The following is a 60,948-nucleotide window of genomic DNA, read 5'->3' as shown; positions in this document are numbered from 1 at the left end:
TGCATTTGAAAGACAAAGTCCACTCTTTTGAAGACAGCAAAGTCAACATTTTGGACAGAGAGGACCGCTAGTTTGAAAGAGGGGTCAAAGAGGACATCTATGTCAAAATTGAACAGCCCTCTCTCAAAGAAAGGGGAGGAATATGACATCCTCTATCTCCAGTCTACAACACAGTCCTTTTAACAGGCTCCACGCTCATTTGCACTATGCAGGTGACCCCTGAAGACACAGATGAACCTTCAAGTGGCCTCAACGACTCTCTAAAAGGATGCAAATGACTAGCTGTCTACAAGGAATATAAATCATCTCAACAAGAAGTTGCTTTTGCATTTCTTTACAGGACTAAGGAACTGCTTCTCTTTAACCTAAGAAAGACATAAAAGCATTGTCTCCTAGCAAAGGTATTTAATATATTACATACTTAAACAAACATGTTATAAAAAATACCATTCATTATCGATAGAGAACATGAGCCAACAAGTTCAAAAACACTTCAAAACAATGAGAAAATCATGGATCAAGATATCACATTTGTTCTTAGACTTTTCCGTATAAAGGTAGTCTCAACCAACGACCGCAACTAAAGACCAGAAAAAAAAAACCCATCATGATGTGACTTCACTCCCATTTTATGACCCGTTTTCGCCACAGTTGTGAAGCCAGACATCACAAGCTTGTGATCTGTGACTTTCCTTGCGGACTTCCACACTGATGTTGTTGGAAGCCAACTATGATCGTGTGACTGCAAGACACTGCAACCGTTGTGCGTGAGCCAGTTGCCAAGCACCCAAATCCCAGTCATGTGGTCGGGACAGGGGGGCGGGGGGGAGATTAATGTGACGGTTGTAACTTGGGAGGATGGGTTGGATGTCACTTTATTCAGCACTGTTGTAATTTTGAACTGTACAAATGGCCGTTAAGTTGAGGATACCTGTATACGGCAGCATTTTCAACCTTCAGCGAAATGACCACTAGAGAGTTATAAATTCACATAAAAAGGGTCATCACATTTCAAAATCTGATAAAAGACACACATACATGGCTTCAATTCTTAACTCTGCTCGCTTAGTGGAGACAGGTGCAATCAGTAACAGACTACAGCATGGGTATTTTCAGCTTGTCTTCGGCAGAATTCAAGATGGCTGCTCACATCAACAGTTCAAGTTCCTCATAAACCCCCAACATGTAAGGACAGATAAAAGAGTTATTTTCTATTTCCTGTTTTGCAGTCCTGACTGCAATTCCATTATTGTAGGATTCTGGTGAAATCAGAACCTACCCTTAGATTCCTGAGATAAAGACGATGGTACCAATCAGTGGTGGGTTGCTACTAGTTTGCCCTGATTCAGGCGAACTGGTAGCAGCCGCAACGGGAGGCTCCGCCCACCCATCATCAAATACGATCTGTGCATGCACAGAAGCTTCAAAAACATAGTGAGCGAACCAGTAGCCAAGGTAAGTGAAACCCATCCCTGGTACCAATGGTGTGGGTCACCAGCCTTAACTACATGCTACATCTATGTTGTGAAACTGAATGTGGAGATCTAGGACAGTAATCTGAATTAATCCCCCCTCCCCCCAAAAAAGGGAAGATGGGAAATCCGTTGTGAAATTCACAGCTCACGATATGAACCAGCGAGCCGTCTTAGGTTTAGAATTTCTGTTCTAATTGGGCGTGGCAAGCTTGAAAGCGCAAATAATTGAATTAGTAATCCAGTTCATCTACTTACAGTCTCAAAGGCTGTGCCTAGCAGCTTGGCAGCTATTTAATCTACTTTTAAATAAAGCAAAATGCAATCCAGCACTGGTTCTGATACAGAATTGTTAAGAGGAGAAATAGATCGTTGAGTATATACGTCAGCTATCATACTATATTTACCAGTGAATACGTAGAGTTTTCCCTGATGCTTAAATTCAGTCATTCAAAACTGCATCTGAGATAAGTAACATTCTTTTTTTTTTTTGCAAGTTAATCAAAATATTCCAGTTGTTCTGGAATATGTTCTGGTACCATATTCCTAAATTCCGATTCTAAAAGCAGCACATTCCTTGCAAGTGCTCATTCTAAGCATCCCAAACAAACTATCATTTTGTCCTTGTCATGATCCAGGCACAGGAGCAGTTTCAGACAAACTCTAGGAAATCCATTAATTCCACGTTTGCGGCTTGGAGGGTTCTTCAGTCTTCAAGTCACGGAAACAGGAAAGGCTTTAACTGAGAGCCAATATATTCTTTTTTTAAGAGTTTGTGTTTGAAGTTTAAAGGGGAAGAGGCTATTATGAAGCCATCTTGACTTAATAGCCTACACAGATCTACTTTCCCTTGAAATGGGAAAAATTTGAGTACCAATTTAGCCAACGGCAGGATAACCTTTTAATATAACCCAACTAGCTACAGTTCTCACATTTTCTGTTACTTAGCTACTGCGGATAGAAAATTTAATTTGGGTATTGAAAAGTGACACAGGCTATTAAAATTAAGAGTTCAAGGTGGTTCAAATTGGACTTCTTCATGTATTTCAGTGGTGTCCAAGGGGATTAACTGAGAAATCTCTAAGTAAATAGTTTTGAGGCATTCTTTTTCTCCATCTGATTCTTCAGAGAAGGCATCTTGAGGTCACAGGTTGAATGATCACAGCTGGCCACAGTCGGTAATGACTATCTTCTTTGAAGTTTTTCCGCTCTTGGACCCAAAGCTTTCGATTTTTTTCACAACGTCCATGCCTTCTTTGACGTGGCCAAACACAACGTGCTTTCCATCCAGCCTGCAATACAAACAAAATCACAGACAAATCACAGAGTATCGGAATAACAGAGCTGGAAGGAAGGGACCTTCAAGATCTTCTAGTCCAAACCCCTGCTCAAGCAGGAGAACCCTCTACCATTTCAAATTGGTCATCCAATCTCTTGGTCATAAGTGTGGAAAAACGGCCATAAGTCACTTTTTTTCAGTGTAAACCACTAATGAACTGTTGTTAAGTCAAGGACTACATGCAGTTAAGGGTGAGAAAGCAAGAGACATGTTGTGGCCAGCAGCTTGAGGAGCTCCAATGGAGTCGGACAGCGATGAGGCTGAGGTGAGGCCAGGGCCATTGGGGAGTGAGGTGCGGACTCCAGAGCCTCCAGAGCCTGATAGTAGTGAGGCAGAAGAATAGGAGGAGCCTGTTCCTAATGCACTCATGAGAAGAGCTGCCAGTAAGGCAAGAGCAGCTCAAGCACAAAGGATAACTCGGGAGTAAGGCCATGAGATTATTAGCCCCTCCCATAAGGCTTAAAACAGACCAGCAACGGCGTTTGGGCTTTGCTGGAAAACAACATTGGTAGCTTCATTTTCTGCTTCATCTACATCTTGCATTTATTTTTGTGACTTCTGAACATTTGCCAAGAAAGGCCTTTGGCAGTTTGCCTAATTGGACCAAGATTTGCGATAGGATTGAAGAATTTGTGTTGGGAAGAATTTGTTTTAATTTAGTTGAACTACGCTGGGAATGAAATAATTTTCATCTGTTCGAATAAAGTTTTTTTCCCCCCCACGGACTGAGCTTCCTACTACCTACTTGGGCCTGGGTCACAACAAGACTCCCTCTGGTTTGTTTTCACTTCAGAATAACTTTCTACCAACTTGGTCTGCCCCAGATGTGCCAGGCTAAAACTCTCACTGTGGCTACTGTTTGCAGACAAGTAGAAAGGTTAAAATTTAAAAAAAAATTAAAATTAAGATCAGCCCTGGAAAAATTAGACAAACACTGAACTTTGGTAGGAAGGCTAACTGAGAGGCAGAATCTCAGAAAAAAATGCTTTTGCAACAGAAAGTTGAAATGTTGACGGAGCTCAAAGGCTGGTCAGCAGGGAAATCCCTGCTCCCAAAGGTCTAGAGATCATTGATCAGCAGGATGGTCTTTGACCAAGCTCTAGCTGAGCAAACAAAAGCAAAGGTAACTTGATGGGGCCTCTGGTGGCTCAACAGACTAATGCAGTCTGTTATTAACAGCAGCTGCTTGCAATTACTGCAGGTTCAAGTTCCACCAGGCCCAAGGTTGACTCAGCCTTCCATCCATTATAAGGTAGGTAAAATGAGGACCCAGATTGTTGGGGGCAATAAGTTGACTTTGTATATAATATACAAATGGATGAAGACTATTGCTTGACATAGTGTAAGCCGCCCTGAGTCTTCGGAGAAGGGCGGGATATAAATGCAAATAAAAAAAAAAGGACAGTAGGCTATTATTGAACACCAGGAGTAATAAAGAAATCAAAAGGCTCAGATTCCCCTCCCCTGCAAACCTGTAGCTCTTCTTTGTGACAACCCCTCGAATATTAGAAGACCACTATCATGTCACACTTACACCCCCCCCCGCCAGTCCTTCTTTTCATTAAACTAGACATGCCCAATTCCTGCAACCTTTCTTCACTAATTTTGAATACACTAATTTTGAACACACTCAAAACCGTAGAAATGGTGGTAGACTTTAGGAGAAACCCTTCCATACTTCCACCTCTCACAATACTAGACAACACAGTATCAACAGTAGAAACCTTTAAATTTCTAGGTTCTATCATATCGCAAGATCTAAAATGGACAGCTAACATCAAAAACATCATCAAAAAAGGACAACAAAGAATGTTGTTTCTGCGCCAACTCAGTAAGCTCAAACTGCCCAAGGAGCTGCTGATTCAGTTCTACAGAGGAATTATTGAGTCTGTCATTTGCACCTCTATAACTGTCTGGTTCGGTTCTGCAACCCAACAAGAAAGACACAGACTTCAGAGGATAATTAGAACTGCAGAAAAAATAATTGCTACCAACCTGCCTTCCATTGAGGACCTGTATACTGCAAGAATCAAGAAGAGGGCCGTGAAAATATTTACAGATCCCTCACATCCAGGACATAAACTGTTTCAACTCCTACCCTCAAAACGATGCTATAGAGCACTGCACACCAGAACAACTAGACACAAGAACAGTTTTTCCCCGAAGGCCATCACTCTGCTAAACAAATAATTCCCTCAACACTGTCAAACTATTTACTAAATCTGCACTACTATTAATCTTCTCATTGTTCCCATCACCCATCTCCTTCCACTTATGACTGTATGACTGTAACTTTGTTGCTGGCAATCCTTATGATTTATATTGATATATTGACCATCATTGGTGTTGTAAATGTTGTACCTTAATGAACGTATCTTTTCTTTTATGTACACTGAAAGCATATGCACCAAGACAAATTCCTTGTGTGTTCAATCACACTTGGCCAATAAAAAATTCTATTCTATTCTATTCTATTCTATTCTATTCTGTTCTGTTCTGTTCTGTTCTGTTCTGTTCTGTTCTATTCTATTCTATTCTAATGTTTTAGTCTCCAAGCCTTTAATCATCTTAGTTGCTCTTCTGTGCACATTTTCCCCAAAAGTCTCAACATCTTTTTTTGTAATGTGGTGACCAACGCTGGATGCGGTGTGGTCTCATTGAGGTTCTATATAGGGTCCAATGGAAAGAGATTTTATACATGGAAAAGTTAACACTCAAATACTGGAAGACCGCTATCATGACACCCCCGGTTCTTGTTTTTGTTGTGGCCCACTAGCGGGGCTGGCAGCAGATTCGGACAGTGAGGAGATTGGGGAAGAACATGGGCCAGTCCTGAAGTCTGGGGATGGCTCTGATGAGGGCTCTGAGTCAGAGGCAGAGAGGGGGCCAGGGACAGATGCCAATTATCAGCTGCCTTCAGAGTCAGACATCAGTGAGGCAGACGAACAGCTGGAGCCTGTTCCCAGTGTGCGCATGTGCAGAGTTGCCAGATGAAGGGAATAACTAAAGAACAAGGGTCGACTTGGGAGTAAGGCCACAGATGGATGATGAATGGGCCCTCCCAGAGGGAATAAAAGAGGAGCAAAAGGGGAGTGGAGTTTGCAAGAAACAATTAGTTTGCCTAATTGGTTTGTGACTCTCTGAGACTCCTTGCCAAGTTTTGAAGATATTGGCCTAGCAGCTCTCCAAGCAAGACAAGGTCTGTAACTGCTGGATGTGAATGAGAGGAATTCACTATTTGTTTAATAAAAGGGGTTTTAGTCACCTTTAGTCACCAGGGGAGCATTTTATCAGGTTCGCCTGATTCGCCAGTTGCGCTCCTTCCTTGACCGGGACTCCTTACGCATGGTCACTCACGCCCTTGTTACTTCCTGCCTGGACTATTGCAATGCTCTCTACATGGGGCTCCCCTTGAAGAGCACCAGGAGGCTCCAGCTGGTCCAGAATGTGGCTGCGCAGGTGATAGAGGGAGCACCTCTTTGCTCCCATATAACACCTATCCTGCGTGGCCTGCATTGGCTGCCGGTAGCCTTCCGGGTGCACTTCAAGGTGTTAGTGACCACCTTTAAAGCGCTCCATGGCTTAGGACCGGGATATTTACGAGACCGCCTTCTGCCACCGACAGCCTCCCAACGACCTGTGCACTCCCACAGAGTGGGCCTTCTCAGGGTGCCGTCGACCAAACAATGTCGGTTGGCGGCCCCCAGGGGGAGAGCCTTCTCTGTGGCAGCACCGGCCCTTTGGAACGAGTTGCCTCCGGGATTACGCCAACTCCTCGACCTCCGGACCTTCAAATGGGAACTGAAGACTTTATCATTTCATCGAGCGGGACTAGCCTAAGTGTATTTTAATTGTAAATTTTAAGGGGTTTTATGTCAGTCTAAGACCGTTTTAGTTGATTTGGCCTACTAAATATTTGTTTTTAAATTCTTTTTAAATTTATTTATTTTCTGTATTTTAATATGGCTGTAAACCACCCTGAGTCCTTCGGGAGAAGGGCGGTATAGAAATTAAATTATAAATAAAATAAATAAATAAAGTCGGGACCAGGATTCTGTTACGTGTTTTTTGGGGAAGCCTAGGTCAGAACACTTTTCATTAAACTAGGCACAACCAATTCCTACAACCGTTCTTCATATATTATAGCTCCTATGCCTCTGATCATCTTTGTTGTTCTTAACAGAATAAAGAGTTGGAAGGGACCTTGTAAGTTGTCTAGTCTAACCCCCAGGTGCAGGAGATCCCACACCATTTCTGACAGATGGCAGTCTAGTCCAGGGGTCTCCAACCTTGGTCCCTTTAAGACTTGTGGACTTCAACTCACAAAGTTCCTCAGCTAGCTTTGCTGGCTGAGGGACTCTGGGATTTGAAGTCCACAAGTCTTAAAGGGACCAAGGTTGGAGACCCCTGGTCTAGTCTCTTCTTGAAAGCTTCCAGTGATGAAGCTCCCACAATGTCTGAAGTCAAGCTGCTCCATTGGTTGAAGGCAAGCTTGTTCCCATTTTCCCTGAACTCATTCCAAAATCTCAACATCTTTGTTGGTATTGGGCTGAAACTGGATGCTGTATTCTAAGCATCAATCAATCGAATTGAGTACATTAAGAACACCCTGAGTCATGTTTTATGCATCCCTTAATGCTTACCAATCTGTTTTGGCCGTGCAAATGAAGAATTGAGATCCGTTTGTGTTGGGGCCAGCATTGGCCATTGACAGGATACCTGGCAAGAAAACAAGAGGGCGATTTAACTTAGCTAAACAAAAACAGAGAACAGCCAATCACAGAGAGAGGTTGTCGCATGAAGCCTCTTCTTTGGTGGGTTTTACTTTGGGGTCAAAGTAAAGGAAAAGGTAAAGGTTCCCCTCGCACATATGTGCTAGTCTGGTGACTAGGGGGTGGTGCTCATTTCCCTTTCAAAGCCGAAGAGCCAGTGCTGTCCGAAGACGTCTCCGTGGTCATGTGGCCGGCATGACTCAACACCAAAGACGCACGGAACACTGTTACCTTCCCACCAAAGGTCGTCCCTATTTTTTCTACTTGCATTTTTACGTGCTTTCGAAACTGCTAGGTTGGCAGAAGCTGGGACAAGTAACGGGAGCTCACCCCATTACACGGCAGCACTAGGGATTCAAACTGCTGATCTGCCGAACTTTCGATCGACAACGTCCTAGCCCCTGAGCCACTGCGTCCCTCTCTGGAAATGTATATATCAAAGTATATTGTACTTGTGAGGGTATAATAGATTAATAAAATATGTATATAGTTGTAGGAGTAGCAGTAATATAGTATATACTTGATATATAAGGAATTAGGAGATATGTAAATTTATATATAGACTGAGGAATATATGATATAGTAACTTGAACTTGACGTATATGTTAGAAACCAGAGACGTGGAGCAATGTCCATTGTTTTTGTTTGTTTTTAAATCTAATAAAAATTTTCAATCTCAATTCTGAGACTTCAGTTCTATAACAAATATATGCCAAAATCTAGAAGGATGGACAGGAAAACTTGCTTACCTGGTCCAACATGTTTAAGAATGAAATTTTCATCTGGAAAGCGACTGCCATATATAGATTTTCCTCCCGTACCGTTGTGATTCATAAAGTCACCAGCCTGGGAAGGGGGAAAAGGAACACATTTGTGTCAAATTACATACATATATTTAAAAAAGCCACAATCCTAGAAGACTGAAATTTTCAGCAATCGGATGTCCTTTATGTTTATAGCAAAAGTTTTGCTAAATGAGAAGATTCACTGTACGTCTACCGTAGGTAACCAACTGAGTTAATACTGTTTGTCCCACTTTCCTTTAAAATAAAAATCAGGTACTAACCTGATATTTTAAAACAGCAAAGCTGGCTGAGGAATTCTGGGAGTTGAAGTCCACAAGTCTTAAAGTGGCCAAGGTTGGAGACCCCTGTTTTAAAATACTATACAGGTTGCCTTCGACTTACAACAGTTCATTTAGTAACCGTTCAAAGATACAACGGCACTGAAAAAAGTGATTTGTGGCGGTTTTTCACACTTATGACCGTTGCAGCATCTCCACGGTCATGTGATCAAAATTCAGATGCTTAGCAATTGGTTCATATTCATGATAGTCACAGTATCCCGGGGTCACATGATCCCCTTTTGTGGCCTTCTGACAATGGAGAAGCCAGATTCGCTTAACAACTGTGCTACTAACTTAACAATGGCGATGAATCGCTTAACAGCGGTGACGAGAAAGATCGTATAATGGGGGCAAAACTCCACTTATCAAATGTCTCACTTAACAACAGAAATTTTGGGCTCAGTGGTGGTCGTAAGTCGAGGATCACCCGTATGCATTTAAAACTTAAATCGGGAAGATGGAATCAGTTGCAAAGTATGAGGAAAGCCAACTCTTTATCCTTTGCCTGAATATGGGCAGAGCTAGGAAATTCTTAGGAATAAGTAATAACAGAAAACAGAAGCAAAAATAGAATCTGCTCACTTTTGTGTGGTTGCTTGCCTGAATTCAGAGGAGTTTAGACCACAGGAAGAAACCTGCTTATCTCTTGTTTGAAATCAGGCAGAATCACAAAAGCACTTGGTACTGTTAAAGGTAAAGGTTCCCCTCGCACATATGTGCTAGTCGTTCCCGACTCCAGGGAGCACTGCTCATTTCCGTTTCAAAGACAATGAGATAGCACTGTCCAAAGACGTCTCCATGGTCATGTGGCCGGCATGACTCAATGCCAAAGGCGCACGGAACGCTGTTACCTTCCCACCAAAGGTGGTCCCTATTTTTCTACTTGCATTTTTTACCTGCTTTCAAACTGCTAGGTTGGCAGAAGCTGGGACAAGTAATGGGAGCTTATCCCATTACGCGGCACTAGGGATTCAAACCGATGAACTCTTGACCTTTCGATCGACAAGCTCAGCATCTTAGCCATTGAGCTAAGACGCTGAGAATTGTACCCAAACTGAATTGGTAGAACCAGTATGACAGGAAGAAAATATATAAGTTAATGAAGTTTTATATATATATATTTATAAGTTAATGAAGTTTTATATATTTCAGAACCATGGACTAGAAGACCTCCAGGGTCCCTTCCAACTATTCTATGCTATGCTATGCTATGCTATGCTATGCTATGCTATGCTATGCTATTATATTCCACTTCCCATATATTTAACAATTTCCTTTTTTTAAAAAAAACCATACTGAAATGTACAATTTATCGTCTTTTAGAAGGGCTGCTCAACTCAGGTAGAATTTTTGGAATGGTTCAAGGATATTACACTGAAGAGTGCTAGAAGGATGTTTAACTCATTTGACCTTCTTTTCCCCAACTTGGGGACTTCATCCAGAAGGATGTGTAAACAAATATCCCTAATTTATAGCTGGCAGTCCATTGGCCCCGTGAATGATTTATGGCAGTCGACAACAAATTTTGGGAAGTTGGAATTGCATAGGAATTGGCTTCAAAGTCCCGGAAATCAACTTAATGCATTATGTACAAAATCTGTATGCCTCATTCTCAAAACTTAACATGCCTAGAAGCACACCTATCATTTAGTGAGGCTGACAGATCAAAGCCCTGTACCTTTAATTGTTTTAAATAGCTCTGCCACCCAGAGCTTAAATGTAAATTGTGGAATGATAAGACATTATTACAGCTCTTTATATTACACACTTAAAGGCAACTTACTTTTAAGTGGCAATACTTCAGATGACAATGCTATTTAGAAAACCTGACAACAGAATTCAAATATATCCAGAATGTGGGATGTATCATACATTTCTAATGGACCACTGATGATATTTCCAGGTGAGGTCATTTATGAATTATCTAAGCTCTTATCCTCATGTTAAAGTATTTAGCCAATGGGATGGATATGGATATGGATATGGAGCTGGGGATGATAATAGGATAGAATAGAATAGAATAGAATAGAATAGAATAGAACAGAACAGAACAGAACAGAACAGAACAGAACAGAACAGAACAGAACAGAATAGAATAGAATAGAATAACAGAGTTGGAAGGGACCTTGGAGGTCTTCTAGTCCAACCCCCGGCTTAGGCAGGAAACCCATAAATGGTTATTCAATCTCTTCTTACAAACTTCCAGTATTTTTAAGGTCTACAAAGCTGATTACATTTGTATACAAGTAGTCCTCGATTTACAATTATTCATTTAGTGATTGTTCGGTACTGAAAAAAGTGACTCATGACCCATACCCCACATGGTCATGTGATCAAAAATTCAGACGCTTGGAAACTGGCATGTACTTAAGACAGTTTCAGTGTCCCAGGGTCATGTGATCCCCTTTTGCGACCTTCTGATAAGCAAAGTCAGTGGGGAAGCCAGATTCACTTAACAATCGTTGTCATTAAGTTAACAGCTGCAGTGGTTCACTTAACAACCATGGGAAGAAAGGTCGTAAAACTGACAAAACTCACTTAACCATTTTTTCCCCCTGTGAAAACATTTTGCTTCTCATCCAAGACACTTCAGAACTGAAGAAGCTTCTTGGATGAGAAGCGAAATGTTTTCAAGGGGGGGGGGAAACCCCAAGAAAATCCAGTTGCTTTTTGGAAAAGCACCTTTGAGACAACCATGACCTGGATGATGGAGAATATCTCCATTAGATATTTATTTGTGGTTAGTGACGAGAGAAGAGGATATGTGACGACCCGGGGCGTGGCATGAAGGCAACGCAGCCAGAGAACCAGTATGAGTCCCTTTATCGACACCAACTTTGCTCCCAACGTCCTGTTTACTCTCCAACCTGGAGGAAAAACTCTCCCCCAAACCTGCAGCAGCTTCTGGCTGCAGATAGTCCAGTCCAAACGCTGTAAGCAGAATGACTGCAATCAATCAATTATCCAGCTGGGCAAGATAATGAGTCCCAGAAGCGAATTACGGGAAGAATTCCAGCAAGACAAGATAAGCACACAGAAGCACGGCACTGCAGACAAACAGTCAGGAGCAATGCCAAGAATGCAGGCCACAACTCTCAACACTAGATGAATTCACCGTTTGTTCCCGACAAACACCTCCCCCGCAACTACCTCTCCTTTAAACTCCATCCCCAGGTGTGCCTTGTGTAGGGAATCGGGGCCCTTTCCTTCCATGTAAGCCACGCAACTCACATTGCTCTCTTCTGCGTTCTTCTCTGCACACCCAAGGATGAGGAGGGGGTGGGCCTTGGTCTTCAACTGAACCCCCTCTCTCTTGTTCTACCCCTCCCCCTCTCTGCCCAGCCTGACTTTGCCCTTCCAGTTTCCTCCACAGTCAATGGAGCCACTCTCCCGCTCTCTCTCAGCTGTTCATCTTCCGTCTCAGATTCAGACTCCCGAAGGGGGCATGGCAGGACACAGAGAGATCTTTTCTTTTACATTCAGTTTCCAAGCTTGGTGACTGAAAGTGATCATCCTTCCTATTCCGAGCTGTTAAGGCGCCTTTCCCCCCATTGTATAAAGTTACTTGTCTGATTCACAATTAACTTTGCAAAATGGACATTTGGGGTTTTATTACCTGGCACATGAACGAAGGTATCACTCGATGGAAGGTGGATCCTTTGTACCCAAAGCCCTTTTCTCCAGTGCATAAAACTCTGAAATTTTCTAAAGGGGAGTGGGGGGAGGCAGAGAAAAAAAAAAGCAACATTTATTACTAAGGAAAGAAACCTTACCAATGCGACAATGCAGGTAATACATGGCACGGGCTGCAGAAGTCCCGAAAAACAAAATATTGGTGGTCCTTGTTTAGTGATTGCTTTGTTTAGTGACCGTTACAACAGGGATTTGAAAAGTTCCCTTGGTGACCAATCCTCACATTTTACATCCTTTGCAAGTCTGTAAAGCAGAGGAGAACTGGAGGGAGATCGTAAAAGCAGTGACCATTTCCCTTAGCAAACGCTTTCCCATTGAGTTCACTAAACAAGGACCAGCTGTACAGTAATAAAATAATCTTTAGAATAATAAGCTAAACACATTCATCTATTCTCCCCAGACATGGACCCAGGATGGATAAAAATCAATTATTTTTTAAAAAAAATAATAAAAAAAAATCTGATTTTTGAAAAAAATTAAATAGGATTTTTTTTTAATCAAACGCTTTTGGTGTAAAACTATCTAAATATAGTTTTCAATTTAAGATACATTCATAATTTAATTTACTCAGCATGAAATGGAGCTTAGTTATGTAGCGTGAGGCTGTATATTCTGCAATATTTACATTTTAGGTAAACTCGTTCAAAGAATTCAAGCTCCGTAAGCTGAGAGCACATGCACTGCATTGATGCATTCACACAATTTCACAGTAACCATGAGATAAATCATAAAACAAAAGTTCAGGAATATTCCTTTAGCCCATTGTTTTGCAAATCTATCTATACTACAAACGGTATGATTGTTTGAAGAGAAATGCATTTGTACCGCCAGGCTCTTAAGTGTGAAGAGGAAGGGCAAGCAGTAAAAATGAAAGTGAAACCTTCTAAGCAGCTTATAAATGTAATATTAAAAAGCACCAGTCATTTCAGATCCATCATGGCAGCGCCTGTTAGCGGGCATCCACTCACCCGCTGGCCATCACGTCCCTCACCTTGTTGCGTCCCAGTTGGTATCACCAGCTGTCCATTAAAGTGAAAGGGACTGTCAGTGAGTCAACAGCGGGTCAGAGGAGGAGCCGCTGCGGGACAGAGATGGCAGCTGCTCTTTAAAAACCATGATTAAAATCAAGTTTAAATCAAATTTATCAAATTGAAATCAAACTCGATTGCAGAAAATATGACTTCAGTAACAGAGTGGTCAATGCCTGGAATGCACTACCTGACTCTGTTGTTTCTTCCCCAGACCCCCAAAACTTTAAGCTTAGACTGTCTACTGTTGACCTCACCCCCATTTCCATCACCAATCTCCTTCCATTTATGACTGTATGACTGTAACTTTGTTGCTGGCAATCCTTATGATTTATATTGATATATTGACCATCAATTGTGTTGTAAATGTTGTACCTTGATGAACGTATCTTTTCTTTTATGCACACTGAGACCATATGAACCAAGACAAATTCCTTGTGTGTCCAATCATACTTGGCCAATAAAAAATTCTATTCTATTCTATTCTATTCTATTCTATTCTATTCTATTCTATTCTATTCTATTCTATTCTATTCTATTCTATTCTATTCTATTCTATTCTATTCTACTCTACTCTACTCTACTCTACTCTATTCTATTCTATTCTATTCTATTCTATTCTATTCTATTCTATTCTATTCTATTCTATTCTATTCTATTCATTCCTAAGAGGTCTGTAAGGGGGATGCATAAGTGCACCCGCGTGCCTACCGCCCCTGTCCTAATATTCCTTTTTAGTTCTAATTATGTTTATACTTTTACCTGTTATAATAATAATAATAATAATAATAACAACAACAACAACAACAACAACAACAACAGAGTTGGAAGGGACCTTGGAGGTCTTCTAGTCCAACCCCCTGCCCAGGCAGGAAACCCTACACCATTTCATACAAATGGTTATCCAACAGTTTCTTAAAAATTTCCAGTGTTGGAGCATTCACAACTTCTGGAGGCAAGTTGCTCCATTGATTAATTGTGCTCACTGTCAGGAAGTTTCTCCTTAGTTCTAAGTTGCTTCTCTCCTTGATTAGTTTCCACCCATTGCTTCTTGTTCTGCCTTCAGATGCTTTGGAGAATAGCTTGACTCCCTCTTCTTTGTGGCAACTCCTGAGATATTGGAACACAGCTATCATGTCTCCCCTAGTCCTTCTTTTATCTTATATATACGTGATGGCAAACCTATGGCACGCATAAACAGAGGGATAGAATCAAGAACACGTGAAGTGTTAATACCACTTTATAATGCCTTGGTAAGGCCACATTTGGAATACTGCATTCAGTTTTGGTCGCCACGATGTAAAAAAGATGTTGAGACTCTAGTAAGAGTGCAGAGAAGAGCAACAAAGAGGATTAGGGGACTGGAGGCTAAAACATATGAAGAACGGTTGCAGGAACTCGGTATGTCTAGTTTAATGAAAAGAAGGACTAGGGGAGACATGATAGCAGTGTTCCAATATCTCAGGGGTTGCCACAAAGAAGAGGGAGTCAAACTATTCTCCAAAGCACCTGAGGGTAGAACAAGAAACAATGGGTGGAAACTGATCAAGGAAAGAAGCAACTTAGAACTAAGGAGAAATTTCCTGACAGTTAGAACAATTAATAAGTGGAACGACTTGCCTGCTCCAACACTGGAAATGTGAATGCTCCAACACTGGAAATTTTAAAGAAAATGTTGGATAACCATCTATCTGAAATGGTGTAGGGTTTCCTGCCTGGGCAGGGGGTTGGACTAGAAGGCCTCCAAGGTCCCTTCCAACTCTGCTGCTGCTGCTGCTGCTGCTGCTGTTGTTGTTGTTATTAATTTACACAAAATGACAGTATACACAGAAAACGAGATAACTATGCTGGATTTCGTATCACAGATCATTAGTCGAACAAGCGTTTAGGACTGTGAATAATATCGGTGAATTATGCGAGCAGATCCCAGTAAGGTGGCCTTCTGCAGCTGACCAATGGTGATCTTGTCAGCGCCAATTGCTTTTAAGTGCTTGCCTAGGTCTTTAGGCACAGCTCCCAGTGTGCCGAGTACCACTGGGATTGTATATTATTATTATTATTGGTTTTTTTTGTTTTTTGTTGTTGTTGTTGTTTTTGCCCTCCCCAGACTCCAAGTAACCTCTTTGCCATCACGTGCCAAAAGCAGGGGGCATTGAATTATGGGTGTTGCGTGCATGCGACCCTCCATGCTCCCCCCGCTTTTGGCACGCAACAGCAAACAGGTTAGCCATCACTGTTATATATGCTTGGCAAATAAATAAATAATAAAATAAGCTGATTTAAATCAAGCCTTTTTACTAGTGATTTCAATCGTGATTTCAGTCGTGATTTCAATCGACTTGATTTAAATGAAATCCATTCTGCGTGGACCTATACAGAGCCACAGGTATGGTGCTAACAGTCTTTTACGCTCTCCTGTCTGCTATTCTGAGTTGTTTAAGAACTGCGTATCTGAAATGCATGACCGTGGAGACTGTCTTCAAGACAGCGCTGGCTCTTCGACTTAGAAACGGAAATAAGCACCGACCCCTAAAGTCGGGAACAACTAGCACATATGGGCCTCTGTGGCTCAGACTGGTAAGACAGTCTGTTATTAACAGCAGCTGCTTGCAATTACTGCAGGTTCAAGCCCCACTAGGCCCAAGGTTGACTCAGCCTTCATCCTTTATAAGGTAGGTAAAATGAGGACCCAGATTGTTGGGGGCAATAAGTTGACTTTGTATATAATATACAAATGGATGAAGACTATTGCTTGACATAGTGTAAGCCTCCCTGAGTCTTCGGAGAAGGGCGGGATATAAATGCAAATAATAAAAAATAAAAAATAAATGTGCGAGGGGAACCTTTGCCTTTACCTATGATTATTTAAACATCCTTATGATTCTAACTAGAGAAGCCGTATCAGAGCATCGTAACCCAAGGAAAAAAACCACATGAAAAAAATATGCTACAAGTAAGCAAGGCGAATTCTGTTTCTGAAGAAAGTATTAATTCATTATTTAAAAGCATTTTAGTTCCCCTTCATTTTCTTGCTGGGATGCTCTCCGAGCAAATCTTAAAAACATCATTTTAAGGGGTTTCTTACCTGCTGTTTTCGGCACCACGTCAGCTTTTAGCTGTCAGAAGAAGAAAAGCATAAAAACGCATGTTAGCCACATGAAATATACAGCCATATTTCAGGAATAAATTACACAGAGTCGTAACACGTTTAATAGGAAGTTGCAGAATGAATCCAAGTCCTGAGCATACACTGAAATTAAAAGTCGAATCTAACTGTCCCCGACTTTTAAGTGAAACTGTTTTAAACCATCAGTTTCAAGAATATGCTTTATAAGAAAGTCCTATGCCGGTTAGAAATATAGAATCTGAAATACAAAAGAGGGCAATTCTATTTTATCCGAAATATAAAGCACAGCAATTCAGTAATTATTTCAGCTGTACTTGCCACATGGACAGAAAAGAAGAAAAATTGGTCAAACCATCATTTTTTATACCAATAATACATACAGAATCATAGTCTATCTTATTGGTTTTTTTTTTGTTTTTGTTGTTGTTGTTTTGCCTCCCCAGACTCCAAGTAACCTCTTTGCCATCACGTGCCAAAAGCAGGGGCATTGAATTATGGGTGTTATGCATGCGACCCTCCATGCTCCCCGCTTTTGGCACGCAACAGCAAACAGGTTAGCCATCACTGTTATATATGCTTGGCAAATAAATAAATAATAAAAATAAGCTGATTTAAATCAAGCCTTTTTACTAGTGATTTCAATCGTGATTTCAGTCGTGATTTCAATCGACTTGATTTAAATGAAATCCATTCTGTGGACCTATACAGAGCCACAGGTATGGTGCTAACAGTCTTTTACGCTCTCCTGTCTGCTATTCTGAGTTGTTTAAGAACTGCGTATCTGAAATGCATGACCGTGGAGACTGTCTTCAAGACAGCGCTGGCTCTTCGACTTAGAAACGGAAATAAGCACCGACCCCTAAAGTCGGGAACAACTAGCACATATGGGCCTCTGTGGCTCAGACTGGTAAGACAGTCTGTTATTAACAGCAGCTGCTTGCAATTACTGCAGGTTCAAGCCCCACTAGGCCCAAGGTTGACTCAGCCTTCATCCTTTATAAGGTAGGTAAAATGAGGACCCAGATTGTTGGGGGCAATAAGTTGACTTTGTATATAATATACAAATGGATGAAGACTATTGCTTGACATAGTGTAAGCCTCCCTGAGTCTTCGGAGAAGGGCGGGATATAAATGCAAATAATAAAAAATAAAAAATAAATGTGCGAGGGGAACCTTTGCCTTTACCTATGATTATTTAAACATCCTTATGATTCTAACTAGAGAAGCCGTATCAGAGCATCGTAACTCAAGGAAAAACCACATGAAAAAATATGCTACAAGTAAGCAAGGCGAATTCTGTTTCTGAAGAAAGTATTAATTCATTATTTAAAAGCATTTTAGTTCCCTTCATTTTCTTGTTGGGATGCTCTCCGAGCAAATCTTAAAACATCATTTTAAGGGTTTCTTACCTGCTGTTTTCGCACCACGTCAGCTTTTAGCTGTCAGAAGAAGAAAAGCATAAAAACGCATGTTAGCCACATGAAATATACAGCCATATTTCAGGAATAAATTACACAGAGTCGTAACACGTTTAATAGGAAGTTGCAGAATGAATCCAAGTCCTGAGCATACACTGAAATTAAAAGTCGAATCTAACTGTCCCGACTTTTAAGTGAAACTGTTTTAAACCATCAGTTTCAAGAATATGCTTTATAAGAAAGTCCTATGCGGTTAGAAATATAGAATCTGAAATACAAAAGAGGGCAATTCTATTTTATCCGAAATATAAAGCACAGCAATTCAGTAATTATTTCAGCTGTACTTGCCACATGGACAGAAAAGAAGAAAAATTGGTCAAACCATCATTTTTTATACCAATAATACATACAGAATCATAGTCTATCTTATTGGTTTTTGTTTTTGTTGTTGTTGTTGTTTTGCCTCCCCAGACTCCAAGTAACCTCTTTGCCATCACGTGCCAAAAGCAGGGGCATTGAATTATGGGTGTTGCGTGCATGCGACCCTCCATGCTCCCCGCTTTTGGCACGCAACAGCAAACAGGTTAGCCATCACTGTTATATATGCTTGGCAAATAAAATAATAAAAATAAGCTGATTTAAATCAAGCCTTTTTACTAGTGATTTCAATCGTGATTTCAGTCGTGATTTCAATCGACTTGATTTAAATGAAATCCATTCTGTGGACCTATACAGAGCCACAGGTATGGTGCTAACAGTCTTTTACGCTCTCCTGTCTGCTATTCTGAGTTGTTTAAGAACTGCGTATCTGAAATGCATGACCGTGGAGACTGTCTTCAAGACAGCGCTGGCTCTTCGACTTAGAAACGGAAATAAGCACCGACCCCTAAAGTCGGGAACAACTAGCACATATGGGCCTCTGTGGCTCAGACTGGTAAGACAGTCTGTTATTAACAGCAGCTGCTTGCAATTACTGCAGGTTCAAGCCCCACTAGGCCCAAGGTTGACTCAGCCTTCATCCTTTATAAGGTAGGTAAAATGAGGACCCAGATTGTTGGGGGCAATAAGTTGACTTTGTATATAATATACAAATGGATGAAGACTATTGCTTGACATAGTGTAAGCCTCCCTGAGTCTTCGGAGAAGGGCGGGATATAAATGCAAATAATAAAAAATAAAAAATAAATGTGCGAGGGGAACCTTTGCCTTTACCTATGATTATTTAAACATCCTTATGATTCTAACTAGAGAAGCCGATCAGAGCATCGTAACTCAAGGAAAAACCACATGAAAAAATATGCTACAAGTAAGCAAGGCGAATTCTGTTTCTGAAGAAAGTATTAATTCATTATTTAAAAGCATTTTAGTTCCCTTCATTTTCTTGTTGGGATGCTCTCCGAGCAAATCTTAAAACATCATTTTAAGGGTTTCTTACCTGCTGTTTTCGCACCACGTCAGCTTTTAGCTGTCAGAAGAAGAAAAGCATAAAAACGCATGTTAGCCACATGAAATATACAGCCATATTTCAGGAATAAATTACACAGAGTCGTAACACGTTTAATAGGAAGTTGCAGAATGAATCCAAGTCCTGAGCATACACTGAAATTAAAAGTCGAATCTAACTGTCCCCGACTTTTAAGTGAAACTGTTTTAAACCATCAGTTTCAAGAATATGCTTTATAAGAAAGTCCTATGCCGGTTAGAAATATAGAATCTGAAATACAAAAGAGGGCAATTCTATTTTATCCGAAATATAAAGCACAGCAATTCAGTAATTATTTCAGCTGTACTTGCCACATGGACAGAAAAGAAGAAAAATTGGTCAAACCATCATTTTTTATACCAATAATACATACAGAATCATAGTCTATCTTATTGGGTTTTTTTTTTCTTTTAGATTTGCATTAACACATCATTTCCTCCAGCTGCTCCATTTACACATTACATTTGTACTTTTCAGGGAGTCCTTGACTTATAACCATCCGTTTAGTGACCGTTCAAAGTTATAATGGCACTGGAAAAAAGTGATTTAGGATTGTTTTTTTAATCCCAAATACACCTAATCATCTGGAATCATATAACTCAGTGGTGGCGAACCTTTTACTCACCGAGTGCCGAACAGGTATGTGCTTTGTGCGCTTCGCGCGCGCACGTGCTATCTGTACTAAAGCAAGTCTCCTCCCCCAGGCGCCCCGCACGCAACCGCACCATCTGCGCATACGCGCAGCTTTCACGTGACACCCCCCCCGTGAGCTGTGTGCACAACCACACCATCTGCGCATGCGCACAGGTTTCGCACGGTTCTGTTGCGGTCCGTCAGCAGCCTACAGTGCTGGTGGCGGAATCGGGCAGTGATGAGGCGGAGGCGAGGCCAGGGCCATCGAGAAATGGGGTGTGGACTCCAGAGCCTCCAGGGCCTGAGAGTAGTGAGAGTGAGGTGCAGACTCCAGAGCTTCCAGAGGCTGAGAGTAACGAGGAGGAGGAGGAGCTGGGAGAGCCTGTCCCTAATCCCCGAATGAGAAGAGCTGCCAAGATGCAGGAGCAGCTCAAGCAGAGAGGTCACCTTGGGGGTAGGGCCAAGATATAATTGGCCCCTCCCATAAAGTTTAAAAGAAGACCGGCATCGGTGTCTCAGTTTGCCGGAAAACACTGTTGGAGCTGCGCTCGTCCCCTTCTCTGCTCTGGATGTTTCTCCAAGAAGACCTTGGCAGCTCTCCATTCTTTGCTCGAGACGCTTATCTGCAAAGGACTTTGGCAATTATCTAAATTGGACCAGGTTGGAAATAATGACAGACTGTTTTGTGTGAGAAGCCTTTGCTTTCTTTTGAGTTTCATGATGCTAGGAACAGGTCAATTCCCAGCTGCTTGAATAAAGTTTATTTTCATTAAGGACTGCGTTTGTTGCTACCTGCTTGAGTCTGGGTCACAACAGGTTCCCCCTTGCGCTGTACACGCAATTGCACCGGTTGCCCATGCATGTGGTTTTTGCATAAGCACTGCATGCATATGAACACCATCTGCACATATGTGTGCTGTGCATGAGTACTTTCACGTGCACGCACAAATGCGTGTGCATGCACAAATATGAATAATAAATAAATAAATAAAATAAAATAAAATAAATAAATAAAATGCGTGTACATGTGCAGGAGAGCTCCACAGACCACCTGGGTCCCCTGAATTGCACACCGGAGGCCCAAACATCAGCTGGGATGCGCGCGCATGCACAGCTGCAGATAAGTTGGGCGACAGCTCACATGCCCGGAAAAATGGCTCTGCGTGCCACTCCTGGCACACGAGCCATTGGTTCGCCATCACGGCTATAACTCAACACCTAAAGCCTGCACACATTTTTCTCCCTTTGTGCAGGAACTAGAAACAGCTTCTACATTTCTTAATGAAGAACCTTGTAAAAATTCCTCTTTTTACACATAGCACTTAATCTCTTGCACAATCGAACACCTTCAGGGGGGTTAAAAATAAGTCACAAAGCAGATGTCTCGAATTTCAACACAAGCAGCAGAAATGCCCCAGATCAGACAAACTAAATTACGGCCGAAAGGGCAAAGAAATTTTACAGCTTTCATTTTCCTGTTTGTCTAAAGCCAAATTGAAACAGTCAAATTGAATTTGACTGTTTGTCAAATTCTTCCTTGCCTTACACCTTCTCTCTTCCCAATAATTTTGAGGATTTCTGTCAGCTTGTTATACGGGGCCTCTGTTATTGTATTGTGATTATTTGAAGTCCCTTCTTCATTTTGTTTACAGAAAGTTTCATTTTCTTGTTTTCTGGTGAATTTGTTATAACCCGTCCAAAATTATGTGTGCGAGTTGGACAGGAATATAAATATTCTAAACCAGTTTAGCATCCTTGCTCAGCTTAACATCATGTGACATTTTCTAGATGGTTATTCACAGCCATTTTGAATGTGTCACTGGGTCAGTTTATGACATAAGCCACAGCGCACATGGCTCATGGGATACTGCAAGTATTTACATGTGAATACATTACATCATGATGATTCAAGGAAAGAACATTCCGGAAATTGCCTTACACATGGCGTGTGGCAAACATTCAGACTCATCTCATGCCACTGAATGTGAAGGTGGGGGAGGGGGTGGAAATTCCAAGAATATTTTAAAATATCTAAGAATAATCCTGACATATCACATGGGAGGGTGCCTGCAGGTAACTAAATTAGATATTTAAAATCTTCCCACCCAGAAGAGAAGCCTGCAGCAGGGGTGTCAAATTTGATTTCATTGAGCATTGTGATGGGGGGGGGAGGGCGTGGCAAGAGTGTTTGCAGCTGACTGGGCTTTGCCTTGGGGCGTGGCCAGCTTTATGTCGCTCATGTGGATGGGGTTGGGGAGGGAATCCAGGGGTCTCCAGTGAGCGGGACAGTGGGCGGGAGGCTCGTTCCACAGGACGGCATGGCCCAGGCCGAAGCGACGTGGGCCGACTCCTTACAGCTTCCAGGACGGCTGTACAAGCCAGATCCAACCACATCATGGGCCGGATCTGGCTCGCGGACCTTGAGTTTTTGACACCACTGGTCTACAGCAGAGGTCTCCAACCTTGGCAATTTTAAGCCTTGTGGACTTCAACTACCAGAATTCCTCAGCCAGCTTTGATGGCTCAAGAATTCTGGGAGTTGAAGTCCACAAGGCTTAAAGTTGCCAAGGTTGGAGAGACCTGGTCTACAGGATGAAAGAGATCAGGAATTGAGGATACTATTAAAAAAAAATTCAGATTTCAAAAAATTTGAACATTTTAAATGGGCTTTTCAAACTTTCTTTAAATCAGTTGAATAAGAAATACATTTAGTTCGAAGAACTGATTTTATTTTGCTGACTATGGCCAACCCAACCATCTTAAAGGTAAAGGTAAAAGGTTCTCCTTGCACATATGTGCTAGTTGTTCCTGACTCTAGAGGGCGGTGCTCATCTCCGTTTCAAGGCCGAAGAGCCAGAGTTGTCCAAAAACATCACCATGGTCATGTGGCCGGCATGACTAAATGCCAAAGGCGCATGGAATGCTGTTATCTTCCCACCACGGTGGTCCCTATTTTTCTACTTGCATTTTTTACATGCTTTCAAACTGCTAGGTTGGCAGAAGCTGGGACAAGTAACAGGAGCTCACCCCGTTACGCGGTACTAGGGATTCGAACCGCTAAACTGCTGACCTTTCGATCAGGAACAACTAGCACATATGTGCAAGGGGAACCTTTACCTTTATATTTAATAAATTCACCAAAGAAAGAAAGAAAAATTATATCTGGAGAAGAACTAGACGTAGTAGACCACTACATATAGCTTGGCCAACAGCTCTCAATGGAAAGTAATAAAAAAAAAGGAAATTGAACGGCATGTTAGACTTAGTATACATTTTGAATGTATACTAATCGGCACACATTAAAGTGAAATTTCATTGCGTACAGCTCTCAAAGGGTCTCCACCTCCAATACACACTACATAAACGTGACAAAATAATAAACACAAAATTATGCATACACCCACATATATTATATGACACGGAGAAACACCACCTAAAAACTCACCATGCCAGCAAAGATGGTCAGTCTTATCTCAGCTTAGTCCCAACTACCATATTTTTCAGAGTATAAGTCGCACCTCAGTATAAGGCACACCTTAGTTTTTGGGGAGGAAAATACCCCCTGGAATACCCCCAATCAGCTGTTCCAGAGGTGAATTTTAGGAACAGGTTCCTTGGTTATGAGCTCTGCGCCCTTGCTTTTTTTTTTTTGCTTTTATTTCTGCCTCTGAAAGCCTCCGAAACAGCCTCAGAAAAAAAAGCCTCTGAAGCTCTGTTTGGGGGCTTCTTTTCTGAAACTTTGTTTCTGATGCTTTATTCAGCCTCTGAAATCTCCATTGGGGCTACATTCGGAGTATAAGACGCAGGCAGATTTTCACCGTCTTTTTTTTTTTGGAAAAAAAGGTGCATCTTATACTCTGAAAAATACGGTACCTTGCTCAAACACATTAAAACCTTCCCTACCATGAGGCCTGTAATAATAATAATAATAATAATAATAATAATAATAATAATAATAATAATAATAATAATAATAATAATTATTATTATTATTATTATTATTATTATTATTATTATTATTATTATTATTATTATTATTTAATTTATGTATCCCTGAAATCTTCTCAAAAACTTTTCACCTGTGAGAGCCGATGCAGCCACAGCGGATCAAGGTGCCGCCATGTTAAATGCGATTGGCAGGCATTCGGCCCACTAAGCATAATTTTCAAGGACAACCTCCCCCCTATGACTGAAGAGAAAAGCTTTCAATCAGTGTCTTGCTACCTGCTTGAACATATATGCCAGTGAAACATGGACACTAACTTCACAATCGACACAAAAGCTATGAGGGGTGCAAACAGCCACGGAAAAATACATGCTCTGTTGTGACCCAGGTTCCTGGACTCGGACTCCTGGACTCGGATGATTCAGAAAGTGAGGGAGAAGACCTGGCAAGGCCTGCTTCTCCTGGGCCCTCTCTCTCCCTGGCACCCACCCAAAGGGTGGCCAGCAAGGCCTGATTCTCCAGGGCCTTCTTCTGATTTGGCAACGCCCCAAGAACAGTTTTGGCGTGATGCAAGACTGCGCAGACGTGACCGGCGTGCACAGCAGAGGAAGCGTTGGGACAAAGCCAAAGAATGATGAGTCATGCAGTGACATCTACAGGGCTATAAAAGGAGGCGGAACTTCCTGGCTTTTTGTCTTGGACAAAGCAGTGAATTTGCATGGGCAAACTGTATCAATGGAGGGAAGAATATATTCGTGAGTAATTCTGGCCTTATCTATAATTTCCTCGTTATCTCCAGAGTCTTGGCAGGCCCATGGGTAGACGTGGCCAGAACATTTATCTATGTAAATAAATTAGAAAGAAGGCCTTTGACTGACTCTTTGTTGGGAGTATTGGGGAAGGGAAACAGAACATGCTCGGCATCACAAGACAAAACAGAAGGATATGGACATCCACCTGCACATAGTTCAGAGAGCAAACAAAAGTATCCGAGACCATCAAGAGAGTCAAGGAATGGAAATGGAAACGGGTCAGTCACAGAGCAAGAACTGAGGGCAGGTAGACTAAGGCAGTCGTAGAATGGATCCCACTTGATCAAAAGCATCCATGAAAGAGATGGATGGACTACATCAGCAAGTATGGTGGGTACAATTGGCCAAAGGAACTGTATGGGTTGGAAAATATCCTGCAGTGGATAGACAATGGCTAAAATGATGATGAGGAGGATATTTTCAATGTAGCACAAGCAACCTGAAGTGAGCCTTGATTTACTTTGTAGCTGGTTCAACTGGAAGAGAAGCATCAATGCGACAACCTCCCTGCATTTTCCTTCTGCAAATTAACATTTCAGGGACAGATCAAATCAAAACTTTTATTCTGGAATGTTGGCCTTTCTCCTCCCCTAACTATTTACATTTTGTGGATTAATGCAGGAGGAGGTACTAGCTACGGAGTTCTAAATTCCCTCGAAACAGGATGGGAGAATTAATAAATTGGGACCAAGGATCCACTCCTTCATGTCGATGGGTAATTTTGGTATTTTACATTTCTTATACATTCTGTAATGGGAAGAAGAAGATAAAAACATAATTTCTCTTCCAGGGTGGAATGCTTTGCCTCAAAATCAAGATTGTGTTATTTTGTTGGGAAATTGTAATAAGCAACAGTGGTACAAGGGGTGGGATTCAGCCGGTTCGGCCCAGTTCACGTGAACTGGATGCTAATTTCACATATAGTTCACCAAACCAGTAGTTGCAAGGACTGGCTGCCCCTGCCCGCCCTGCCCCTCCCCTCCAAGGAGTCTCCACACGGCCCGTTTTGGATGCCAGGTAAGTGCAGGGCCTGTGCAGAGGCTCTGGGAGGGCGAAAAACAGGCCTCTCGGTAGTTATGGAAACCCAGAAATGGGTCCATTTCCGGCCTATGGAGAGCCTCCGGAGCCCAGGGGAGGCAGTTTTTGCCCTCGCAGGAATGGCTCAAGGAAAGTCTCCGGAGTCTGGGGAGCGTGAAAACGCCCCCCCCCACACCATGGTGCAGGAGGCTGAATAGGCCACGCCCACCATGGCCATACCCACCCAGCAACCAGGCAGAGAACCATTTGCTAAAATTTTTGAATCCCACCCCTGAATAGTACTCACTGAAAGCAACAGGACTGTCTCCAATGGTAAGATTGAAGACCAGGGTGATGATAAACTCTTAAGAATGAAAAGAAGAATTTAAAAAAAAAACCAGATCTCCTAGACACAAGAACAGTTTTTTCCCAAAGGCCATCACTCTGCTAAACAAATAATTCCCTCAACACTGTCAAACTATTTACTAAATCTGCACTACTATTAATCTTCTCATAGTTCCCATCACCAATCTCTTTCCACTTATGACTCTATGACTGTAACTTTGTGGCTGGCAATCGTTATGATTTATATTGATATATTGACCATCAATTGTGTTGTAAACGTTGAACCTTGATGAACATATCTTTTCTTTTATGTACACTGAGAGCATATGCACCAAGACAAATTCCTTGTGTGTCCAATCACACTTGGCCAATAAAAATTCTATTCTATTCTATTCTATTCTATTCTATTAAGCAGAGAAATAAAATAAGAGTGGAGTAAATTCTCTACACTATTGAGCTGTTGACATTTTTTTATTTATTTATTTACATTTATATCCCGCCCTTCTCCGAAGACTCAGGGCGGCTTACAGACTTGTTTTTCTGGTTTGTTTTGTCTCTGAAGTACCAGTGTGAGCTTTTCTCAGCACAGACATGTCTGAGGTGCCAGCCGTGTGTTGAAAGTCCGCCAACTGTAGAAAAACAGAAGGCCTCCTTGGTGCTGGTATTATGGGATGGAGAGAGGAGAACAGGGACCAAACAGCCTGGCTGCCACCAACTGGCAAAACACATACAGAAGAGAGTAACTTGACAGTGATTAAGCTACATTAATCTTAATATTAAACTATTCTGCCAACGACAGCTTTACTTAGGGAGAAGGGAAGCCCCAACCAGCTGCAAATTTTAAGTTGAGGAAAGAGGGGAGGGGGAAGTAAAGCATGGATACAGTTCCATTCCTTAAATAATGGTGTTTTCTTTGTGCAAAGAAACTTTGCACAAAGGGTGGACTTCGACTCCCAGAATTCCTCAGGCAGCCATGCTCAACCTTGGCTGCTTGACGATGGGTGGACTTCGACTCTCAGAATTCCTCAGTCAGCCATGCTCAACCTTGGCTGCTTGACGATGGGTGGACTTCGACTCTCAGAATTCCTCAGTCAGCCATGCTCAACCTTGGCTGCTTGACGATGGGTGGACTTCGACTCCCAGAATTCCTCAGGCAGCCATGCTCAACCTTGGCTGCTTGACGATGGGTGGACTTCAACTCCCAGAATTCCTCAGGCAGCCATGCTCAACCTTGGCTGCTTGACGATGGGTGGACTTCGACTCCCAGAATTCCTCAGGCAGCCATGCTCAACCTTGGCTGCTTGACGATGGGTGGACTTTGACTCCCAGAATTCCTCAGGCAGCCATGCTCAACCTTGGCTGCTTGACGATGGGTGGACTTTGACTCCCAGAATTCCTCAGGCAGCCATGCTCAACCTTGGCTGCTTGACGATGGGTGGACTTCGACTCCCAGAATTCCTCAGTCAGACATGCTCAACCCTGGCTGCTTGACGATGGGTGGACTTTGACTCCCAGAATTCCTCAGGCAGCCATGTTGGTTGGGGACTTCTGGGAGTTGAGATCCTCCTATTTTAAAGCTGAGGTTGGGAAACACTGTTTTGTGCCATCAAATAAGCATAGAACAACTAGTGCAAGATCGGAAGATGTGGAGAGACCTGGCTCATAGAATCACCAAGAGTCGGACACGACTGAATGGATATCATCATCATCATCATCTTTTCTACTACCATCTTCTTCCGAGATTATTTTTTTAAACTTCTCCATCCAGTCTACAGCTTCCTGATGTTGCCCTGTTTGGAGGGCAACAAGGCATACCGCTCACCTCGGTGAAATTAAACCTTTCAACCTGCCTCCATGCCAGCACACTGATAGGAAGGATCCTTGGTGCTTTCTGGTAGATGTCTCATTCCACGCTAGCACTGATAGCGTTACCTAATCGGGTACTGAAACGTCTGCAAGAAAACAAGCAAGCTCAGAGAGCACCTTCATGTCAACCTTGAGCTACAAATATTCTCCTTGTCGGTAAAGGTAAAAAGGTTCCCCCACACATGCGTGCTAGTAGTTCCCGACTCTAGGGGGCAGTGCTCATCTCCGTTTCTAAGCCAAAGAGCCAGTGCTATCCAAAGACGTCTCCATGGTCATGTGGCTGGCATGACTAAACGCCAAAGGCGCACAGAACGCTGTTACCTTCCCACCAAAGGTGGTCCCTATTTTTCTACTTGCATTTTTTACGTGCTTTTGAACTGCTAGGTTGGCAGAAGCTGGGACAAGGAACGGGAGCTCACCCCATTATGTGGCACTAGGGATTCGAACCACTGAACTCTGAACCTTTCGATCGACAAGCTCAGCATCTTAGCCACTGAGCCACCGCATTCTTGTCGGTAAGCACCGACAAAAGATCAAAGTGGAATTTATTTATTTATTTATTTATTTAATCGCATTTTTATACCGCCCTATCTCCCGGGGGACTCAGGGCGGTTTACAGCCTAATAAAAACATACATATAAATATAAAATAAAACACCAATTAAAAAACTTATTAAATAAGGCCGAATATTAAAAAACAAGTTACCTCCAGGGTTACGCCAACTTCCCGACCTCCGTACCTTCAAGCCGGAACTGAAGACTCTGCTATTCAATCGGGCGGGACTAGCCTAAATATTATTTTAATTTAATATTTTAGTTTAACTTAATTTTAATTGTATTAATCTATTTATAATTTTATATTCTAAGGGTTTTATATCGGTCTCTTGACCGTTTTAGTTTAAATTGGCCGGTTAAATATTTCATTTTAAATGTATTTTAAATTTGGGGTTTGTATTGTGTACCTATGTGTTTTAAATAAGTGTCGTGTCCCACTCCTCCGCTGATGGCCAGGTCAGGGAAATCCGAATCAGGCTTGCCTCTGCAGCTCTGCCCAAAGTCCTAGCAAAGTCCTCAGAGCAGGCAGGAGACCAGTAAGTGACTTCAGCAAGATAAGTTCGACTTTTGCCTGACTCAAAGACTGCCAGAAAGTAGATCCTTTATATAGGCCATGGGGTGTGGCTCCATGACTCAGCACTCATTAAGGCCTGCCCCTCCCTTCCTTCTGTTGCCTCCGCCTATCCAATCTTCTGATGCAAGGGTCACACCAATCAGCAGCTGTTGGGAATAAACCCTCCTCAGGCTCACATGCTGTGGAGGAGGGGGAGGGGTCTAGCTGCTCCATTTGCCTGGGCATGGAGTCAAGGCTGGGGCTGGGAGGTGCTCCTTCTTCTGCAGTTTGTCTGGGCATGGAGCCAGGACTGGGGCCGGGAGGCATACATTCCTCCGTGTTCGGGAGCAGATAAGAAGGCCCCGGCTGCTCTGAGGGCGGGCAAGACACAACAATAAGGCTGTACACCGCCCTGAGTCCTTCGGGAGAAGGGCGGTCTAGAAATCTAATTAATAAATAATTAAATAAATAAATAATGTTCCAGTGGAACCGGGAGCAACTCAGGCGTTCCTCTTCCCTTGGCTCAATCTACCACAAGGATGGCTGTTGAAAAAAGAAATCCCAACTTATAAGTAGCCTGCGACTGAGCGCAAACCCCATCAAAAGCAACGCGTGTAGAGAGCGACCGTCTCCAGCAAACTATGCCCAGAGCCCGCAAGAAAGCTCAGGAGGAAATACAAATAGTCCTCAACATACGACCACAATTCAGCCCAAAGGTTCTCTGTTGCTAAGCGAGGCATTCGCTGAGCTTTGTCCCCTTTTACGACGTTTCTTGCCGCAATTGTTACAAGAATGGCTGGAAGTTGTTAAAAGTCAGTAACGCCAGTCGTTAAGCGAATCTGGCTTCCCCCATGGACTTGGCTTGCCAGGAGGTCGCAAAAGGAGGACCACGTGACCTGGGGAACACTGTGACCGTCATAAAAGATGAGTCAGTTGCCAAGAGTCTTGAATTCTGATCACATGGTCACAGGGATGCTGTAATGGTGTGAAAAACAATCCTAAGTCACTTTTTTCCAATGCCGTCGTAACTTTGAACAGTCGCTAAATAAATTGTTGTAAACTGAGGACTGCCATAAATGAGGAGAGACCCTGCCAGGCAACCCTTATAAAAGGTCAAACCAATATCCCGATCGCTCCCCTGGCTGGTCTCCAAGGATGGGAGCTGGAAGAAGGCCTCTGGTGGCTCAACGGACTAAGTCTGTCTGTTATTAACGCAGCTGCTTGCAATTACTGCAAGTTCAAGTCCCACCAGGCCCAAGGTTGACTCAGCCTTCCATCCTTTATAAGGTAGGTAAAATGAGGACCCAGATTGTTGGGGGCAATAAAAGTTGACTTTGTATATAATATACAAATGGATGAAGACTATTGCTTAACACATTGTAAGCCGCCCTGAGTCTTCGGAGAAGGGCGGGATATAAATTCAAATTAAAAAAAAAAAAAAAGGCGAGTCCGATGGTTACCGAGCTGGCCCTTCCCAATCAATCACTCAGAAAAGAGGCGGAAGGGACCTTGGAGGTCTTCTAGTCCAACCCCCTGCTCAGGCAGGAAACCCTATATCACTTCAGACAAATGGTTATCCAACATCTTCTCAAAAACCTCCAATAATGCAGCACCCACAACTTCTGAAGGCAAGAAGTTTTCCTAATTAATTGTTTTCATTGTTAGGAAGCTCCTCCTTAATTGTTGCTTCTCTCCTTGATTTGTTTCCATCCCATTGTTTCTTGTTTTGTTTTTTGGTGCTTTGGAGAATAAATCGAGCGTCTCTTCTTTATGGCAGCCCCTCAAATATTGGAAGACTGCTATCATGTCTCCTCTAGTCCTTCTTTTCTCTAGACTAGCCAATACTCAACTCCTGCAACCGTGCTTCATATGGTTTTAGTCTCTGGGCCTTTAATCATCCTAGTTAATCTTCTCTGTGTTTTTCCCAAAGCCTCAACCTGTTTTTGTAACATGGGGACCAAACTTGGATGCAGGATACCAGATTGTGGGTCTTACTTAAGACTTAAATAAGACTTTAAGCTGCCAAAAAAGCCAACACAGGTCTAGGCTGCATAAACAGAGGGATAGAATCAAGATCACGTGAAGTGTTATCACCATTTTATAATGCCTTGGTAAGGCCACACTTGGAATATTGCATCACGTTTTGGTCGCCACGATGTAAAAAAAAAGATGTGGAGACTCTAGAAAGAGTGCAGAGAAGAGCAACAAAGATGATTAGAGGACTGGATGCTAAAACATACGAAGAACAGTTGCGGGAACTGGGTAGGTCTAGTTTAATCAGAAGAAGGTCTAGGGGAGACATGATAGCAGTGTTCCAATATCTCAGGGGTTGCCACAAAGAAGAGGAAGTCAAGCTATTCTCCAAAGCACCTGAGGGCAGAACAAGAAGCAATGGGTGGAAACTAAGCAAGGAGAGAAGCAACCTAGAACTAAGGAGAAATTTCCTGCCATTAGAATAATTAATCAGTGGAACGACTTGCCTCCAGAAGTTGTGAATGATCCAACACTGAAAGTTTTTATGACTGTAACTTTGTTGCTTGTATCCTTACAATTTATAATGATATTGTTTCCTGACTGCTTATTTGTACCCTATGACTATCATTAAGTGTTGTACCTTGATGAAGGTATCTTTTCTTTTATGTACACTGAGAGCGTATGCACTGAGACAAATTTCTTGTATGTCCAATCACACTTGGATTAATCACCCACAATAAAATCCAATCACACACAATAAAAAAAATCTATTCTATTCTATTAAGATGATGCTGGATAATCATTTGCCTGAAGTGGTGTAGGATTTCCTGCCCAAGAAGGGGGTTGGACTAGAAGATCTCCAAGGTCCCTTCCCACTCTTGCTATTCTGTTTTCTAAAGCCCTATCAAGCGCTGATCCGGATCCCCCCCCCCGCCTTTCCTTTTACGGGGCACCGGAGCGCAGCCCAAGGGCACCTTGGGCAGCTCCAAGCCCGGCTTACCTCCAGCACGACGCGTCCCAGCGGCTGGTTGTCGGCGCCCACTTCCAGGAAGACCAGCGGGTTCTGCGAGGCGCTTCGGCCGTCGCTGCTGCAAGCCCGGCAGGCGGTGCCAGGGCCGTGGGCGCCTTCGGAGGCAGCAGCCGAGCTTCCCCGCAGCAGCTCGCGGCCCGCGGCGCCCAGGCGGCCCCGCGGCGAAGGCTGAGCCAAGAGGAGCGGAAGACGGCTGGCCGAGCGCAGTGCCAGCATCTCGGGGGCCGCAGGAGAAGGAGGAGGAAGAGGAAAAGAAGGAGCCCAGAAGCGGCAGCGCACGCGGACTGATGGCGACTGGCGAGGCTGGAACCCCGGAGCCCTTATAAGCGCTTCCTGCCCGTCTCCGCAGCGCCCCGCCAGGCAGGGAAGGGAGGCGAAGGCGGGTGGCTTTCGGTTCTGCCGCGGGACTTTGAAAGGAAGGGGAAGGACGGAGGGAGGAAAGGCAGAGGAATAGGAAGGAAGAGAAAGGGGAGGGGGAGGGGAGGAAGGAAGGAAGGAAGGAAAAGAAAGAAAGAAAGAAAGAAAGAAAGAAAGAAAGAAAGAAAGAAAGAAAGAAAGAAAGAAAGAAGAGGGAGGGAGGGAGGGAGGGAGGGAGGGAGGAAAAGATGGGAGAGGAGAAGAAAAAGAAAGAAAGGAGAGAGGAAGGAAGGAAAGAAAAGATGGGAGAGGAGGGAAGGGAGGGAGAAGAAAGAAAGACAGAAAGGAAGGAAGGGAGGGAGGGTGGGAGAGAGGGAGGGAGGAAAAAATGGGAGAGAAGGGGAAGGGAGGGAGGAAGGAAAGAAAGAGAGAAAGAAAGAAAAAGAAAGAGGGAGGGAGGGAAGAAGGAAGGAAAAAATGGGAGAGGAGGGGAAGAAAGAGGGGAAGGAAGGAAGGAAAGAAAGAGAGAGAGAGAAAGAAAGGAAGAAAGAAAGAAAGAAAGAAAGAAAGAAAGAAAGAAAGAAAGAAAGAAAGAAGAGGAAGGGGCACAGATATTTCCAACTCTTTTCAAAGCTCACAGACACCCCTCTCAAATGTTTAGGCTTTTGGCACAATAGATACTTGGATGTATTCACATTTTATTTAAGAAATTCATAGGGCCATCTGAACTGAACAAATGTATCCACACAAGACAACAAGGAGAGCAAAGCTGGCTGAGGAATTCTGGGAGTTGAAGTCCATAAGTCTTAAAGTTGCCAAGGTTGGAGACCCCTGTTCTAAACTATTGTGTCTCTGAAGCATACGTTCCTTTCATCATTGCCGAAACCTTTTTTTTTTTTAAATCTCAACACAACGATTAAAAATGGAAAATATCTATTCCCAACCATTGGGAAAATGGTTCTAAAGAAAAATTGGCACGCAAACACAGCACAAGCTCTGCCCTAGGAAAGCAATTCGTAATGACACTCAGATGTGTCCTGTGAATCACACTAGTGGCTTTCTACCAGCTTTGTATATTCTCCCTGCGATGGTTGTGTGAGACGATGAATTGTTTGGATGGTTCTCCTCAAATATTTGGGAGCGCTGGCAGCTTTTTCACTGTAAGGTTCACAGACCGAATGGAAGGGTCAAATCTGTATTCCAGAGGCTGGCGTGGGAGAAAGAAATCATGGAAGCTGGGGAGGAGTCAAGAGAGGGATTTGCCTAGAACCGTGATAGAAAACCTATGGCACGGGTGCTAGAGGTGGCACGCAGAGCTCTCTCTGTGGGCACACGCGCCGTGGCCAGCTGTTCTTCTTGTTTCCAGCTTGCACATGCGCTCTGGCCAGCTGGTCTTTGCGGGCACCAGAACATTGGAAAACAGCCCAAAAAACAGTCAAAAATGGCCAAAATAACAGGCCGTTTTGGGGGCATTTTCAGACCATTTCTGGGCTGTTTTAAGGCCATTTGGGGGGCATTTTTTGGTCCAAAATTTGCCCCAAAACAACCTGAAAATGGCCCCCAAAACAGCCTGAAAACAGCCCAGAAAACAGCCTGATAAACAACCCAAAAACCCAGCCTGAAAACGGCCCAAAAAACAGCCTGAAAAACAACCCAAAAAACCAGCCTGAAAATGGGCCAAAAAACAGTCTGAAAACAGCCCAAAAAACCAGCCTGAAAACGGCCCGAAAAACAGCCTGAAAAACAACCCAAAAAACCAGCCTGAAAACGGCCCAAAAAACAGCCTGAAAAACAACCCATAAAACCAGCCTGAAAATGGGCCAAAAAACAGTCTGAAAACAGCCCAAAAAACCAGCCTGAAAACGGCCCAAAAAACAGCCTGAAAAACAACCCAAAAAACCAGCCTGAAAACGGCCCAAAAAACAGCCTGAAAAACAACCCAAAAAACCAGCCTGAAAACGGCCCAAAAAACAGCCTGAAAAACAACCCAAAAAACCAGCCTGAAAACGGCCCAAAAAACAGCCTGAAAAACAACCCAAAAAACCAGCCTGAAAACGGCCCAAAAAACAGCCTGAAAAACAACCCAAAAAACCAGCCTGAAAATGGCCCAAAAACCAGTCTGAAAACAGCCCAAAAAACCAGCCTGAAAACTGCCCAAAAAACAGCCTGAAAACAGCCCAAAAAACAGCCTAAAACGCTCCCCAAAACAGGCCAAAAAACAGGCATGCACATGCTGGCCAGCTGGTCTTTGGGTTTCTGGCGTTCCGGCGCACACACATGGTTTGGGCACTCGGTGCCGAGAAGGGTTGCCGTCACTGGCCTAGAATCTCTACATAGTCACCAGCGGACTAAATCCAGCCTCCCTTGAATTCCCTTGAGTCTTCTCTAACTCCAAGCCGGGGCTAAACGTTAGTTGAGAAGATTCCTGTCCACTGGAATCTGTTTAGCAATATACCAGTTTAGTTGAACCTTCATGTATGGTCGTGGTCAGCCTGTGTCCTCAAGGCCACTAATTTAGAGGTTAGTGAGGAATGGCCTTGCCACTGTAGCGATTGCCATTGTTCATGTTTTCTATGAGGGCTTTCACACTCCTGAGTCTTCTCATTAATCTTCTCATCGTTCCTATCACCTATCTCCTCCCACTTATGACTGTATGACTGTAACCTTGTTGCTGGTATCCTTAAGATTTATATTGACTGTTTCCCTATGACTATCATTAAGTGTTGTACCTTAGGATTCTTGACAAGTGTATCTTTTCTTTTATGTACCCCGAGAGCTTATGCCCCAAAGACAAATTCCTTGTGTGTCTAATCACACTTGGCCAATAAAGAATTCTATTCTATTCTATTCTATTCTATTCTATTCTATTCTATTCTATTCTATTCTATTCTATTCTATACTTCATTTAATTTTATCCTTCTGTTGCATTCTGGCATAATTAACATAGAGAAGGACTAGGTTGTCATAGCAATTCTTCTACACTGACCAAAATTGCTCCTATCGTTATTGTTCTAAATGCCAATCAGGAAAACATGAACTCTTCTTCCTGTTTCTTGCTTGGCATCAGGATATTAGTGCTATGTCGGAGTTCATGGTAGATTGCTAAATGAGCCTGTTTACTGGGCAAGTTTGGCACTGATCTCAGCCCGCAGAAACTAACTTGGGTATAACTTCAGGTCAGTTTTACAAGTTGCATTTTAAATGTTTGCATTCAAGGCACATGATTATTTTTATTATTATTATTATTTTATTTACACAAAATGACAGTATACACAAGCAAACGAGATAAGTATGCTGGATTTCGTATCACAGATCATTAGTCGAACACTTCCCAAGCATTTAGGACTGCGTGATGTATCGGTGAATTATGCAAGCAGATCCCAATAAGGTGGCTTTCTGCAGCTGACCAATGGTGATCTTGTCAGCGCTAATTGCTTTTAAGTGCTTGCCTAGGTCTTTAGGCACAGCTCCCAGTGTGCTGAGTACCACTGGAACCACCTGCACTGGTTTATGCCAGAGTCTCTGCAATTCAGTTCTCAAATCTTGATATCTGGTGACTTTTTCAAGTTGTTTCTCATCAATTCTGCTGTCACCAGGTATAGCAATGTCGACTATCCACACTTTCTTCTTCTTCTTCTTCTTCTTCTTCTTCTTCTTCTTCTTCTTCTTCTTCTTCTTCTTCTTCTTCTTCTTCATCTTCGTCTTCTTCTTCTTCTTCTTGTTGTTATTATTTACTTTATTCATTAAATATGAAACTCAGTCAACTGAACATGCAAAAATGCATCACAAATACCATTGACTGCTGCTAATGGCTGATATGGATTGCTGCCAGCATCCTAGGTATCAACCAAGTACCTTCTTAAGATGTACGATGTTCCAAGTAGTGCAGTTTTTTGCAGTTCCACTGGTGTTATTGCAGGAAGCTGCAATTTGTTGATGTATCTTAGAAAATTCTTGGACATAGTACCAAGTGCCCCGATGACAATGGGTATCCCTGTTACACGTTTCATCCATAGCCGTGTAGTTTCAAAGGCCAGGTCACAATATTTTGTGATTTTTTCCAGTCCTTTTTCTTCGACTCTGGTATCTCCTGGTACCGCGATGTCAATAAATTGTACGTTTCGGTTTTCCACAACTGTGATATCTGGCGTGTTGTGTCCAAGTGACGATCCATCTGTATTCGAAAGCCTCACAAGATCTTTACCTTCTCATTTTCTATAACTTTTTCCACTTTATGTTCCCATGACTTTTTGGATACAGGTATGTCGTATTTTTTTATAGATGACCAGTGGCTTAATTTAGCAACTTGGTCGTGCCTAGCTGTGTAATCAGTTTGTGTGATTTTGCTGCATTTATTATTATTATTTACTTTTTTTTTTTTGTTTACATTTATACCCCGCCCTTCTCCGAAGACTCAGGGCGGCTTACAGTGTATAAGGCAATAGTCTCATTCTATTTGTATATTTTTACAAAGTCAACTTATTGCCCCCCCAACAATCTGGGTCCTCATTTTACCTATCTTATAAAGGATGGAAGGCTGAGTCAACCTTGGGCCGGGCTCGAACCTGCAGTAATTGCAGGCTACTGTGTTCTTAATAACAGGCTTTACCAGCGTGAGCTAAACCGGCCCTTTATTCATTAAACATGAAACTCAGTCAACTGAACATTCAAAAATACTATTATTATTGTTGTTGTTGTTGTTGTTGTTGTTGTTGTTGTTATTATTATTATTATTATTATTATTATTATTAACCTGGCTGGCTTACCATGAACAACTGCTTTGGAAAAGTTGATAGCAGTAGCACTTACTTATCTATCGCTTCACAATGCTTTACAGCCCTCTCTAAACGGGTTCCTGAGTCAGCCTATTGTCCCTAACAATCCTCATTTTACCGACCTCAGAAGGCTGAGTCAACCTTGAGCCGGTCAGGATCAAACTGCTGGCAATTGGCAGAATTAGCCTGCAATACTCCATTCTAATCACTGTGCCACCAGGGCTCTTTCCACATTAATGAAATAGAATAGAATAGAATTTATTCGTGGGGGTCCTTGGTGCTCTCTGAGTATTTTTCTTGCAGATGTTTCATAACCAAACAGGGTAACACCATCAGCACTATCTATTAGATTTATTAGACAATGTATATTATTGTACATAAGAGCTTTACACAGTATGTACAATAATATACATTGTCTAATAAATCTAATAGATAGTGCTGATGGTGTTACCCCGTGGTGGCGCAGTGGTTAGAGTGCAGTACTGCAGCCTACTTCTGCTGATTCCTGGCCGCCAGCAGTTCGAATCTCACCAGCTCAAGGTTGACTCAGCCTTACTCTGAGGTGAGTAAAATGAGGAGCCAGATCATTGGGGGCAATAGGCTGACTGTGTAAACCGCTTAAAGAGGGTTGTAAAGCACTGTGAAGTGGTATATAAGTCTAAGTGCTATTGCTATTGTCATTGTGACGATTGTATAATATTAGACATTCTAATTTTAGCAGCCATTACAGTAATACTTTCTGCAGAAGATGCTCATTCTCCTTCTATTTGGAGATCTTTGTATTTTGTGATCCGCCCCCCACCCCCAGTTCTTTCTCTCATACATCTCAAAGCTAACTTTGGATATCACGGTGGCTTGTCATTAGTCCTGTTTTGATCCAGACGTGTCTTCTGCTAATAAATAGAGATCACCATAATTCAGGCTTGATGTTCAAAGGTGGTGGGAGAGATAACCAAAGGACCTAGCTGGCAAGTCAGAAACAGTTCAAATTGAATACCAATTTTGACAGTTTATCCACATTAGAGCATTTCCTATTTACTCGATAGACATGACATCATCGTCATCTTTTAACGACCCCATAATCCCTTGCGGGGTGGAATCTGGGCAACTGAATGGAGCCAGCAGAGTGTTTACTGGCTGGATGCCTTTCCTGTTGCTAATGCAGAGTTTTGTTCAGGAGATACATTCTCATTGCGCCTAGAGAGAGACATATCTGCCTCTACCTAGGATTGAACTCACAGCCTCCTGATTGTGAGGTGAGAGCTCCACCTCTAGGCCACCGCACCACTCCTGATAGACATGACATGGCTAGGTGTAACTATAGCTCTTACCTAGAATACAGGTAGTGACAGATTTTATTTTCCTGGGTTCCAAGATCACCGCACATGGGGAATACAGCCAAGAATTAAAAGACGCTTGCTCCTGGGAAGGAAAGCTATGGCAAATTTAGACAGCATACTAAAAAGCAGAGACATCACTCTGCCAACAAAAATGAGTATAGTCAAGGCTATGGTGTTCCCAGTTGCAATGTATGGCTGTGAAAGTTGGACCATAAGAAAGGCTGAGCGCCAAAGAATTGAGGCCTTTGAACTCGGGTGCTGGAGAAGACTCCTGCGAGTCCCTTGGACTACAAGGCGATCAAACCGGTCCTAGAGGAGATCAACCTTGACTGATCTTTGGAAGGCCAGATCCTGAAGATGAAACTCAAATACTTTGGCCACCTAATGAGAAGGAAGGTCTCACTGGAGAAGAGTCTAATGTTGGGAACAATTGAGGGCAAAAGAAGAAGGGGACAACAGAGAACGAGGTGGCTGGATGGAGTCACTGAAGCAGTAGGCATGAGCTTAAATGGACTCCAGAAGATGGTAGAGGAACAGTTGTCCATTGGGGTCCATTGGGTCAGACACGACTTCACAACTAACAACAACAAGGATACATCTTTCATTACAGAACAGGCTTCTTCTGCTATTTCAGCATAACAATGATCGTTCTGCTTAATGTACCAACAGATGGATGTCCGAGTATCTAAGGCAGTGGTTTTCAACCTTTATAGTGCTGCGACCCCTTTAATACAATTCCCCACGATGTGGCGACCCCAACCATAAAATTATTTTCGTTTTGAATTTATCGCGCCTGAAGCCGTATTGGCTAGCGATCTGAACTGCTTGCGATTGCCTTGAGGACGGAGGCATTAAAGCGGACACTCCTCCCCTATTAAGTTTATCGCGCCTGAAGCCAGATTAGGCTAGCGATTGGGAGTGATTGCAGCTGGCTTGAGAGGGAGACATCAGAGCAAAGATTTCTTCTTTTTTAATTCATCTCGCCTGAAGCTGAATTCGGCTAACGATTTGAAGAGCCTGCAGCTGGCTTGTGGAGTCAACCATTGGAGCGCAATTCTTCGACTCGCAAGTATACTTCCCATATTTCCGATGGTCTTAGGCGACCCCTGGCAAATCGTCATTCGACCCCCAACGGGGTCCCGACCCACAGGTGGAGAACCGCTGATCTAAAGGGTTTTTTGTACCATTCACCCCTGGCTATAAGCACCGTGAGCTCCTTGCTGGAATGGGCCAATGCCTGCCATCCTTTCTGAAAAGGAATCCTTCATGTCTCTGCACTCTTGATTTGCAAAAGCTTTTCGGCTCATTTCTGCGTCACCCGACTGTGCCTCCTCTTTCTACCCCTTTCCGCCCTTGGCAAGGCTGGGCAGCTGCAGAGAGTTCAAGAGGTGCGATGCAAATTAGATGAGCCGGTTTTAATCACCTTGTGCAATTTGCCGGCATGTTGAGTGGCACGCAGATGAGTTTCTGAGTCTCACATGGCTGCCGGTTGTTGCTCTTTGCATATGCAACTCTCGAAACAGGTCATTATCGGCAGTGAGTCATTGTTTATAAATAGGAAAAAAAAAAAGCGAAGCAGCTGAGTGACACGTCTTCCTGAACTCCTTCCACCCCAAAAAAAGATGTTCAAGGCTCTTTTATAGTCCTCCAGTAATTCATGAACCTTACTGGATAATTATGTGGAAATGAATTCTTTAGAGATACCTTAATATTCTACTATTAATGACGGCATTAAGTCGGGTGCTATGAGAAAGTGTGACGTCTACGGAGATTTTCAGTTATCCAGGTCATGGTTGTCCCAAAGGTGCTTTGTCAAAAGGCAGCTGGACTTTCTTGTTTGTTTGTTTTTTCCTTGAAGATGTTTCCCTTCTCAGAACTGAAGAAGCTTCTGGGAGGAGAAGCAAAATGTCTTAAAGGGGGGAAAAAAACTAGAAAGTACAGCTGCCTTTTGAGAAAGCACCTTTGGGACAATTAGAATGTTTAGTTTCTCATTAGCAAGGAATGGCTGAGACTACCCTAGGTTCCTCCGTCCCTCCCTCCCTCCCTCCCTCCTTTCTTTCTTTTTATTTTCCTTCCTTCTTTCTTTCTTTCTTCCTTCCTTCCTTCCTTCCTTCCTCCCTCCCTCCCTTCCTCCTTTCTTTTTATTTTCCTTCCTTCCTTCTTTCTTTCCTCCCTTCTTTCTCTTTTTCTTTCTTTCATTCATTCTTTCTTTCTTCCTTCCTTCCTTCCTCCCTCCCTCCTTTCTTCCTTTTTCTTTCCTTCCTTCCTTCCTTCCTTCTTCCTTCCTTCCTTCCTTCCTTTCTTCCTACCTATCTACTTACCTACCTTTCTTCTTGATCTCTCTCTCTCTCTCTCTCTCTCTCTCTCTTTCCTCCTTTCCAGTACGTGGATCCATTAAATAAGATATTAATTTTGTTTAACACTGTTTTCAGCATACCGAACAATATAGCAATAGCACTTAGACTTATATACCGCTTCACAGTGCTTTTACAGCCCTCTCTAAGCTACAGAGTCAGCCTATTGCCCCCAACAATCTGGGTCCTCATTTTACCCACCTCGGAAGGATGGAAGGATGAGCCGGTGAGATTTGAACTGCCGAACTGCAGCTAGCAGTCAGCTGAAGTAGCCTGCAGTACTGCACTCTAACCACTATGCCACCTCGGCTCTTGTATACTTAAATCATGAATGAGAGCTAATTAAGGCTGGAGTAGTGCTTTCCTAAGACTCTGAAAACAAGCTAAACCAAACCAAGAAATACATATAAATGATGAGATCTAACAAGGGCCGAAGCAGCCTGGATCACAGCTGGCACAACCTTCCTTGAAAGATCTTTCCCCTTAAATCTAATTTCCTTAGTGTGATCTTCCAGGATTGGTTAATAGGATCTGCATGCAAGGCAGTGACTAACACTCTTACACCTCTGCTTGCTAGAGAAAGAAGTAGAGCAGAGAAGAACAGCTAGAAAGGAAGCAGCTGGGATGTTGAATATTGCACGATAAATGCATGATGTAAGAAAGAGGGATGTGATTGAGTAAAAATAAATGTGTCATTATAAGCTTGTTGTACGGGAAGGTGACATGTACAGGCGGTTAGTTGACATAAATTCTAGATCAGCTCTGAAACCAGTTCCACGGTAGCTTTTGTTGGCTGGCGCTTCCCACTCCTTAAGTACAAAGTTCCGTGCACAGTAGAGAATACCTATGGGGAAAGGTAACTATTAGCTAAAGGTAGGGACAAGTCAGGGGTGAAATGTTCCCAGTTCAGACCGGATCGGCCGATCTGGTAGCGATGGCGGCGGGTGGTTTGGAGAACTGGTAGCAAAAATCCCTGAACCCCACCCCACCCCTCCCGCCCATGCCCACCCAATGCCCAGTCATCCGCTTCCCCGCTTGCCGCTTCTTTTAAAAAAATGTTCTAAAACGTAAAAAAAAAAAAAAAAAGGATCTGATGATTCCAGCTGAGCCGTGCAATCATCAGAGCCTTTTCTTTTTCTTTTTACTTTTAAACACATTTTTTTTTACAATCTATTCGGCCGGATAGGTTATTTAAAAAATGCTTTTAAAAGTAAAAAAATAATAATTGCACGACACAGCTGATCACCCCCCCTCATGCGCTGTTCTACTTACCCCATTCCTCCTTTTGGTGTGCACTGCGCACATGCGTGCACCTTGCATTTGGTGCGTGGTGCGCATGTGCAGCCAGCGAACCAGTAATAAACCAGTTCAGATTTCACCACTGAGACAAGTGTGTGTTTTTGTCAACCGAAGACCACACAGCAAAATCCAATTGAGTCCAATCCTATATTTGCTTACACCTAACTAAAATTATAACCTGTGCTGCCTTGCTAACTCACACTCACTCACTCTCTCTCACACACACATGTAATTGTGGTTTAGGGAGTTTATGAAGATTCCCCAGCAATTCCCTTTCCTGCGGGAGCTGCATTGGTTGCCGATTTGCTTCCAGGTGTAATTCAAGGTGTTGGTTGTCACCTTTAAAGCCCTTCATGGCTTGGGACCAGGTTATCTGAGGGACCGTCTCTTGCCGGTCACATCTACCTGACCCATTAGAGCGGGGAGGCAGGGAATGTTGCGGGTCCTATCCCCGAGAGAGATATACCTGGTGGGACCCAGAAGAAGGGCCTTCTCCATGGTGGATCCCTCCCCTCTGGAACATCATTCCCCCAGAGATTAGAGCTGTCCCCACTCTAATTCTCTTCCGGAAGGCCCTAAAGACCTGGTTCTGCCAGCGGGCCTGGGGAACCCAGAACGGGATGGAGCCCATTAAATGGGCTAGTGTGATCTGCTGTCGCCAGGGGAGTGTGGTGGGGGGAGGTGGGGGTGGGGTGATTTTGTGATATTGTAGTATATTAATTTATTTGATGCTTTTTGTTAGTTTTTATTGTTTTAAATGCGGTTGTCAGTTTTGGAAGACAATTTTCTTTTTGCTTCTTAACTGCCACATATTTTAGCTGGGGAAGTTGGGAGGGGGTTGTTGTTGGAACGGTAGAAAGTAAGTCATAAAAACATTCCATATTCAAGGACATCCTGCGTCTGACGGAGACTGCCTGAAGATTGTATCCAATTGAGTGTGAAGGGTTGATTGGGCAATGTGATGCACTTGTGGGTGTGGGGCAGGGCTGTGAACTGTCAACTGGGTGTGGAAAACCTGGAAGCTTTCAGTTTCGGGTTTTCCCAGCTGTGCCAACATGACATCTCTACTAAATTGGAACTTTGAGGAACCTCAAGCCTCAGAACCTTATTTCATTGGGGGTGTTCCTTGGAACCCTGACAGCGGTCTTATATTCTGTAAGCCGCCTTGAGTCGCCATGGGTGAATAGGCGGCAATATAAATTCAAATAAATAAATAAATAAAGCGAGGACTACCGGTATAAGGGAAGGGTTATGCCTACACCGAGTTAATTTTTTTTTTAAATTTTTTTTTTTGTCACAACATCATACAAAAAGATTATATGGTATATACACATATAAACATATATAGGAAGAAGAAAAGAAAAACAATAGGACAGGAACTATTTTCTTGTTGTCAGTTATGTCCACATTTTGAGGCTTAACTTGATGCTCTGCAACCAGGTGGAGAGAAAAAAATCGAGTTTCTAAAATGAATTGAAAGGATCTCCAAGAATTGAGGGCCAAAAGATCCGTGTTAGAAAAACCGAAGAATCTGAGCACACCAAACAATTTAAGAAGAAGAAGAAAATTCTTCTATAAGCGCTCTAGTTCCTTGGCAAACTCATTGAAACTCTCAGGTTCCCTGTTGGGCATGATAGAACAATCGTTACAAAATCACAACTGTACGATTTTTGAGGCTATTTGTGAATCTCTTGGTGTAGCCTGTTCAGATCGTGGCCTATTTTGTTAAACAGACAGGATTGAAAGCAGTTTTGGCTTACAAAGATGTATGTTGTTGTTGTTGGTTTTTACCACACTCATTTAATTATTGGAAAGTTACGTTTTTGGTTTGTGGCCCATCCCTCTGCTTTGATGAGCATTTAGATCCAAAACTCTGGCTCGGTGCAGGGCATGGAAAAATATTTTGAGATCGCAGCAGAACTGCAAGCAAACAAACAAACAAACCTGTTTTAACAATTTGGATAACACAAACAAAGGCTGCTTGCTCAAAAACATTTAGCAGTGTTAGAATAATAATTGTTGAAAGAGTAATAACATTCTCCCTTCAGTCAATAATAATTTCAAACATATGTGGCCATTCTCCCCGCCTTCCATCCATCATCTGTCTATCTATCTATCTATCTATCTATCTATCTATCTATCTATCTATCTATCTATCTATCTATCTATCTATCTATCTATCTCTATATATTTATCTATCATCTATCTCTCTGTCTGTCTGTCTGTCCGTCCATCCATCCATCCATCCATCCATCATCTATCTATCTATCTATCTATCTATCTATCTATCTATCTATCTATCTATCTATCTATCTATCTATCTATCTATCTATCTATCTATCTATCATCTATCTCTCTGTCTGTCTATCATCTTTCTTTCTTTCCTTTCTTTCCTTTCTCTCTCTCTCCCTCCCTCCTCCCTCCCTGTCTCTCTCATAGAAGAACTCAGTACTTTAGTACACAATTTTTCCAGCATGGGAGATTTTGGTGTGTCAAATAATAATTTATTTTCTCATGCAACACTTGCATGAAGACTCTGCTTTTTAGAATACTTTAAACCGAATTCATAATAGTATTCTTTTTTTAACCTGCTGCTGCATTATTTACAAGTATCCAGAAGCTTTCCAGTACATATCAAGATTGTTTTATTTTAACCTTTCCTTTGTGCCACTTGTGAAAGCAAAATGAAAGCAAGGAAATAATCGATAAAAGTTTGGTTCTCTTCTTGGATCTTCTGCTTTTTAGAAGTGAGATGAAACAATGACCTTAGGTAATGGATTTGAGGAAGTCAGGAGAGATGTCTAACTTGAATAATATGGAAAGGTGGACAACGTGCTCCAGAAAATCAGGTCCCACACACTAAGTTCCACAAAATTGAGTAGATATGAGGTGAAATCAGAAATTCAAAAGAGAGCTAGAGAGAAAGGCATTCTTGGTAAAAAATATTCCCAAAGGTAGAGTAAACTAGAGTAGACTAGAGTAGACTAGACTAGAATGACAGAATTGGAAGGGTCTTCTAGTCCAACCCCCTGCTGGGGCAGGTAACCCAATACCATTTCAGACCAATGGTTCAATTTTTTTCTTTAAAATGTCAAATGTTTCAGCATTCCCAACTTCTGGAGGCAAGCTGATTAATTGTTCTCACTGTCAGGAAATTTCTCCTTAGTTCTAGGTTGTTTCTCTCCTTGATTAGTTTCCATCCATTGCTTCTTGTCCTGCCTTGTGGTGACTCCTAGTTCTTCTTTTCATTAAACCAGACATACCCAATTCCAGCAACTGTTCTTTATATGTTTTATCCTCCGGTCCTCTAATCATCTTTGTTGCTCTTCTCTGCACTCTTTCTAGAGTCTCAACATCTTTTTTATACTGTAGCAACCAAAACGGGGTGCAGTATTCCAAGTGTGGCCTTACCAAAGCAGTATAAAGAGGTATGAACACTTCTCGTGATCTTGAGTCTATCTCTCTGTTAATGTAGCCTAGAACTGTGTTGGCTTTTTTGGCAGCTGCAGCACATAGCTGGCTGCATTTAAATGATTGTCCATTAGGATTCCAAGATTTAATTGTAGAACTAGGTGAGGCTAACTGAAGAATACCCATGATCAATCTGAAACTCACTAAACCTCACATATTGTTTAAAAATGGTTAAACAAACTTAGTTATATATCACTAAGCAAACTGATCACTTAAAAGTCACTCCTAATATCTAAAGGTTCCCCTCGCACATATGTGCTAGTTGTTCCCAACTCTAGGGGGCAGTGCTCATCTCCGTTTCAAAGCCAAAGAGCCAGCGCTGTCCAAAGATGTCTCCGTGATCATGTGGCTGGCATGACTCAATGCCAAAGGCGCATGGAATGCTGTTACCTTCCCGCCAAAGGTGGTCCCTATTTTTCTATTTGCATTTTTTACGTGCTTTTGAACTGCTAGGTTGGCAAAAGCTGGGACAAGTAACGGGAGCTCACCCCGTTACACGGCACTAGGGATTAGAACTGCTGAACTGTCGATCTTTCTGATCGACAAGCTCGGTGTCTTAGCCACTGAGCCACATAATCCATTTTATCCATCAACTTCAAAACTAACAGAAATTAATTTTTAAGTTCTCATTGTCTATTCATTTTCGTCTCAGTTATGATAGACAGACAGAGACACTTAAATGAAGAACAGGAATGAGTGATCTGTATTTCAAGCAGATATTCGTAACGCACATGTGCTAATGATTTATACAGGCTAATGCTGGACCAGTTCGTCTGGTATTACATAATGTGCGTACTTGCTGTTCTGAACATTGCTGAAAGATTGACAGCATCATTAAAGAGATGACACAAAAGCTTAATTATTTCTGTCTCGATCGATGGAATCAGCATAGCCCACAAGCCAATGAAAGCCCTTCAGAACGCTCTAAGCAGATTAAAAGACGTAGCAACCTCAGAAGACAAAACAGAAGTCATTTACAGTAGTGGCCAAAATTGTGAAAACCTTTTGGGAAAAGTATATTTTTTAAAACTAGCTAATAACACCAACAGCTAATAACCAACAACTTTTTTGGAGTAGTACCATAAAATTATATATTAATGGAAAGATAATTTAATCAAGAATGTAATGCAGTAACTTTTATGAAGGATTTGCTATTAGAATAGCAGTTACAGAATAGAATAGAATAGAATAGAATAGAATAGAATAGAATAGAATAGAATAGAATAGAATAGAATAGAATAGAATTTTTATTGTCCAACTGTGACTAGACACACAAGGAATTCGTCTTGGTGCATATGCTCTCAGTGTACATAAAAGAAAAGATACAGTATAAAGAAGAAAAATGAAACACATAGAAAAAACGAGATATACAAAAATTATCACCATGTCAGTTAATACTTAGTTGGGTAACCTTTAGTATGAATTATGGCCTTACTAGCTCTTCCCATGGAGTGAACCAAGTCTTTTAGTTCTGCAGCTGTTATAATATGAAACCAAGATTGAAAGATTGCGTCTATTAACTGGGTTTTATTGCTGGGTCGCTTCTACCAAGTTTCTTTAGTCGGCTCCATAGATTTTCAATTGGGTTGAGGTCTGGGCTAGTCCCAGGCCATTCCAGCAGTGGCATATGATTATCCCCCCCCCCCCCAAAAAAGTCATGTTATTAGCCATCAAACCTCAAAAATACACTTTTTCCTAAAAGGTTTCCACAATTTTGGCCATTACTGTGCAATATACAATGTAAGGACTGCTACAACCACTATGGAGGACAAACAGACAGAAGACTGGCAGAAGGCATCCACCGCCACCAATTGGCAGTCAGAAGACACGATGAAAATTCTTTAATTTCACAACACATAGACAGAGTGAACCCTAGTTTCAATTGGGAGAAAAACTCCCAGGAGTGATGAAAGAATCATTGATGGGCATGCTGGAGATTCAACAGCAAGAGGTAGATGTAAAGGCAGACTAAATATTTAGATTAAATAAGAGTGATGTAAGGAGATACAAGATCCCAAGGGAGGAGTATGGGAGATTGGTCAAAAAACCAATAAGAGTTGAAATACTAAAAAGGGCGAGAGATGATGGATAGCTATAGAATACTTCTTAATATAAGATTTGCTTTATTAAGAGTTAAAAAATAAAGGTAGGAATTAGAAATGGGGAAAATATTACTAGGTATATTGCTATATAATATATTACAATTAACATGTAGAAGCAAAAGTTAGAAGTTGAAAGATTATTATCAGATATACCTGAATAGTACTATTATTGTCATGAACATAAAGTAGATTGATTATTATGTTTATTATGTTAATGGTTGACACAGGTTGCTGCCAGCGTCCTAGGTATCGACCAAGTATTTTCTTAAAATATATGATGTTCCGAGTAGCGCAGGTTTTTGCAATTTCGCTGGTGTTATTGCAGGAAGCTGCAATTTCTTGATGTGTTTTGTAAAATTCTTGTACATGGTACCAAGTGCCCTGATGACAATGGGTATCACTGCTACATGTTTCATCCATAGCTGTGTAGTTTCGATGGCCAGGTTGCAATATTTTGTGATTTTTTTCCCAGTTCTTTTTCTTTGACTTTGGCATCTCCTGGTACAGCGATATCAATAAACCGTATGCTTCGGCCCTCAATAACCGTGATATCTGGCGTGTTATGTTCCAAATGACGATCTGTCTGTATTTGAAAGTCCCACAAGATCTTCACTGTATTGTTGTTGTTGTGGTTGTTGTTGTTGTTGTTGTTATTATTATTATTATTTACACAAAATGACAGTATACACAGCAAACGAGATAACTATGCTGGATTTCGTATCACAGATCACTAGTCAAACACTTCCCAGGCATTTAGGACTGTGTGATGTATCGGCGAATTATGCCAGCAGATCCCTGTAAGGTGGCCTTCTGCAGCTGACCAATGGTGACCTTGTCAGCGCCAATTGCTTTTAAGTGCTTGCCTAGGTCTTTAGGTACAGCTCCCAGTGTGCCGAGTACCACTGGAGCCACCTGCACTGGTTTATGCCAGAGTCTCTGCAATTTGATTCTCAAATCTTGATATCTGGTGACTTTTTCAAGTTGTTTCTCATCAATTCTGCTGTCACCAGGTATAGCAATGTCGACTATCCACACTTTCTTCTTTTCCACAATCGTGATATCCGGGGTATTGTGTTCCAAAACTTTATCGGTCTGTATTCGGAAATCCCACAGTAGTTTTTCATGCTCATTTTCAATCACTTTTTCAGGCTTATGATCCCACCAGTTCTTTGCTACAGGCAGATGGTAGTTGTGACACAAGTTCCAGTGGACCATCTGAGTGATTGTGTTGTGACATTGTTTGTAGTCGGTCTGAGCTATTGTCTTACAACAGCTCAGTATGTGATTAATGGTTTCATCTGCTTCTTTGCAGAGTCTGCATTTGGGATCATCAGCAGATTTTTCTATTCTGGTTTTGATTACATTTGTTCTAATGGCTTGTTCTTGGGCCGCAAGAATTAGGCCTTCTGTTTCTTTTTTCAATGTTCTGTTGGTCAGCCATAACCAGGTCTTTTCCTTATCTACTTTTCCTTGGATCTTTTCAAGGAACTGTCCATGCAGTGCTTTGTTATACCAGCTGTCAGCTCTAGCTTGCATCGCTGTTTTCCTATATTGATACTTGGTTTGCCGTACTTTTAGCAGCTTCCTCTTGTTGACCTCCATTAAAGCTGGTTTAACACTGTCTTTCACATAATAATAATAATAATTATTATTTATTTACATTTATATCCCGCCCTTCTCCGAAGACTCAGGGCGGCTTACATTGTGTAAGGCAATAGTCTCATCCTATTTGTATATTTATATACAAAGTCAACTTATTGCCCCCCCAACAATCTGGGTCCTCATTTTACCTACCTTATAAAGGATGGAAGGCTGAGTCAACCTTGGGCCTGGTGGGACTTGAGCCTGTAGTAATTGCAAGCAGCTGTGTTTAATAACAGGCTTCTTACAGCCTGAGCCACACTGCGGCCCATAATCTGCCAGAGCATGTTTCTCTTCTTCAACTATCTGCTTCACTTGCAAAAGTCCTCTGCCGCCTACCTTTCTGGGCAAATATAGCTTGTCAACGTCACTACGTGGGTGCAGTGCATAGTGTATGGTCATCAGTTTTCTTGTTTTCCTATCCAGGCTGTCCAGTTCTGCCTGTGTCCAGTTTACAATTCCAGCAGTATATCTGATAACGGGTATGGCCCAGTTGTTTATAGCCTTGATGGTGTTACCGCCATTCAGTTTACTTTTTAGAAGTTTCCTGACCCTTTGCATGTATTCTTTGCTGGCCACATTTTTCACTTGCCCATGCTTGATATTGTCCAGCTGCAGTATGCCCAGGTATTTGTAGGCTTCGGGTTGGTTGCACTTGATGGTTTGTCCATTGGGCATTTCAATTCCATCACTTTTTACGATCTTCCCTTTCTTCAGTGCCACTGTGGTGCATTTGTCCAGGCCGAACTCCATGCTGATGTCAGTGCTGAAAACTCGAACTGTATTGGTCAGTGCTGGATTTCAATTTCTGATTTTCCGTATAGCTTCAGGTCATCCATGTACAGCAGGTGAGAGATTTTCTGTGAATTTTTAGCAGTTTGATAACCCAGGTTAGTTTTCTGTAAAATTGTTGACAGGGGGATCATAGCAATGATGAACAGCAAAGGTGACAAAGAATCACCCTGGAAAATCCCTCTTCTGATGTTGACCAGTCCGTAGTTTTCACTTCCAATAAACAGTTCTGTTTTCCAGTGCTTCATCGTATTTGCAATGAAATTACCGATGTACTTGCATATTCCAATAACATCCAGGCACTTGATGATCCAACTGTGTGGTAGTGAATCAAATGCTTTCTTGTAGTCAATCCAAGTTGTATGCAGATTTATTTTTCAGCTTTTGCAGTTTTCTAGAATCATTTTGTCAATCAAGAGCTGATCTTTTGTTCCTCTGCTTCCTTGTTTGTTTCCTTTCTGCTCTACTGGCAAGATGTTATTTGCTTCTAGGTAGTCCTGGACAGTGGTTGGATTCAAATAATTTAACAACCGGTTCTCTGCCCTAATGATTTCTTCCAATAACCAGTTCACCAAACTTTCTGAAAAGAACTTTCTGTTAACTTTCAGAAAGTTAACAACCGGTTCTCCCGAAGTGGTGCGAACTGGCTGAATCCCACCACTGGTCCTGGATCCTATCAGCTATGATGCCGGTCAACAGCTTGAACATGGTTGGCAGACACCTTATTGGCCTGTAATTTGCAGGTGTTGCCTCTTTTGCTGGATCCTTCTGTATCAAATAAGTTTTCCTGGTTGTTAACCATTCATTAATGTTTCCTGTCTGCAGCATCTCATTGAATTGTTCGGCCATTTTTCTGTGTAAGCTGGTCAGGTATTTGAGCCAAAAGCCATGCAACTGATCTTTGCCAGGCGATGTCCAGTTCTTGATTTTCTTCACTCTGTTGCTTATCATTTCAGTAGTTATTTTCAGTTGGTCCATTTTGTTCTTGGAGAATTTCAGCTCAACGATCCACCCAGCATTTTTGTTATAATCTTTCTCAGTCTCGCACAGGTCTTTCCAAAACTGGGTAGTTGCTGTTTTCTCAGGTTTTTTTCAATTTTCATATCCCCCATCTGGTTCAGACTCTGATAGATGGACTTTGGTCTGATTGGAACAATTGATTTTGTTTGTACTGAATGACTCTGGCTTCGTATCTTTCGATTTTTCTTACTGTTGCTGTTATCTGCTGCTTCACAATTTTCAATGCTTCGTCAATTTTTCTTATGCTGAGCCAGTATTTTTTTTATCAGATGTTTCTTGATCTTACTATTCTTCAGCTTTTTCTCCTGCCAATTCTTCAAGTTGCTTGCATCTGCTCGCAGGCTCTTGATTTTCAACTCCAACCTGATTTTCCACTGCGGTTTCCCAGTCAATTTTCTAGGGGGCTGTGGCTCTTGAATCCCCAGTTCTTCCATTACTATAGCTGCTGTACTCTAGGCAAGCTGATTTGTTTGTTCAATTGATGTTATCTGGACTGCTGCAAGTGCATAGTTCGCATCTGTCACCAATGGCGCCCAATGTTTTCTAGGCATAGCTTTCAATGTTGGAAACCTTCTTCTTTCTGCATTTGTTGCAGCATGTGCCAAGATTTTAACTTTCAGTTCTTGCTGCCTGGCATTGAGTACTCCTGGTGTTTCAATGATGGCTTCAGGCCCTTGCTGATCCTGTTCTTGCAAAATATCTGCATTTTCTTCGAATTCAGGCTGTTCAGTTGCTCCAGATGTTATTGGAGTATTTTCTGCTGCTACTTCAACAGTCTGCTGTTCAGTCTGTGTTCCCGTTTCACAATTTTTCCGTATTTCTTCCAGTTCGACTTCACTGAGCACTTTATTCTGAGTGATGAGTCTTCGCTGATCAGCTAATGGTAATTCAGTTTTCCTTGAATCTGGGTATTCTTGTTTCCATAATTTGTACATCCATTATTATTATTATTATTATTATTATTATTATTATTATTATTATTATTATTATTATTATTATTATTATTATTATTAAATTAATTTATTTACTTACTTACTTACTTACTTACTTACTTATTTTATTCATTAAAAATGAAACTCAGTCAACTGAACATTCAAAAATACATCACAAATAGCATTGACTGATGCTAATGGTTGATACGGGTTGCTGCCAGCATCCTAGGTATCAAGCAAGTACCTTCTTAAGATATATGATGTTCCGAGTAGTGCAGTTTTTTGCAGTTCTGCTGGTGTTATTGCAGGAAGCTGCAATTTGTTGCTGTATCTTATAAAATTCTTGGACATGGTACATTATGTTTAATGAATAAAGATAAATAATAATAGTAATAATTTTCCTGCCCCCACCTCATACCTGATCCTGCCTTCCTGATGGCTTACCTATATTCAAAAAGTCATGGGAACACAAAGTAGAAAAAGTTGTCGAAAATGAGAAGGTGAAGATCTTGTGGGACTTTTGAATGCAGACAGTTTGTCATTTAAAACACAACACGCCAGATATCACAATTGTCGAAAACCGATGTACGATGTTCCAAGTAGTGCTGTTTTTTGCAGTTCTGCTGGTGTTATTACAGGAAGCTGCAATTTGTTGATGTATCTTATAAAAGTCTCGGACATGGTACCAAGTGCCCTGATGACAATGGGTATCACTGTTACATGTTTCTATTATTATTATTATTATTATTTTCAACTATTATTAATATCAGAATTGTTATTATTTTGTAAACCTAAAATGACTCAGACAATACACTGTTCATTAAGTACCTATGTATGTTTAAGGAAAAAAAAATGGGTAAATAATTTTTTTTAAAAAGGAAGTAAATAATCTGGGTTAATGTTTAACCTTTATAATTATTTGTGTATTAGCTCTAATAAACTCTGGGTTTATCCCAGTGGTGGGATTCAAGTAATTGAACAACCGGTTCTTTGCCCGAATGATTTCTTCCAACAATCAGTTTGCCAAACTGCTCAGACAGTTAACAACCGGTTCTCCCGAAGTGGTACGAACTGGCTGAATCCCACCACTGGGTTAATGTTTAACTTTTACAAGAGGAAAGGAACTTCAAGCTGCACAGGGAATAAGTTTACTCACCAATGAAGGGAAATATACATGTCCCAGGATCTAATCTGGCTCAGGATCTAATCTGGCTCAGTCACCTGGAGCTTCTCAGGGAACTTCTCCCTCACCAGAATGTGTGAATCAAGTTACTATTTATTTATTTATTTATTTATTTATTTTGTCACAACATCATACAAAAAGATTATATAGTATATAACCATATAAACATATATAGGAAGAAGAAAAGAAAAACAATAGGACAGGAACGGTAGGCACGTTTGTGCGCTTATGCACGCCCCTTATGGTCCTCTTAGGAATGGGGTGAGGTCAATAGTAGAAAGTTTTTGGTTAAAGCTTTTAGGATTATGGGAAGAGACCACAGAGTCAGGTAAAGTATTCCAAGCACTGATGATTCTGTTGCAGAAGTCATTGATTTGATGATGTCATTGATTCTGTTGCAGAAGTCATTGACTATTGATGATGAAGATCTGAAGGTGGTCACCATGTGGTGTTCCCCCCACCCCGGGTTTCAAATTTGGGATTAGCAGTGCACTGGAGGTAGAAAGGATGAAGACTATGTGAAATGTAAAACCACATCATGAAAGAGAAGGATATTTCTACAACAACTGAGATTGCCGTAGCTCCAGCAGTGGTCTTCTCAATAGTCTAAGCTGTGAAAACAAAACTTTGAAAAGGACGATAAGAAGACAATGCTTTTCTTGGCATTTTGGACTCGCAACTCTTTTCTAAAAAAGTAACTTGGACTTCAACAAAAAGTACGACTTGGAAAAAGATCCAAGATAATATTTGCACTTATTAATCTTTATTGACTACCTTCATTTCTGTTAACAAAATTCACTATGCTTTTATAGATTTTTTTAAAGGGAGGAAAACCCCTCTTCGTTTACATCCATTTTAAAATTTGAAAGTTAGAAAAGATGCTCTAGAATGTACTGATTTTAGAAATATCGTTGTTGGGTGATTTGTAAGAAAAGGAGATTTTTTTCCCACTTTATCCAAACCAACAAGAGAACTTTTGGAATTCGTCAATGCTTGAAATTGTTCCTTGTCTCACAACTATTAAACGTAGCAGACTGGAACCAGACAGGACTTTAAAACTGCAATGTACCTGCAGGAACTTTTGGTTTACTTTTTTGCTCGTTTATAAGGAAGAAACAATTTTAGTTTAGGAAGTTGTGCAGCCTTATCATTGCTTCAACATAAAGCAATCTGTTTATTTCTTGCTTAAGCTAAAATCCAACAGAACCAGAGGTGGCATTCAGCCGGTTCATACCGATTCGGGCGAACCGATAGCAGAGATCGCGGGTGGGGCTGTCCACCTACTCTGGCTCTATGCTGTCCTATTTAGGCACGGTTTCGAGGCCAGGTGCATGCATGGAAGATGCGCGTGCAAGCAAAGCGCATGTGTGGAAGGCCGGGTGCATGCACGGAAGGTGCAAAGTGAGTGTGTGTGTGTGCACACGGCGAACCGGTAGCAACAAAATGTGAAACCCACCGCTGATTAGAACCACACATTTTGTGCAGGGAGACGGGCTGAAAAGAACAATTCATCATTTTAGAGGATGTGACGTGGCCAATTTTGAGAATTCCTGCACTGCATAATTAAATTTATTTGACTGTAAAGGCTGAATAGGGGTAGCCCTTGACTTACCACAGTTTGTCTAGTGACCATTCAAAGTTACAACGGAACTGAAAAAAGTGACTTCTGAACTGTTTTGCAACTTAACGACCGTTGCAGTAGATAGTCACATGATCAAAATTCAGATGCTTGGCGACTGACTTGTATTTATGACGGTCGCAGCATCCCAAGGTCACTTGATCCCGTTTTGCGACCTTCTGAAGAGCAAAGTCACTGGGGAAAGCCAGATTCACTTAACAACCGTGTGACTAACTTAACAACTGCAGTGATCTACTTAACAACGGTGGCAGGAAAGGTTGTAAAATGCAGCAAAACTCACTTAACAACGGTCTCTCTTAGCAGACCAAATTTTGGGCTCAGTTGTGATTCTAAGTCAACGACTAGTTGTAGTGTTGTACAATATATTTTTTTTCTTGATATAACATCGGAAACGGAAGCTCGAGATGTACAAAACAGCTGCCCAATGATCAGTCCATAATTTTTTCCAAATTTATTTAGGAAAAGAAAAGTAACATGAGCAAAAATGAGTGTACTTTCAGTGTTACAAGAAAGTATATATAAACGTCTAGCAATAATCAATCTGATTTTTAAATACAAAATAACGACATGAACACCTAATATACAGGTTTCATTCGAATACATATTTATTAGATAAATATTAGGTTTGTCACATCATCTAACTACATACAATTTTTGCAAGACTAAAAATCACAATTCTTTTTTTTTCTGACCAGTTTTAAAGTATGAAATGACTGGAGTTGTACTGTACATACAATGTACAAACAAAGACAAATGGCCATTTTTGCATGTTTAATTCAGATTGTACTTTTTTTATTCTCGTTCGGATCACAATATCAAAAAATTGTACAAAGTATGAATTTGGTTACAATCTTTTTTATTATTATTATTATTTAATCCCCTTATTTTCTTCATTATTTTTTTTTGTAGCACCCTAAAAATACACAGGTGATAAAGACTAATACACTGAAGCTAATTATTACATGAAGGTAAAACAAAACAAAACAAAAGCGATTTTTTTTCCACAAAAGATTCAGAGTATATTACAATGAAACAAAGGTGGAGACTTCACAAACGCTAACAAACAGGATTCATTTCCCAGATATGGTGGTTCTTCAAGCTTTATTATTTATTTTTTTCCTGTAAAATAAAAACAATACACAATCCAAGGAAAATGAATGCATTTCTGTTAACATGTCTCTATTTCCCATATACATATGTACAGATGTCCCTTGGAGTCTCCACTGCAAACTCTGTGTGTGTATGTGTGTGTGTGTGTGTGTGTGTGTGTGTGTGTGTGTTATCATTGTATAATAACAATAACAACAATAATAACAATGCCTTGGCAGTAGAACAATAAAACTTCGTGTATGCTTTTCCAACTATTGGGAAAATTTTTTAAAAGTTTAAAACTCAAACAAAATGCCCCTAAACCAACAAATTGTGTTTGTGTGTGTGTGTGTGGGAGGGAAAACAACAACCCAAAACACTATATAAATTTGCTTTTCAACACACACACAAAAATAACATCCTCATTAAGGCCATAACTTATATTTCTTCAGGTTAAGTTGCGCTGAATATAACAGGACTGACTTTTAAGAACTTAACTCCACACTGTTTTAGCAGATATTCTCTGTATTTTAAAAGGATGGTAGTATAATTTTTTTTTTAAATTTCCCCCAGCCATAGCAATACAATATGCTGATGAGTCATTGGCGTCTATTTGTGTGTTTGTGTTTGTGTGTGTAAATTGCAGGACTTTCTAGGCTGGTTTTTTTTTTGCAAAGCGCGCTCTTACGATCAAAATCCGTACCCCATCCATCAATTTAGCCGCAGAGATTCCGTGTTTTCAATAAATAGGCTTCTTTTTTTTTTTTTTTTTTGCAGACCAAAGCGACATATTTCATCTACGCCTGCCCACAATGCTGATTTCATTTCTATTATTTGAGGAAATAATAAACCTTCAAATAATGGGAAGCCTCATACCAACAATCACCTCAGTCGTAGATGTTTTCCTTGCTATCATGCTTCAAAAAACAAAAAAAACAAAACAACTTTTTAATTTTTTTCCAGATTCCTATGAGCCAAATTCTTCCTTCAACACACCTGCTTTAAAATAAGTTGGTTTCCAGTTACGCGGAAAAGCAAGAGGGGTTAAAAAAAAAAATGGATCCAAACACTTGTTGGAACAGTATGTGCTTAATAATAAAGGGACCATTTTGAAGAATTACACAGCATAGTTTATGGCTTAAGATTGGCCTCCAACAAATTGCATCCATTAAGCTGAAAACACTGAGTCACTTCTGACTGACATGAAAAAAATGGCATTTTTTTAGCTTGTTGTGGGCAACCAGACATAGCTGTACCTGACGTTCAGTGATCACAAATAAGGATGGATAAATTTGAGGAAATATCTTATATTTTAAATATTTTATTTAAAAAAAAAAGAAACACCTCCCACACTTCTATCTTCTCATGGTTTGTCATCTACAGCCCCAAGCACTTTAATGTATTTCAGATATCAGGGTTTATCCTGCCCCCACTTCTTCTCCTAGGTATTTGAGGATATATTCTCAGATTTATTTAAACAAGGATCTTTAAAATAATAATAATAATAATATATTTGTCTATAAAGCAGGTGACCGTCATAATTCTTGCTCTTTTGTGTGTGCGTGTGTGGCCCCTTAGCACACGGGGCTGATGGATGATATGGATTAGCAAACTGATAGGGGCTAATTTATATTAAAAAAGAAAGAAAGAAAGAAAGAAAGAAAGAAAGAAAGAAAGAAAGAAAGAAAGAAAGAAAGAAAGAAAGAAGAAAGAAAGAATGAATGAATTAAATGCTCCCTTAGTTCAAGGATCTTTAGCTGGGGAAGGAAGGAAGGAAGGAAGGAAGGAAGGAAGGAAGGAAGGAAGGAAAGAAAGAAAAAAGAAAGGAAGAAAGAAAGACAGAAAGAAAGAAAGAAAGAAAGAAAGAAAGAAAGAAAGAAAGAAAAAGAAAGCCATTCCCTCTCCCCTCCCAGGCTATGTATATTAAAAACACACATTAAAAAAAAGTGTTGGCTATTATAATCAATGACAAGGCTAAAATATTCACAAAAGATATTTACAATATTGATTCTTAAAATAATTGATTTTGCATAATGAACAGCACTTTTTCTTTTTAAAAAAAAAACACCTCCCACACTTCTATCTTCTCATGGTTTGTCATCTACAGCCCCAAGCACTTTAATGTATTTCAGATATCAGGGTTTATCCTGCCCCCACTTCTTCTCCTAGGTATTTGAGGATATATTCTCAGATTTATTTAAACAAGGATCTTTAAAATAATAATAATAATAATATATTTGTCTATAAAGCAGGTGACCGTCATAATTCTTGCTCTTTTGTGTGTGCGTGTGTGGCCCCTTAGCACACGGGGCTGATGGATGATATGGATTAGCAAACTGATAGGGGCTAATTTATATTAAAAAAGAAAGAAAGAAAGAAAGAAAGAAAGAAAGAAAGAAAGAAAGAAAGAAAGAAAGAAGAAAGAAAGAATGAATGAATTAAATGCTCCCTTAGTTCAAGGATCTTTAGCTGGGGAAGGAAGGAAGGAAGGAAGGAAGGAAGGAAGGAAAGAAAGAAAAAAGAAAGGAAGAAAGAAAGACAGAAAGAAAGAAAGAAAGAAAGAAAGAAAGAAAGAAAGAAAGAAAGAAAGAAAAAGAAAGCCATTCCCTCTCCCCTCCCAGGCTATGTATATTAAAAACACACATTAAAAAAAAGTGTTGGCTATTATAATCAATGACAAGGCTAAAATATTCACAAAAGATATTTACAATATTGATTCTTAAAATAATTGATTTTGCATAATGAACAGCACTTTTTTCTTTTTTTAAAAAAAAGAGAGAGAGAGAGAGAGAGAAGTGGAGCAAAAGTAAAATGTAAGAACAGGTCTACATAAAATATTTTTTTTAAAAAGTCAGCATTTCTGTTGGAAAAGAATAAAAGGACTAAAACTGCCATTTCCTGTTTAGCGACAGCAAGATGCTGCAGGTTAGCGCATATCTATATATAGCTAAAAGGAGAGATATATAGATATCTATATCTATGTTTTCTGAGGTTTTCGCGGGTGTTTGTATGTAGGTCTTTGGTTATTCGGGTTTTCTCCCGCGTAAAATTGGAAGTGTCTTGGCAACGTTTCGACGAAGTCTCATTCGTCATCTTCAGGCTTCAGCTTCGTGCGAGCACGGCTGAAGCCTGAAGATGACGAATGAGACTTCGTCGAAACGTTGCCAAGACACTTCCAATTTTACACGGGAGAAACCCCGAATAACCAAAGACCTACATCTATACCTATGTGCATATATATCTCAATCTGCATGTACACTGCATGTACAGCAGTGGCGATAGAACAAATGCTCCAAGAATTTACAAGCACAACTTCAGCGGAGAGAACAAACGCAGGATGGATGCACAGTTTTTCTTTTATCATACCATTCATTGGGCAGATGACGACAGAACTTACAAGTGGAAACCAACGAGCCAGAGAATCCCTGGCTTAGATCTGACAGCCTTCTGTTGTTTCTGGACAGGGAAGGGAGGGAGGGAGGAGTTAGAGAGAGGAGAAGGAAGGAAGGAAGGAAGGAAGGAAGGAAGGAAGGAAGGAAGGAAGGAAGGAAGGAAGGAAGGAAGGAAGGAAGGAAAGGAAAGAAGATTTATTTATTTAGCCTATGGCAAGGGAAAGGAGAAAGAGGAAGGGATGTAGGAGATTGAGGGAGGAAGGAAGGAAGGAAGGAAGGAGGGAAGGAAGGAAGGAAGGAAGGAAGGAAGGAAGGAAGGAGGGAAGGAAGGAGAGAGGGAGGGAGGGAAGGAAGTAATCAGAGAGAGGAGAGGAAGGAAGGAATTAGAGAGAGGAAAGAAGGAAAAAGAGATTTATTTATTTAGCCTTTTTTTAAAAAGATGGATGGATGGATGGATGGAAGGAAGGGAGGGAGGGGGGAGGAGTTAGAGAGAGGAGAAGGAAGGAAGGAAGGAAGGAAGGAAGGAAGGAAGGAAGGAAGGAAGGAAGGAAGGAAGGAAGGAAAGGAAAGAAGATTTATTTATTTAGCCTATGGCAAGGGAAAGGAGAAAGAGGAAGGGATGTAGGAGATTGAGGGAGGAAGGAAGGAAGGAAGGAAGGAAGGAAGGAAGGAGAGAGGGAGGGAGGGAAGGAAGTAATCAGAGAGGAGAGGAAGGAAGGAATTAGAGAGGAAAGAAGGAAGGAAGGAAGAAGATTTATTTATTTAGCCTTTTTTTAAAAAGATGGATGGATGGATGGATGGAAGGAAGGGAGGGAGGGGGGAGGAGTTAGAGAGAGGAGAAGGAAGGAAGGAAGGAAGGAAGGAAGGAAGGAAGGAAGGAAGGAAGGAAGGAAGGAAGGAAGGAAAGGAAAGAAGATTTATTTATTTAGCCTATGGCAAGGGAAAGGAGAAAGAGGAAGGGATGTAGGAGATTGAGGGAGGAAGGAAGGAAGGAAGGAAGGAAGGAAGGAAGGAAGGAGAGAGGGAGGGAGGGAAGGAAGTAATCAGAGAGAGGAGAGGAAGGAAGGAATTAGAGAGAGGAAAGAAGGAAAAAGAGATTTATTTATTTAGCCTATGGCAAAGGAAAGGAGAGGAAGTGACAAATGAGTTATAAGAAAGAAGGAGAAGGAAGAAAGAAAGATAGGAAGGAAGGAAGGAAGGAAGGAAGGAAGGAAGGCAGGCAGGCAGGCAATATGTGTACACAGAAAGCAGATGTTGAAATGTTGGCCTGCGTCAGAGCAGAATTGGCACACATGGACTTTTTAAAATACATCGTTTACTGTACATAATTTGTAAAAAGAGGACGACAGCACAACAGTGGCCTAAGAAGTTGAC

General features: G+C 41.5%; 2 protein-coding genes across 8 annotated transcripts in view; both read right to left on the bottom strand.

Moving 5' to 3' along the window:
• Window positions 1-339: 339 nt before the first annotated feature.
• Window positions 340-32,510, bottom strand: PPIF (peptidylprolyl isomerase F). Its single transcript, XM_058189522.1, has 6 exons — window positions 32,159-32,510; window positions 16,516-16,546; window positions 12,326-12,414; window positions 8,333-8,429; window positions 7,455-7,530; window positions 340-2,764 (listed from the first exon to the last, which is right to left on the bottom strand). The coding sequence occupies exons 1-6, from the start codon at window positions 32,402-32,404 to the stop codon at window positions 2,632-2,634; spliced, it is 672 nt and encodes a 223-aa protein (XP_058045505.1). The 5' UTR covers window positions 32,405-32,510; the 3' UTR covers window positions 340-2,631.
• A 27,860-nt stretch (window positions 32,511-60,370) lies between these two features.
• ZMIZ1 (zinc finger MIZ-type containing 1) overlaps window positions 60,371-60,948 on the bottom strand; it is a 558,395-nt gene continuing 557,817 nt past the window's right edge. For 4 of the 7 annotated variants that reach the window (XM_058188355.1, XM_058188354.1, XM_058188357.1 and 1 more), the window contains one exon: window positions 60,372-60,948. This exon is cut by the window's right edge and continues 2,172 nt beyond it. The gene's annotated coding sequence lies outside the window, so the exon portion shown is untranslated. The other 3 variants (XM_058188360.1, XM_058188358.1, XM_058188359.1) reach the window with 1 other exon arrangement.

This window comes from Ahaetulla prasina, chromosome 6, assembly GCF_028640845.1.
Source record: "Ahaetulla prasina isolate Xishuangbanna chromosome 6, ASM2864084v1, whole genome shotgun sequence".
NCBI classification, from domain to species: domain Eukaryota; kingdom Metazoa; phylum Chordata; class Lepidosauria; order Squamata; family Colubridae; genus Ahaetulla; species Ahaetulla prasina.
The sequence above is the reverse complement of the archived record's forward strand: the minus strand, read 5'-3'. Positions and strand labels throughout refer to the sequence as shown.

What these genes read in the sequence shown, in the direction of transcription:
- PPIF (XM_058189522.1), bottom strand. Translation starts at nt 32,404, where the DNA reads ATGCTGGCACTGCGCTCGGCCAGCCGTCTTCCGCTCCTCTTGGCTCAG. An exon ending in TGGGACGCGTCGTGCTGGAG is followed by an intron (nt 16,547 to 32,158) that starts GTAAGCCGGGCT and finishes TTCTTCTGACAG; the next exon opens with CTAAAAGCTGACGTGGTGCC. An exon ending in CGTGGTGCCGAAAACAGCAG is followed by an intron (nt 12,415 to 16,515) that starts GTAAGAAACCCC and finishes ACTCCCCTTTAG; the next exon opens with AAAATTTCAGAGTTTTATGC.